The 51,340-nt window shown below is 40.3% G+C and overlaps 1 protein-coding gene and 1 long non-coding RNA gene across 4 annotated transcripts; both read right to left on the bottom strand.

The window, feature by feature from the left end:
* Nucleotides 1–2,984: 2,984 nt before the first annotated feature.
* On the bottom strand, nt 2,985–17,956 carry LOC120099315 (uncharacterized). Of its 2 annotated transcripts, XR_005498383.2 has the most exons (6): nt 17,581–17,956; nt 11,919–11,985; nt 11,346–11,380; nt 6,320–6,418; nt 3,778–3,865; nt 2,991–3,661 (listed from the first exon to the last, which is right to left on the bottom strand). It is a non-coding gene; the product is annotated as an uncharacterized LOC120099315 (long non-coding RNA). The 2 variants fall into 2 exon arrangements; XR_005498384.2 differs by lacking the exon at nt 6,320–6,418 and having other exon boundaries at nt 2,985–3,661.
* Nucleotides 17,957–23,197: 5,241 nt separating this feature from the next.
* LOC120099287 (cancer/testis antigen 55-like) lies at nt 23,198–47,099 on the bottom strand. 2 transcript variants are annotated; one of them, XM_039100409.2, is made up of 5 exons: nt 46,784–47,097; nt 45,572–45,756; nt 24,866–25,010; nt 24,104–24,216; nt 23,198–23,458 (listed from the first exon to the last, which is right to left on the bottom strand). In XM_039100409.2, the coding sequence occupies exons 1-5, from the start codon at nt 46,863–46,865 to the stop codon at nt 23,264–23,266; spliced, it is 720 nt and encodes a 239-aa protein (XP_038956337.1). In that variant the 5' UTR covers nt 46,866–47,097; the 3' UTR covers nt 23,198–23,263. The 2 variants fall into 2 exon arrangements, with proteins under 2 accessions (XP_038956337.1, XP_063136612.1); XM_063280542.1 differs by lacking the exon at nt 23,198–23,458 and adding an exon at nt 23,558–23,722 and having other exon boundaries at nt 46,784–47,099.
* Between the last annotated feature and the right edge of the window lie 4,241 nt (nt 47,100–51,340).

Below are 51,340 nucleotides of genomic sequence, written 5' to 3'. Positions count from 1 at the left end.
CTAATCCAGATCTAGGGATTCCTCTCGCCAAGACCCACTTCACTTCTGTCTTCTTTCACAAAGGACCAGGCCTCTGAAAGAGAACCACAAAGAAGAACAACAGAAGACACAAGAAGACAAGATGAAAGCCCTCACATGATGGTTGAACAAGGCGGGGAAAAAAATAGGAGGACAAGAATGCCAAAAGCAGGCAAGGGAGACAGAGACAAACCTGCTCCCGTTGTTAGGCCTCCTACAGAAATGTCAAGCTCTCAACCATCACATAAATGCTGAGGACCTGATGCAGACGCACACAAGCCCTGTGCTCATTGCTTTCATCCCTGTGAGTCCATATGTGCCCTGCTCAGTTGATTCAGTGGGCTGTGTTCTCTTCCTGTCCCCAATCGCCTTTGACTCTTATATTCTTGTTATCTTTCCTTTGCCACTTCCATGGGCTTCCCTGAGTTCTGAGAGGAGGAATCCTATGCAGATCTGTAAATAATTCTCTCTCCACATGTTTCACTGTTATCTCTGCATCCTCTCCCATTTGCTGCTATAAGAGGTCAGTCTGAGGATTCTGACTGTGCAGGACCTCAATCTACGTGTATAGCAAAATATCACCAAGATAATTTTATTTATTTATTTATTTATTGATTGATTGATTCATTGATTCATTTATTTATTTATTTATTTACTTACTGCCTGACTCTCTTGTTTTGTTCTACCCAAGGTCTCTCTGCTATCCAGTCTTCTATTCCTGGCAATCACGATAGTGTAGGGCATGAGCTCCCAATTGTAGAAGGGGTCTCAAGTTAAAGCAGTTGACCACTACCATAAATTCAATGGCAACCATTGCCTCCTTGCAGGCAGATTGTAGATTGAAGGTTTTGCTGCCAACTTGGTGTCTGAGTTTCTCTTTCAGTAGCCTGACGAGTACCTCCCTGAACCAAAGAGACTAGAACATAGAAGTGAAGGGTCTGTACAGACACCAGCTTGTCTTCCCTATGTTCATGACCTGTGTAGATGTTGTCCTCTGTAATGGGGTCACCACTGAGCATTTTTGGAAAGTGGTCCTCTGTCCTAGCATTAGCTTGGGCCATTTGAGGATCTCAAAAAGATCCCCTTGACCTAAATTTCAACTGAATGCAATCCTAGCCCATCACTGGAAGCCTTGCCTAAGTACAACAGATGGTCAGTTCAGGCTCCATATCCTCCCAGAGTACGGTCCCTGGTCCCTGTCATTGATTACCACAATATCCACTGTGCTAGGTTTCTACACTCCCCAACTTTCCCCCATTTCCACCTGACTCTCCTTGCACACTCTCCCTCTATGCCTTCCCTACAAGCCAATCCCTCATGCTCCTGTCCCCACCACCTCCCAGTACACCCAAAATCTATTCAATTTTCCCTTCCCAGGAAGATGCTCGCCTACACTGCTACTCTCCTCTTTATCTAAGATCTCTGGATCTGAAGACTATCATTTACTTAATAGTTAATATCCATTTATAGGGGAATATATACCATTTTGTCTTTGTTGGTCTGGGTTAACTCACTCAGGATGATTTTTTTCTAGTTGGATCCATTTACCTCCCAATTTCATGATGTCATATTTAAACAGCTAAATAATACTCCATTGTGTAAATGTACCCTATCTTCCTTATCCATTCTTTAGTTGGGGGACATCTAGGCTGTTTCCTGATTCTGTTATGTATAAAGCCACAATGAACATAGGTGAGCATGTTTTCTTGTGTTAGGATGAAGCATCCTTTGGGAGTATGCCAAACTGTGGCATAGCTGGGTCTTGAGGTAGGCAGATTCCCGATATTCTGAGGAAGCACCATATTGATTTTGATAGTGGCCATACAAAATTGCTGTCTCACCAGAAATGAATAATTGTTCCCACTGCGTCACATCCTTGCCAGCATGAGCTGTCAGTCACTTCTGTGTCTGATCTTAGCCATTCTGACTAATGTAAGATAGAAACTTAAAGTGGGGACAGCCAGGTTCCCCTAAGGAAGAACCTTAATACAATATCTAAGAGTTTTACAGTTTGCCTTTCTGGAGGGATTCTGTAGAGGAACCAATGGCCTTTTACCAGGGTAACTCTACTGTGAGGGAAGGAAAGACTTCTTGGGTCTACTGGATGCTGATTTTCAATTGAGAATGATTCCAGGGAGACGGCAAGAAATACTGTGGCCTCTAGTTAAAGTATGTGCTTAATGAAAGAAGTAATTAATGGAATTTCAATGTAATATGACTCATAGTATGTCCAGGGGTTTCCTGAACTCATCCCATGGTTACTTCCTCAGTATTGAAATGTATAATTGGGATAGATAAACACAGATTTTTCATACTTGGGTTTGAGAGAGTTAAACTTTAGTTCCTGAAGTGTCCATTTCCTCACAATATAGACATCCTCTACTGTCTTAGTGACTGTGCTACTGTTCTGAAGAGAAACCATGACCATGGCATCTGTAACAAAGAAAAGCATCCACTGGGCCTTGCAGAAGCTCGGTCAGGTTCATAATCATGATGTCAAGGACTATGGTGCCATGAAGGCACACATGACAACTTCAGTTATTGTTAAACACGATTTGGGTACATTTTATACATCATAGACTATTTCCCACATAGAATTGGCTTAGTAGTTTTCTAAGAACACAAAGGAGGGTATACTTGCAAAATGGGGTTCATGAAGACTTTCCTTCAAGAACAACTCGTCGTGTTGTGTTGTGTTGTGCACACAGCTGTAGAACTAGTTATTTGGAGGGCTGAAATGTGAAGCTCAGTTGAGGCCTGGAGGTCGATCTGATATGGGAAACACCATTTGACTCTGTCTCCAAAACAAGAAAAGACAGAAATCCACAAAACATAAAGAATGCTCAATTTAACATCCATAACAATATTTTGTATCTTTTAAGAATGGTAAAAATATTCTGAAGCCGAAACTGAAATTTAAATAATCTTTATTTGTGATATAATATTTACAACCATAGAGAAACAGTTCACATTACAATAAGCATTGCTACAGAGGAATGGCTGCAAGTCACATGACATTTTAGATTTCATTTGAACAGTTCAGTTCATTAATACAGATTTGTAAATGCTCTTGAGAATTTGCAATCTTTTTGCTGTTGCTTTTTCATAAAAACAAGGTAGCAAATGTGCTCAATTGTGAGATCCAGGCAATATCAATTTTGTCAAATTAAAAATTAAAAACCATGGGTACTTTGCAGGCTGAGGTTACGCCCAGAAATGGGAGACCAGCCTGGGTCACATGGCGAGCTCATGTCTCAAAAATAAAGCCAAGCAAAGCAAGGCAAATGCCAACATAACCTTCTATAATTGTTCTTTGTCTCTTTCATCATTGATTAGGGGTTTTCTGATGCTTAAATAAATGAACAAACAAACTAATGTTCAATCATACATGAGAATTCACACTGTTGGAGAGAGAAATGTCACTAATTAAAAACCCAGGAGTTAAAATCTTGATACAGCAAAAGAGCTGCTTGTCATAGGCCTGCTTAGATTTCATTTAAACTTAAATTTGATGTAAGGAACTGTTTTTAGAGAACATTAGAATTCTATTGCAGCAAACAAGTTGAAGTGTTTGTTCTTCAAGGACTCCTCAGAATAGTATGGATAGAAGAGACTTTCGAATGTTTGCAATCTCGAGCTGCTGCTGTCTCATAGGAGAAAAGAAACATGGTGAATTGTTACTGTTGTGCATATTTTACGAAATAAAACACTTTAATGTTTCTGCTCAATTATGTTGTTTTAGTTCAAAATATAACTTACAGTTTTATCATTTTTTCTTTTGATACTCAGCAATTTCCCTTTTCAATTCAAGGCATGAAGCACTTTTATCCTGCACGTTCTTCAAAATCTAAAACACGAAAGATTGGATCAGTTATAATTCCTCCTAGTTTCTAAATTGCAAAATTCATTTTCATAAGTGAGAATATATTAGTATTCAAATAATTCTCATTATGTATTCCAATTTTCAAAAACATTATAAATAATACAAGGATTAAAAATAATAAATTGAAATACAGCAGACACCTGTACAATGTGGTTAAAGGGACAAAATTAGCATATTTACCCAAAACAAAGGATCAATGAAATGTTGAAATCTAAATGGAACAAGAATGTGCAGAGTTTCCCATGATTTCTTGGTACTCTGGAAGGTCAGGATACAGATCTAGAGATAAGCCTGAGGAATCCAGTGAAACTCTGGCTCAAAGAAGAGCCAAATTAAATATGTGAATAAAAACTACCATACCCCATCAGCAAGATAACTTAAAAAATTTCTAGAAAGTTTTAATCATCTTGGCAGAATGGTTATGTAACATGAATTTAATAAAGGAAAAATAATCTGTACTGTAAGATCTGTTTAACTTACATAAATTAAAATTACATTGCTAAACTATATGTAGTGGTGCATAATTTAATTCATAGCACTTGGAAGGCCAAGGCACACGAATCTCTTGAGTTCAAGGATGGATTGTGAGCTCAAGGCCTTCTAAGTTTATACAGTGAGGCCTGTCTCAAAAAAATCTCACATTTTAGCAATTCCTGAGATTTTACATTTAAAAAACTCACACATATGCAGTATTTTTAAAAGGCAGGGTTATACTATAGTAGCTTATTTAAGGTTCTATAATACTAGCATTATATACCTGTACCACCCCATATGGTTAGAAGAAATAAATTTTAGACCATTAACATGCATTAATAAAAAACAGACCCACTTCCTACTATCCCAAATAGTACTACACTTAGTGCTGTGAAGAAACATCTTCTTTCTCATCATCATCACTATCATCATCACCATAAACGACAACATCACCATCACCACCATCATCATCACCATCAACAACATCATCATCATCACCACCATGATCATCACAAACAACATGATCATCATAACCATCATCATCATCAACAAGAACAACATCATCATCACCATCATCATCAACAACAACATTAACTCCATCAACATAATCAACAACAGCAAAATCATCATCACTATCATCATTATCAACATCAACAACATCATTATCACCACCATCACCATCAACAATAACATCATCACCATCAACACCATCATCATCAACAACAACAACATCATCATCAACAACAACAACAAAAACATCATCAACAACAAAAAACGTCATCATCACCATGACCACCAACATCAATAATATCATCACCATCATCATCATCACTCCCACTACCAACAACATCACCATCACCATCATCATCATCAACAACAACAACAATGACATCATCACCATCACCATCATCGAAGACATATGCTTCTTTCCTCTCCAGTACGGAAAATCACAAACAACAATGTTAATAAACTAAAATGTAGACAGAAATGCTTCTCTCTGTAATACAAAGCACACATTGGTAAATGACTTGGGTGTAGTTTGCATATCAATAAGAAATCAATAGATGAGTGGAGATAATGGGTACATGTAGTAAATGAAACTTTAAGAAAGACTCAGTCACAGGGAATCTCTAAAGTCTAAGGATACAAAATGAGAAATTACTGATGAATTTGCTGGAAACAGAGATGTTAGAGAAAGACAGCATGGCAGACATAGGAAGGTTGGACTGACAGCACGAGATCAGTTAACACGTGTTCACAGTTCAAAGATGATGATGGTTAACAGGAGAAAAATGGACTCAGGTTAAGAGCCTTAGTGAGATAAATTTAGTGCTATACTGAGCCACTGCATGAAGAAACAAATGTGCTGTAGATTGATTTGAGAACCTAAAAGACAAGGAAGAATTAAACATCACACCAATGTTCTTAATGGGAAATGGAACATTTCATAAGAATGTTTAGAAGAAAGGTTGACTGGTGTTTTATCAAACTCTGATACCAATTAAAATCCTGATCCCAGGGAACATTAGAGCAGCCTGACAAGGCCTCTGCCTGCAAACACTGACAAATAACTTTTGTTTTCAGAAAAGGTATTTTAAATTGAAAACCCTTTAAATTCCTTATTAAACTATTTAATATGTAGACCCACATTTATGCTTGACTCTCCCTCTAAAAACATCCTCAACTGTCCAGTCTTTCGTGGCTTGACTTAAGTGTTGATCAGCTATCAATAAGATGCAGGAAAAGTACATTTCTAGGTAATTTCCTAGTTTCCTACCTTGAATAATCATCGTAAAACAGAACCCTAAAGCTACATGCAATATTTTCCTCAAACAATTCAAACAGACAAGCAGTTAAGATTTTAGATTAATACAGTTTCACCAGCTTGCAAAAAACATTGCAGGCTTCTTTTCTGAGGTGTTATGCTCCCTCGTGGGTAAGTACCTGTGTGTACTGTATAACCATCTGCATGATTAGTGTCATTCTCTGGTTCTGTTTAATTTTCTGCTGTATTAGTACCATTTGTTGTTGTTTGAAGATACTCTGCAGATATAAAAGAAAGCTCAAGTAACAAGAGTTTGGTAAAGGATTTTAGCTGTTCTTTAAGGATTCATAAATTATATACAGGGAAACAGTAATTCTCTAAGCTAGGCTCGATCCTTAAAGAAAAATAATAATTCTATAGCAAAGTCAAAAGGAAGCATTTTAAAAGGAATACTTTTAACATTTTACTTTGACAGATATTTAAGTTTAAATAATTTAAAAATCGTTAATATGCAGTATAATGATCCACTAGTCACTAAATAGGAATTAGTAAACATTTAAGACAGAGTCAGCCTATGTTGCACATGCTGGCTGGAACTTGTCCCTATTCTTCCTCGGCCCCCCAAACATCAGACATTAACAGCATGCACATCCCAGTAAAAACAAGTGGAAAAGATCTATATTCAAGTAATAGCTTATTCTTTGATACCTCAATGTCTACATAAAATTGGTTTTTATACTCACTTGGACGTGGCTAAGTACCTTGGCTGGAAAACTGAAATCCAGCTAGTGTACCTAGGTAACATTTTCACCTGCTGATGGTCGTATTTCACTAAGTATACAGAAACAATACAAAGGAAACATAGAGTCTCTCCTTACCACCCTTTATCTGACTCTGCTCTCATTTCTCAGGGTCCAGCATACCTGCTCTTTACCAAGTTCTTGTCACATGCCCATCGATGTCCCAACAATTCAGCTTTTATATCCTCTACTCTCTATTTTTGATTTGACTCTCCAGCCAGGCTAGTTGACACCAGGCTGCCATAACAGCTTCTGGCACGGTGAGGCATGAGGATCACAGGGACAAGGCAATGCCTGAGGTATAGGTCAGCCTGGCAAAGTTAATGAACCCTGTCTCAAAAGCAAGAACTGTCTGAGGCTATAGCGTAGGGTTAAGAGATATTTCCTAGCTTGGATGAAACCCTGGGCTCTCATTTCGGGCCTCCAGAACAAAACGGGTGTGGTTCTGAGGGGTAAGAACAAAGTCAACAACTGAAGTATAGCTTGGTTTACTTCCACAGACCTATTATAACGTGAGCATCCTGATTCTACTGGAGTTTTTGTTATAAGAGATTATTTAGAAAGCTAAGTGTGATACCAACAACTAGGTTTTCTTGCTGTTTTTCAAATCTCTGCTTATCCAAATCCCATTGTTTAAACAGATCCATAAATTGCTGGTAATACATATTGTTAAGCTTTAGCCTGTAAAAAAGATAAGAATACATGCTTATATCTTATATCACTATGAAATATCAAAACAAAATTGAACTGCCATATTTATACTCTGAAAAAGAAGTTAGTCATAACACTTCAAATATTCTGATGGGACCCCAAGAAATAAAATTGGGATTTTTTTTCTATTTTTTTGGAGCTGGGGACCGAACCCTGGGCCTTGCGCTTGCTAGGCAAGTGCTCTACCACTGAGCTAAATCTGCAACCCCAAAATTGGGATTTTTAAAGGTATTATTATACTTTTTCCAAGGCTGAGGACCCAATCTTTCACTTTGTACTTGATAGGCAACCACTCTACTACTGAGCTAAATCTCAGATACATGCCCACACACACAGGCACACACACACACATACACACACAAACACATGCACACATGCAAACACACATACACACACATAAACCTACACACACACATACACACGCACACACACACACTCGCACACATATGGACACATGCACAAACGCACACACACACATACACTCAAACACACACACGCGTGCGCGCGCGCACACACACACACGCACGCACACAGGCCCCCCACGCACACACACGTGCACACACGTGCACACACACACGTACACACACACACATTTTTTTTATGAAAGTCAATTTCATTTCCACCAATTTTTTATTTTTTCTGCTGGGTCTAATAAGGAAGTAAGTTGTTTTTTCTGAGTCAGAATATTTCACTAAGCCCTCTGGCACAGCTAACTTTTAATACAAAGTCTAGTTGAGTTAGCTCAATTTTACAAATGACTTAAGATATGCAATTAACTCTCCTCTACATTGTCCATACAGTTAACTAAAAGACATTTAATAGTGTACATGGCACCTACCACTTCCTCAATTAATATATTTCCAGAGTAAACATGAATTACTTTAAAAATAATAAGGAAGAAAATATAATCTTCACTGACTTCCAAGAAACACATGTCAGTTCTATGACAGCCTGGATTTATAACACTACTTGCTTACAGAATCAAGGGAAACATTTTCACTGGAGATTCCAATACACAGGTAATAATATTTCCAAAGTCATTTGCACCAATATACACTGAGAAATGATATAAACATGGCCCTAAAATTACCACCAAATTTAAAATTGCTTTTGTTTGGTTTTCCAAACTTGTTTCATTTTATAGCTACTCTCCTTGGAAATCATTTGAGAGTACATTTGGACTCTTCTTCTTTTCTCAAGAAGAGAATTGTTCACATTCTCTGTATTGAAAATAAAGGGTAATATTAAAAGTATTCTATTATTCCTAAACTTTCAAGCATAGACCAATATGGTTTATTAAAAATATTGATGATACTCAAATACTAAATTGAGATATAGCATCAACATGCTACACAAAAAGTATCATATGTTTGATAGGTGGTGGTGGTGCACACCTTTATTTTATCCCAGCACTTGGAAAGCAGAAGTTAGTGGATCTCTGGGAGTTTCAGTCCATCCTAGTCTACAGAGTGAGTTCCAGCGCAGCCAGGGCTGAACAGAGAAACCCTGTCTTGAAAACCCAAACAACACACAAAGTTTCATATTTTAGAGTACTTAGAACTTTGCATTTGCAGACTACGGATGCCCAACCAGTGAGGTCAATGCAAATAAAATACACAAATCTCGGAAATCTGAAATATTTTTGACCTATGTATTTTGCAGAAGAAATATCCATCTTCATCTCAGATCTGATTTTCCTAGTTGAAGATATTTCTAAAATCGAGACATTATACTAAACAACCCAGGAAATAAAACAAGAGGGTTGAGGTTATACGTTAAGTTATTCCCAAACACTTTGCTAAAAGGGAAATACTGCTATTCAAAAAATATTGTCCAGGTGAAATGATATAGTACACTTCTGTACTGTGGTTGGCAGTCAAGCTTTAACTAGAGAAATGATCTTCAAAGACCAGTCTTAGAACTTGAGCTATAAAATACATGGAAATTCTTTTAAAAACAATCCCAGTCATCTTTAAATCTAACAGTAAGATAAGTGTATAAAGTAGGCTCAATCATCAAATATATATGTATATATATATATATATATATATATATATATATATATATATATATATATATGAAAATAGGGGCTTTGGTCTGGGAGATGCCTTAGTTGTTAAATTGCTTGTTGTGCAAAGCAGGAGAACCTGGGTTTGAATTTGTACCACACACATAAAAGCCAGGTGTGATGCTTCGTGTCCTGAAACACAGCACTTACGGGTAGAGATAGGCAGATCCCTGGGACTCTTGGCCATTCCGTCTCACTGAAATGATAGCTCAAGATACAGAAAAATACTGTCTCAAAAATAATAATTTGTAGGCTCTAGAGAGTTCGCTCAGTTTTTAAGAACATTGGCAGCTTGTGCAGGGAACCTGGGTTCAGTTTCCAGCAACCACATGGTGCCTCATAACCACAGCAAAAGGTGATATAATGCCATCTTCAGGCCTTTGAGGGTACCAGGTAAGCACATGTACCACATATACATGCAAACCATACATGCCACCCCCCACATACAACTGACAAATACATTCTAATTTCAAACTCTGACTGACATGTGCTCCAACATAATTGCCCATACATGTGCACACCTGCAAAACACACACACACACACACACACACACACACACACACACACACACACACACGAAAAAGTAGACCATGTAAGCAGCATGGATATAATTAAGAAAGAGTTGAAAGTAATTTCATTGAATTTTTCATAGGGAACATGGTATAATAGAGCAGTGCATGAAAATACAATATATTAAATAATTTTTATTAAACATGCATTCTACCATAAATAGGGACCATTCAGTAACTAGAACAAATCTGGACTATTAAATACAATTTTATACTTTCAGAATCCATAACCACAAATTCATGAAAGAGTGTAGAAAACAAATTCTTTGTCATCACAAATAGAAAAAAATGTCTCTGGGAAAAGTTCATGATATCAATAATTCCTACAAAAGAATTCCAAACTGGTTGTGGTGGCTCCTGCCTGTAATTCTAGCAACCAGGATGCTGACAGAGGAGATCTGTAGACTAGGCCTAGACTTGGCATCATAACAACTTCCAGAGCAGTTTGAACTCACAATTGACAGTAAGACCCCGCCTCAAAGCCAAGCAAGCAATATACAAAATAACAAAGACAAAACAAAAGAAACGATTAGAATGAGTTCACTCAATTGATAAACATAGTATTTAAACTTCTGTCCACAGAGATAAGAAGAGAAGGTCAGAGCTCAAGAAATAGAAGGTCATGGATGATCTAGAATTATAGATGGTTGTGAGTCACCATGGGAATGCTGGGAACCAAGCAGAAAAAGATTCCTCAAGAGCCTCACATAATAAATGTTGGGAATGAAAGCTGAGGCACAGAAAGGCACAGAGACACATCTGTGTACTATCCCTTAGTTTGTGAATAGAACGAAATGCAACACTGTCCCATTTGTTTTGTTTCTAAAGTTGTAGTTGTCTCCAGGGTCCAAAAACAATCTTTTCACTTTTATTTAAAGGATGGAAACGTTCACCTGTGAAAAATTGTTTTAGAATCACAAAATTTCTGTAAAATTCTGTCCTAAGAAGGGACTAATTGTAAGTTAACATAGAATAAAGATTGACATTACTTTTACAAAAATTGATATATGGTTTTAAACACGTTTCTAAAGATATAAATATCTCCAAAAATCATACCTCCAAATCTATGCAACATGCTGTGTATTTCATCCCTGTGAAGAAGGACAACAAAAAATTAAAGCTGGAAATACAGATAACCGGTAGTGCATTTGACCAGCACACACAGAACTTTAAAAAGAAAGTCCTTGTAATTGTTTATAATAAAGGTATAATGTTTAGTTTGCAATAAAGGTCACAGTTATATAAATCACATGTTGGACAAGCAAGGTGAACTTGTATTATTTACATTTAACAATTCACACATGTATACCCCACACTGCTTTCTTCATAAACTCAAATCTCACTGAGACCTTTTCTTCTGCCCAGCTGGTCCCCCTCTCATTTTTATGGTTCTCCCCTGTCCTTTGGGTGTGTACATGTGACGATCTCATGCAAGTGATCATATTGTCCCAGTCTCATTGTGTCTGTGATCCCAAGGTCTCAAGGAAAACACGCTGGGCTTGAACTGGATACATAGCTGAGGATGACTTTGAATTCCTGATCTTCCTGCATCTACCTCTCCAGTACAAGGATCAGACACTACATTTGATGTACTATATTGAACTCCCAAAAATTATAGGAAAATATTACCCCATATCTTCGTCTGCTTCTATAGGAGTTGACTTATTCTCATCCTTGTCACATGCTGCTCTCTTTTCTGTATTAACAAGGAGAAATGGAAACATAGTTGAAATTATGTTATATTAGTAATAGTTAATAAAATTCCTATAGATTTGCATTTCCCTGGAAGAATAGCCCAGGTCAGTTTCTAGAGCAGAATAATGAGAGGACACAGAGAGTGTGTCCAAATTAACAAAATCAGAAATGAAAAGGGAGACATAACTACAGAATCAGAGGAAATTCAAAAAATCATCAGATCCTACTGCAAAAGCCTATATTCAACAAAACTTGAAAATCTGCAGGAAATGAACAATTTCCTAGACAGATACCAGGTACCGAAGTTAAATGAGAAACAGATAAACCAGTTAAACAACCCCATAACTCCTAAGGAAATAGAATCAGTCATTAGAGGTCTCCCAACCAAAAAGAGCCCAGGTCCAGACGGGTTTAGTGCAGAATTCTATCAAACCTTCATAGAAGACCTCATACCAATATTATCCAAACTATTCCACAAAATTGAAACAGATGGATCACTACCGAATACCTTCTATGAAGCCACAATTACTCTTATACCTAAACCACACAAAGACACAACAAAGAAAGAGAACTTCAGACCAATTTCCCTTATGAATATCGACGCAAAAATACTCAATAAAATTCTGGCAGACCGAATCCAAGAGCACATTAAAACAATCATCCACCATGATCAAGTAGGCTTCATCCCAGGCATGCAGGGATGGTTTAATATACAGAAAACCATCAACGTGATCCATTATATAAACAAACTGAAAGAACAAAACCACTTGATCATTTCATTAGTTGCTGAGAAAGCACTTGACAAAATTCAACACCCCTTCATGATAAAAGTCCTGGAAAGAATAGGAATTCAAGGCCCATACCTAAACATAGTAAAAGCCATATACAGCAAACCAGTTGCTAACCTTAAACTAAATGGAGAGAAACTTGAAGCAATCCCACTAAAATCAGGGACTAGACAAGGCTGCCCACTCTCTCCCTACTTATTCAATATAGTTCTTGAAGTTCTAGCCAGAGCAATCAGACAAAAAAAAAGGAGATCAAGGGGATACAGATTGGAAAAGAAGAAGTCAAAATATCACTATTTGCAGATGATATGATAGTATATTCAAGTGATCCCAAAAGTTCCACCAGAGAACTACTAAAGCTGATAAACAACTTCAGCAAAGTGGCTGGTATAAAATTAACTCAAATAAATCAGTAGGCTTCCTCTACACAAAAGAGAAATAAGCTGAGAAAGAAATGAGGGAAACGACACCCTTCATAATAGTCCCAAATAATATAAAGTATCTTGGTGTGACTTTAATCAAGCAAGTAAAAGATCTGTACAATAAGAACTTCAAGCCTCTGAAGAAAGAAATTGAAAAAGACCTCAGAAGATGGAAAGGTCTCCCATGCTCATGGATTGGCAGGATTAATATAATAAAAATGGCCATTTTACCAAAAGCAATCTACAGATTCAATGCAATCCCCATCAAAATACCAATCCAATTCTTCAAAGAGGTAGACAGAACAATTTGCAAATTCATCTGGAATAACAAAAAACCTGGGATAGCTAAAACTATCCTCAACAATAAAAGGACTTCAAGGGGAATCACTATCGCTAAACTCAAGCAGTATTACAGAGCAATAGTGATAAAAAACTGCATGGTATTGGTACAGAGATAGACAGATAGATCAATGGAACAGAATTGAAGACCCAGAAATGAACCCACACACCTATGGGCACTTGATTTTTTACAAAGGAGCCAAAACCATCCAATGGAAAAAAGATAGCATTTTCAGCAAATGGTGCTGGTTCAACTGGAGGTCAACATGTAGAAGAATACAGATCGATCCATGCTTATCACCCTGTACAAAGCTTAAGTCCAAGTGGATCAAGGACCTCCACATCAAACCAGATACACTCAAACTAATAGAAGAAAAATTAAGGAAGCATCTCAAACACATGGGCATTGGAGAAAATTTCCTGAACAAAACACCAATGGCTTATGCTCTAAGACCAACAATCGACAAATGGGATCTCATAAAACTGCAAAGCTTCTGTAAGGAAAAGGACACTGATGTTAGGACAAAATGGCAACCAACAGATTGGGAAAAGATCTTTACCAATCCTACAACAGATAGAGGGATTATATCCAAAATATACAAAGAACTCAAGAAGTTGGACCACAGGGAGACAAATAACCCTATTAAAAATGGGGTTCAGAGCTAAACAAAGAATTCACAGCTGAGGAATGCCGAATGGCTGAGAAACACCTAAAGAAATTTTCAAAATCTTTAGTCATAAGTGAAATGCAAACCAAAACAACCCTGAGATTTCACCTCACACAAGTGAGAATGGCTAAGATAAAAAACTCAGGTGACAGCAAATGCTGGCGAGGATGTGGAAAAAGAGGAACACTCTTCCATTGTTGGTGGGAGTGCAAACTGGTACAACCATTCTGGAAATCAGTCTGGAGGTTCCCCAGAAAATTGGAAATTGAACTACCTGAGGACACAACTATACCTCTCTTGGGCATATACCCAAAAGATGCCCCAACATATAACAAAGACACCTGCTCCACTATGTTTATAGCAGCCTTATTTTTAATAGCCAGAAGCTGGAAAGGACCCAGATGCCCTTCAACAGAGGAATGGATACAGAAAATATGGTACATCTACACAATGGAATATTACTCAGCTATCAAAACAATGACTTTATGAAATTCCTAGGCAAATGGTTGGAACTGGAAAATATCGTCCTGAGTGAGGTAACGCAATCACAGAAAAGCACACATGGTATGCACTCATTGATAAGTGGCTATTAGCCCAAATGCTTGAATTACCCTAGATGCACAGAACACATGAAACTCAAGACAGATGATCAAACTGCGAATGCTTCACTCCTTCTTTAAAAGGGGAACAAGAATACTCTTGGCAGGGAATAGGGAGACAAAGATTGTAGTGAGCCATATTGGATTTGGGCCTGGCCGTTTTGTGACTATAGCTCAAAGTGGCCATGTGACTCTTGGCCACATATAGTCCTCTAAGAGCCTCTCCCATGAATTTATGGCAAAGGAAGATAACATTCACAGGATGCTTCAGCCTAAGCAAACATCAGTTATCTCCTCAGTCTACACCCGGTGTCTCCACTGCCTGACCTACCTCATCATCTACCGCCTGACCTCTTTGCCTCCAGCTATCACTGCCTATACCCTCATCTCCCCCTCCTTCATGTTTCACAAAGGTCACTCCCCCTACCTGAAAGACTTAAAAGCTGTAATGTTCATCCCAATAAACGAGACCTTGACAATAGAATCTTGTTTGGTCTCCTTCTTCTCTTCACCCTCATTTGGCCCACAGGTAGAAAGCCTGTTCGGGACTGAATAACTAGGTCTCCGCTGGCGGGGACAAAAGATTAAAACAGAGGCAGAAGGAACACCCATTCAGAGCCTGCCCCACATGTGGCCCACACATATACAGCCACCCCATTAGACAAGAGGGATGAAGCAAAGAAGTGAAGACCGACAGGAGCCGGATTTAGATCTCTCCTGAGAGACACAGCCAGAATACAGCAAATAGAGAGGCGAATGCCAGTAGCAAACCACTGAACTGAGAACGGGACCCCCGTTGAAGGAATCAGAGAAAGAACTGGAAGAGCTTGAAGGGGCTTGAGACCCCATATGAACAATAATGCCAACCAACCAGAGCTTCCAGGGACTATGCTACTACCCAAAGACTGTACATGGACTGACCCTGGGCTCCAACCTCATAGGTAGCAATGAATAGCCTAGTTAAGAGCACCAGTGGAAGGGAAGCCCTTGGTCCTGCCAAGACTGAACCCCCAGTGAATGTGATTGTTGAGGGGAGGGCAGTAATGGGGGGAGGATGGGGAGGGGGAACACCAATATAGAAGGGGAAGGGGAGGCTTTAGGGGGATGTTGGGCTGGAAACCGGGAAAGGGAATAACAATCAAAATGTAAATAAGAAATACTCAAGTTAATGAAGAAAAAAAAAGACCTATCACATTAGTCTTGAACAAGAGAAACAGAAGAACTGAAGAGAAGTCAGGGATACACCCATTCACACATTCAGGAATCCCATAAAAACACTAAACCGGAAGTCATAATATATACTAGTATTTGATTGCTAAAAAAATAAAATTGAAAAGAAATTTTAAAAAAGAATTATTTATTTTTAAAGGGATTGCTTGTCGCCTCCTCTGCCTCTTCAGTTATTTTCTTAAAAATAGATTTACTTCTTATATATATGTACACCGTAGCTGTCTTCAGACCCACCACAAGAGGCCATCAGATCCCATTACAAATGGATGTGATCCACCATATGTCTGCTGGAAATTGAACTCAGGACCTCTGGAAGAGCAGTCAGTGCTCTTAACCACTGAGCCACCTCTCCAGCCCCTTAAGATTTATTTTTTAAGAATTTCTCTTTACCACAGATTTTTTTACACACATTCAGTGATGGTGATGTATATATGCAATTCCCCTTACCATCTTCTCCATGTATCCCACTTAACATGGTCCCTCTCCCTCCCAACATTGATTTTAAACTTCTTTAATGTAAATCTTTAAAAAAAATACTTCTTTTGAACCAAAGTAAATAATCTGTCATTTCTCAATTTAAAACATGCAAAATCAGGCCAGCCTATACTATGTGAGTCCTCCCATACCGCACCTAAACTCCAACCCCCCCCCCAAAAAAAAAGATGAGCAAAAAAAAAAAATCAGCAATTCTGTAGGTCCGTATCTCAGAATTAACTGAAAATCACAGTGCTATCCAGAAAGATATCAAACACTGTAATTGGACATTCATGTCAAAAAGACCCAATGCTCTGTCTACAACAAACACCCACCACCACCCACACTGAACGGCCTCATATTTCAGAACCTTGGGGTATGGGAAATGAGGATTTCAAACGTCTTAAGATCATAAGTTCAAGGCCAGCCCAATCCAGGCCAGCCTGAGCAACAAAGGTAGATCCCATCCTACAAAACTAAAACTGACAGAAGAAGCAGTACGTGGTTCTGCAAATCATTAATCCCAATATGTGGGCAACTGAGACCAGAGGATCGGTGTTTGGAATCCATCCCAGATTATTTTTTAATCTCCTGCAATGTCTCCTCTTTATTTTTTTTTATTCACTCTTGCTTTGCCACTCCCCTGTCTCCAACGTCCATACAGTCCATACGAAAGGAATACACCAGAGAAGATAAGGAGAAGGGAGGAATCCCCAGGTTGTTTCTAACGGATTCTAACAGACACCACACAGGACAAGCACTAAGGACACAATGGCTCCTCACTCAGGGATCCCTGATCCCCCAACTCCAAGTCCAGCCGCCGGCTCTCTGATCCCCTCCCCATACCCCAAGATTGTGTTCTCCAAGGGTTCCCAAATCCTCTAAGGCCCTGGCCTGTTCAATCCTCTGCCACTGTATGGTCCTCCACCTCCATTTTACCCTCAGCGGCCATAGGAATGGCCAATTCTGAGAATTTTCCTCACATAGTGGCCGTCTACCCTTGAGATGCCCCCCCCTCCCACATCACGCCTAGATCAACTGTCCAACACCCCTGAACAGAGCTGGTCCTCACTTACCGGCCAACTGAGGGGTGAACACCGTCACAGCTGCACCCTCCCGCACTCAGCTCCTCAACTGAAAAAACAAACAAACAAAAAAAAAAAAAACAAAAAAACACTCCCAGGAAGCACAGGCCTGAGGTCTCTGAGGATCACTTGTGATTGGAGTAGGAGAAAAGCTGGTCTTACACAGCGACCGTGCTGATTGGCTGAATATATCCTGCGCATGCGTACATGAGCACCAGTCACCAGCTCACTGAAGGGTGTACATGGAATACCTGGCACCGGCTCATTGAAGGGCAAACCTGTTCAGAGTCTTGAGGGAATTTTCAGGCAGTGGGAGTGAGCTACCGACTTTAGGACTAATGTTTTCTATTTTCTCGGTTTATAATCCTTTACAGACGTGAAAAACTTGAATCAAATCTGTAACATATGAAACACTACGAACACCACTACTTTATTTCAACTGAAGAAACTCTTGAATGCATTTTCACTTTTATTTATGTATAAATTTAAAGGGGTGGACATCTTCTTCACGTACATGTACACAACACAGGAGTCTGTGCTGCCCTCTGCGATCAGAAGTGAGCATCCAGACCCCCTACAACCTATGGTACTGTCCTGTCTACACCTTCCTAGTACTGAGGATGATGACTATAGTATACTAGGTCCTGCACCCCCTCTGTCTCATTTTTGCCTCTCTGGGGTCTACAGAGGCTGGAAGAGAGCACTGATTCTCTGAAACTGTAGTAATGCACAAATTGTGAGCCATGATATAGGTGTTTTGAGCCGGGTCCTCTGCCACAGCGAAAGGTGCTTTAACTGATCAGCCACTGTCCCCATCAGCCTTTTCTGTACTTAAATGCACCCTATTAAACTCTCAGGACTCCAGACACAGATATTTTGTGCCTAAATACATGTGCAGGCCAATACACACACATAAATCAAACAGCTTCTTTACTGTTTCTAGTGATGTAAGATTTAGAAGGCATGGACCAAACAGTAAAGTCAGGAGATTAATACAGGTCCCACTAGGAAGACCAAGGCCTTCAGGAGGTTCAGGTCTCACCCAGGCAAGTCTTTCGGTTTTCTCTTTGGCCCTCGTTTATTCTAACAATTAACTAGCAATCTACATTTTCTAACAGTTATATAACCGTTTTATTTTTATCTCTGGTTTGATTTGCATAGAAACTACATTCTTGTCCAAAGAAGACACTTTTAAATCTGCAGTTACCTCTATTTCCCTATGATAGGAGCAGACAGTAGAAGATCTATATATTGCAGTATGGTCCAGTCCTTGGGCTGTGTGGTTCCTTGTTATTCTGGTTTCTCCTCAGGTTTCCATACACAAGGAAACTGCTCTATGATCTCTTAAAGAGGGAGCAAGTAGGGGCTGGGGATTTAGCTCAGTGGTAGAGCGCTTACCTAGGAAGCGCAAGGCCCTGGGTTCGGTCCCCAGCTCCGAAAAAAAAGAACCAAAAAAAAAAAAAAAAGAGGGAGCAAGTATATTGGTACTTCAAACCATGATTTCAAAGTGAACACACCATTCATCCACCAGACAGATCCACAGGTGCCATTGGGATTCAAGATGATCACAGGTTTTCCCAGATTTCACAATAAGTCTCTTCCAAGTAGGGGGCAGGGACTACTGACACATATAAAATTAGGTGCCTGACTCCGTAGCCATCTGTAAAGCAGGTACATGGCTTGCAAAATCAATATTTCTAAATGGTATTGATGGATACAACAAAGGCCATAGTGTCTTTAATGAACTTCCCTGTGGGATAAGTTACCATGGTTATGACAGCTTCTGTGTTCAAGATGAGGTCCACTGTGTGGGCCTCAACACCTATTTTGACCACAGGCTCCTGAGGGCTGATCTGAATTGAGCCTCTTACTGTTCAGTCTGAGTCTATCCCTCACGTGTTTCTCTCAGAGACCTGTTGGATCTTTTGTTTCACTGTGGCTACTACTGCAGGGACCTTTTTTCCTTTTGCGTGTTTATCTTTGGACCCTGGTACCCTTTTCTTGAGGTATTCATTCTACTAGTGTCCTTCTTCCATGAGTAAGAATATTGGTACCTCTGTTAAAACTTCTGGTGATCTTCCTTTCTTTTGGGTTGCAGGGTGTCTGAATTTTCTGCAGTCCTCATTGTGACCATCCTCATTGTTTGCTTTCTTCTCTAAGTAATTTTCCTTTTCTTCATTTAAAGCCCCTTCCCAGTGAGCAATGACTTTGATGCTGATGTTGCTGAGCTGTTCAGTAGTCACTTCTGTGAACCCCTTTAGCCTTTGGAGCTTTCGTTAAACATCTGTTATCAATTGTGGGGCAAAATCCGTGTTGACTATTGACTAATGCATATGGGTCTCTGGGTCATTAGGTGGAGGGGACAGCATACCATGAATGGGACTGCCCACAGCAGGCCGGAATGGAGACATCTCAGTATCCAGTGGTAAAAAAGAGGAAAAGAAAAAAAAAGGATTGCATCTGGGACCTTTAGAAGCAGGAGACACATCCCTCCAGGGGACCAGCCATTAGAACTAAGGGAATGCCTGCCATAGGCCAAGACGGAGACATCTCAGTAACTCATGGCAGCTCTTTGTAAGAAACAATTGTTCCAGTTTCTCCTAATCTTAGCCCTAGTCAATGGTTGTGTAGATTTCATTTGAGTGTGTCTGCTTTTCGGTTTTCCTTGGTGTATATAACTATTCTACTCTATCTGATTTTCCTACTTCTTCTCCTTCTGCTCTGGTGAATTCTGTGAAAATAGATGTTCCTTGATGTAATGATGAGGTGTGTGCTGTGGAGAGAATGTGAGGACAGTATGTAAGGGGGATGTGTGTGAGAAGAAGTACGCAAACAATGAGTGTCTGAGTGTGAGAAAGTGAACGAATGAGAGAGTACATCCTTTAGCCCTATGTGGGAGCAACAGTGCATGCAGATTTGAGCAGAGAGAGAGAGAGAGAGAGAGAGAGAGAGAGAGAGAGAGAGAGAGAGAGGCTTTAAACCTGAAAGATTGTCTGTTACTTTTGAACAAGAAAGGTTGTCTGTACGTGCTGACTATATGCCTTCCAGATATCCCTGCTTCCAGTTGAGAACTCTAATCCTGTGTTGAGGCTGAACCCCAACAAAAAGGGGTGTCCTGTCTTTAACTGTCACCAAGCTGACCATGGAGTTTGTTCAGGGATTCGTGGGTGACTTTTGATTTTTTACCAGATTTGTGACTCTACAATCCTCATCCTGAACTCCTCCAGGATGACTTTTCTTATTCTTATAAAGGCCTGGAGACCCTCTGGTGTGTTGCGGCTACATTTGAAGGTATCAGCAAATCACTCCAGATCATTTCATTAGTGTGTGTGTGTGTGTGTGTGTGTGTGTGTGTGTGTGTGTGTGTGTGTGACTTTAAAGACCAACCAAGGAGTTGCTGCCTGGAAGATCATACACTCTTTATGGACCTTAAAAATGAGGGGGCTTGGGGGCAGCCAGGAGTTGTTGACAGTTGTCCCAAATAGGCTTGTGTCTATGCATCATGGTGATCAGAAGGTTGATCAGAACTTTTGGCTGCTCTGAGTATGGTTGTGAATGATGTCACTAGTGAGGGTTATCTGTGGAGGGTCGCCCTCACATTCTCCATTGTATGAGGGCGCCGATATCCGGCAGGATGCACCTAGTAAAAGGGCAATACGCAAGCGCCTGGTAAATTCCTCACTCTGGGGGACACGTATGCTGTGGTACGTCATCTGGCATGTTTGGCAGCGACCAGCCAGAGAGTGACACGTCCTAGGCGAGGATAGTTTCCTATATAAGGGATGGTTTTTCCCTCACTCGAGGTCTCCGTATTGTAAGCTTATGCTCTCACTCTCAAGATGCATTAAAAGCTTTTTCTGCAGAAGGGTCCTTTGTGTCGCACGCGTGTTTTTGCTGGCGAGACGTAGCATGGGGCAGTTATCAGTAGTGGTGAATGACTGAGAATCTCATCCTTCTGGAGACTGCCTGGCCTTGAAGTTTGACACAAAGGACACAATAGCACTGGATTGGTAGGTACTGGAACCCAACAAAGTACCTGGACCTTAAGTCACTCGAGGTGACAGATCTCCTCCAATTGTGGTAAAATGAAAAATGTGGTTTCTTATACCCCACAACAGTGCCAGAACATTTGGCCACGTGGCCTGTATTGGATAATTTCATCTCAGATAAAGAGTGTCTCAATTGCTAAGCTCCATCCAATATCACACTGCCGTAGGCTACTCTCTGAATCTGGCAAAAATCTCTGTACCCACCATCTACATCCCAAGACAGGTTGCCACCATACCAGACATCCATACCTAATTCCGTGGAGGCCCAGTGTGTCCAACTACCACACATTCTCTTGAACTCAATTAAATCACCACATGTAAGAATGTACAACACCATAATCTCTGATCCAATTGATAAGATATAATTGCCCACCTAGATAGGACATAGTTTGCTCATCTAGTTACCCAAAATCATTTACACACCCATCCCTTAAAATTAGTCATAACAACCTGCAATATGTGCAGGGAAGAATCTTAACCTCTGCCTCCATGTTCTCTCGGCTATTCTCTCCTCCAGTCTCCTCCTCCTCTAAAGATTTTCTCCTGCCCATCCTTCCTTCTTGTCCAATGACATGCCTAGTTCTATCCTGTACCTGCCTTCACCTGAATAATGGCATCAACCTACAGTGGACAAAAGAGGCAATAGCATCTTTGACATGAGCAAACTCTTGTGTGGGAGGGCAGAACATAAAACAAACATTGGTGCTTGGGGCTCTGTGTTCGGTTGGGGTGGTCACACTCAGGAGAAAGGGTATATGGTGGACATTCCTAATCTTCATCGTCTGCCTGCAAGATAGGTGGCTTTCACATGGTTAAAACGATGAAAGTTTAGGATAACCATGTATTCCTCAAGTGTTTGGAATTGAACCCTGTCATTGGGGTTGAAGGACCACACCATAAAAGGAACTGACATAAACAACTGGTCACGAGGCCTCGGTCTCCAGTGCAGGAATCCATAACTTTTTGGATGGTGGCCAGGACCAGGATTCCTTCTGAAGGCCAGAAAATGTTGGAGACACAACCAACTTCAGGAAGTACAACAATCTGAAAGCAATTTTTGGACCACCACCTCTGGGTCTAATGAAAGTCTGCTCTATCTTTCTGTTTGAACTGGACTGTAGTATGATCTTTCATTTCTCTGAACTGACTGCATTGAAGACTATCATAGGATGGGGCTCTATAAATAAGGAGTATATTTACCAAATGGAGTTCTGATCGTAAATGAAAATTTTTATAGACAAATTAGCTTTGGAAAGGATCAAAGACATTCAAATGGAAGGCAAGCTACAATGTTAAATCCTACCTGGCCACACTCTTGGGATCTTGAGCACCATGCTTTGCCTCTTCATGAGGCTTAGAGGCCCACAAGGCCATGGGCAGCAGAAAATCTCCTCCACTTTATGGAGAATGATGCATGTACCTGAGGGCAGGGCTGTTTCTTTCCTAAAGCATGATTCAACACGGTATGTTTTTGAATTGACAAGCTACCTTCCTGAAGAGAGTCCCATTGCCAATAAAATTACCAGGGTTTTCAAAGAAAGAGTCATAGTTCAGAGATCTTTACTTAATTTTTTTTACTAAACCAGAACCTTAGGCATAAGCCAGAAAGCGAATTGTAGGTCTGGTTAAATCTCCACTTGTACTGGGGTCACTGATACTGCCCTCAGTGAACAGTGTTGCTGGATACTGTCAACAGCGACGACATCTACAATGTCGTATAATCCAGGTGTATACCCGGAAGGTATCTGGAGAGAGTCGAGGGTGAAAAAGACTCTGGCTTCCACCATGCCATTTCTTCCATCAATGCTAGAAATATAGACCTGCAATGTTGAGAAAGATGGCTATGAGTCTGGGGAAGCATATAATCCACCACAGATGGTCCTGCACACCCCCAGACACCCAGTTCCAATCAGCAGGCCCCTCACCCCATCATGACCTCATGCTCTACCTTCCTGACTTTTCAACTCATTCTCAGGCTGTCCTACAATGAATGATCTCACTGCCTTCATCAGCCGGCTGAACACCTCAAACCCAATGCACTCCACATTTCCCCACGATGTCTTCACAGCCAAGATGATCTCTAACTGTTGTCCACAGAACAGCATAACATCAAGGAAAGCACACACCTTATGGATTGAGCACTTAAGCACGCGTGCACACAAACACACAGGCACATAGACGCAAAGACACACAAGAAAAGAAACACATACACACTGACGAACACACATACACAAACACAGATACACACACTGAAGACACACACACAACTACACACACACACACAGACTCACACACACCTTCTACATTATCCTCTCCATATTTACTTTTCAATCAGTGGACAATAGTGTCCACTCTGCAGAAGATTTACTGCCAAACATACAAAACATAATCCGGGGCAAGGAAGGGATCAGTAAGAAGGAGAGGAAGCTGCCTACTCATGACAAGACAACATGGAGGACAATTACCTCATCTATATCCTGAGAGTTGAGGGGGCTCACAGAGTGGATATTGATGTTTGAAGTGCCTGCATTCATGGAATACTCAACCAGTACCAAGTCTCCTTTGAAAGGTTTGAATGCTAAATCAGCCAAGAAAGGGAGAATTGTTAAATAGTAATACAGTCATATCACATTTTCTAGGCTCTTCCTCACTGCCATGTGCTGACCCACATTACCTGAATTTAAAGAAATTCCTCAAATACTAAGATACTCTAAACATCTTCCTACAGGAAGGGAAGCAGAAAGCCCTTTAAACACTGGTTCATTTACAATGATGTATTATTCATCAGGCATTAAGAGAGACATGTATGATAAAAGTATTTTCAAGATAAATCACTTATACTTATATAATGCCATCATTTAATAGATTTTAAATGTAACCCAAGGCAGGGGAACAAAGATGAGAATCTCATAATGGATGGGTTTCCTACTCTCGTACACAATTCTCAATACATATGCGTTTCCCATACTTTTGAAACACTATGTGATAAACCAAAGTTAAAAAATGATGCAGCCAATGAAATCAACTGAGTCAGGAAATCCATGTGGACCTGTGATGACGGTTGTCACAGGGGACAGGATCTCTAGGTGGTATTTAAAATACTGTCCTTTCCCCCTGTATTATACATTACTTTCAACTTCAAGGATGCTTCCCACACTCTCAAGAGCTTTTAACCCAAGCCGATACTTGTATTTCTTGCTCTATGTTTCTAAAGCTATAAGTCCTACCGCCAGAAAAGAGGTATAATGGGAAAGACACATCCTCGCTGATATACACGTCTTCTTCAGTTACAGAGGTGACACATCTAATACAAAGCCTTCTGCCAAGTTTTGATGGCTCACTGCCTTCGGGAAGATCATTCATAACTTTCACCTATAAGAGGAGACAGTAAATGCAGGTGAACTAAAAATATCATGCCGGAGATTGTAGCCATACCAAGGATTCCCCATCAAAGCAACATTATCATAGTGAGTACCTAAGACATTTGTAGGGATACTTTGAGGACATAGTCCCCTGTCAGAGAAAATGGGTTTTATTATGCATGCCAGAAACAGTCCTCCTGCTGCAGAATTTGCTTACACAACTGTTCTCCAACCTAACGTTTCTTGTTGAAAATATATTATGGAATGAGATGCGGACAGAAGTCATGTCTGTGCTTGCTTCCTGGATTTCTAACTGTCTTTCAATAGGGTGTTCCATACCTATGTTTAATGCACCCACAAACTTAGCTTCTGACTTTAGAATACAGTGCTTTTACTACCCAAGGACTCAAAATTCAAAACTGCAAAATACATTGAAAAGTATACTTATACACAATTTGCAATCATGGCTGTAATATACTAGGGAAAAATTTTGCACATTTATAGAGAAGGAAACAGAGTGAGTCGCAGTGAGAGGGAAAACCTGGGGTAGCTTTACTGTGCATGTGAAGGAACAAAACTGTGTTGCCTGTGAGATGGAAGTGACCAGAATTAAATCAACAGAGACAAGAATGAGCAGCACAGTATTGGAGAAAAAAGGAAAACATGCTTTTCCCTATCAGGATCTGGGAGCAGGAATTTATCATGAAGTGGGAGAAGCAACCACCATCAGAAGATTTTCCAACGACAAGTCATGCAATGCAGGCCCCACGGTCTGAGGGAATACTATTCTTCTGAATTATCAGAGATAACGAACGTTAGAGGAAGTAGTATACCTTTGAATCTTTCTTCATCAAGCAGAAGAACATTCTTTACACGAAAGTAGTATATTCACTTGAGCACAAAGCAGAAAAGCATCTCCCACAAACCATCCTGGACAATTACATTATCCAGAAACAGTGACTGAGTCTCCATTTGAAAATGGAAACTGAACATTGTGCATGCTATTAAAATAGTGCATGAAGACTCACAAAAGGACAGCAGAGAGAGACATCTGGAATCAGAGTTGGTACACACATGTTAATTAGTGAGCTGCATTCCTCATTGTTCGATATTTAGTTTGGATGCACTCATCAAGTATAGAGGGGAAGAATGATGAGAGCTGATGTTCTATGATCATTGAGGAAGCTTAAGCTACTAATGTCAACGGCTGTTTTCAACATCTAAACAATTGCCGTTCCCACCTCTCACGCTATGTATGGCTACTTAAGAGTACTCATGGGATGGTGCTTTTCATAGGATCACTTGCACTGAGTGGTGAAGAGCTTAGAACCTATCTGACCACTCACTAATTCTGTCACTCTGCTGCCAGATGAGCATCACAGACTTTGACCATTCTTCATTCTGACCCTCCACTAATCCATAGACATACGGTACCCTAAGGAATTTCTCAGTTCCCGTGGCAGACTTAGATTCTCCCAGCTCTCATTGTTCAACACAGAGATACCACTAACAATCGTGGCAAACCACACAGACATATTCCAAGACTAAGAAAGGCCCTAAGATACTGTTAATGCCTGAAAACCAAATGAAGTAGAGTGGAGGATTCATTTCAGAGTATAGCACCACTCGCAGACATTTGGAAAGCAATGTGCATGCACACTTAGGTCAAATGTTCTTGTGCCAATATGTGTATAAAATCCTCAAATCATAGGAATGAAACTAGACACTGTCAATGTGGCCTGTAATTCCAGCAATTAGGAGCCAGGAACTAGGAAGACGGCTGCAGGTTGCAGGCTAGCCAGGCTTCCGTCTACTTGTGGACTTGTAATGTACAGAGTACTAACTCATTGCATAACATTGAAATATATGAAAAACAAAATTCATCAGGGGTTGTTTATTCAATCAAAGCCTTGAATTGTACACCTGGCTCACCATAACTTATCATGTAAACCAGTCTGGCCCTGAACTCACAAAGATTCCAAATGCCTCTACCTCCTAAAGACATGTACCACGATTCCAGTTTTGAATTGACTTTGATTTAACAATTCGGGTAACAATCAAAAGATAGAAAGAATATGCTTCTAGTATAGTAAGACTATATGTAAAATCAAGAAAAGTGGTATTCGTTAAAATAACTGATTATATGCACCTCTTCAATAATAAAGATATTTTCCCATAATACAGAATGATCTATGATGGGAAATCTGTACATGAATCCCATGTGTGATATATCTGGACTCTCAGAAGTCAGGATACTCCTGAGAGCTCAGGGGAGACCTATTGTTCTCACACTTATGACACAAGAAGAACCTGCCTAATGCCTTCTTTGCTCTCTGGGCACAGGAACCTAGGACCAGGCACGGGGAGGACCTTTCTGATTTCAGCCTGAGCCCAGAGCTGAAAGCCAGTTGCCAGGAGTACCTATGCATCTAAGAATAGTAGGTATAGAAGAGAACAAAGATTCCCATACGAAAGGGCCAGTAAATATGGTCAACAGAATTATACAAGAAAACTTCCCCAACCTAAAGAAAGAGATCCTCATAAACATACAACAAGGCTACAGAACTCTGGATAGATTGGACCATTAAAGTATTTCCTCCTGTCAGATACATAATAGTCAAAATAGTAAATTCAAAGAAACCTAAAGCAGTAAGTTTAAAATCAGTAAGGGCAAAATGTCAAGTAAAATATAAAGGCAGATCTATCAGATTTTCACCAGTCTTCTAACCAGAGACTGTGAAAGCCTGAAGATACTGGGCTGATGTCCTCTTTTGACGAATCCACCCATACAAAGCATAATAAATACAAAATCCCAACAAAAGGAGGGAGCTACGCCATAGAAAAAGGAAGGAGAGGGGCGGCACAGGTCTTCCTGGTTGCTGCCGCTGCAGAGAGCCCCTGGGCAGCACCCCACGAGCGAACCGGAGCCTCGGGACCACAGGTAAGACCAAATTTTCTGCTGCAAGAAAGCTGCCTGGTGAGCTTGGGACACGGAAGCAGAATTTCTCTAGGAGGCACGGTCTGTGTTTACCGGAAGTCCCACACCCGCGGATCCCGGCCCGCAGCAGCTCTCTGCTCCCAGACCCGGTGAGAGAGAGACCCAACCGCCTGGTCAGGTGGGCACTCCTGAGGCTGCAGAGCGGAAGAGACCACCAACACTGCTCACCCCTGCCCACATCCCTGGCCCAAGAGGAAACTGTATAAGGCCTCTGGGATCCCGTGGGGGAGGGCCCAGGAGCGGCAGGACTTCTGCGCCTGAGACACCGCCAGAACCTGAAAGAAACAGACCGGATAAACAGTTCTCTGCACCCAAATCCCGTGGGAGGGAGAGCTAAACCTTCAGAGAGGCAGACAAGCCTGGGAAACCAGAAGAGACTGCTCCCTGCACACACATCTCGGACGCCAGAGGAAAAAGCCAAAGACCATCTGGAACCCTGGTGCACTGAAGCTCCCGGAAGGGGCGGCACAGGTCTTCCTGGTTGCTGCCGCTGCAGAGAGCCCCTGGGCAGCACCCCACGAGCGAACCTGAGCCTCGGGACCACAGGTAAGACCAAATTTTCTGCTGCAAGAAAGCTGCCTGGTGAACTCAAGACACAGGCCCACAGGAACAGCTGAAGACCTGTAGAGAGGAAAAACTACACGCCCGAAAGCAGAACACACTGTCCCCATAACTGACTGAAAGAGAGGAAAACAGGTCTACAGCACTCCTGACACACAGGCTTATAGGTCAGTCTAGCCACTGTCAGAAATAGCAGAACAAAGTAACACTAGAGATAATCTGATGGCGAGAGGCAAGCGCAGGAACCCAAGCAACAGAAACCAAGACTGCATGCCATCATCGGAGCCCAATTCTCCCACCAAAACAAACATGGAATATCCAAACACACCAGAAAAGCAAGATCTAGTTTCAAAATCATATTTGATCATGATGCTGGAGGACTTCAAGAAAGACATGAACACACTTAGGGAAACACAGGAAATCATTAATAAACAAGTAGAAGCCTACAGAGAGGAATGGCAAAAATCCCTGAAAGAATTCCAGGAAAACACAATCAAACAGATGAAGGAATTAAAAATGGAAATAGAAGCAATCAAGAAAGAACACATGGAAACAACCCTGGATATAGAAAACCAAAAGAAGAGACAAGGAGCTATAGATACAAGCTTCACCAACAGAATACAAGAGATGGAAGAGAGAATCTCGGGAGCAGAAGATTCCATAGAAATCATTGACTCAACTGTCAAAGATAATGTAAAGCGGAAAAAGCTACTGGTCCAAAACATACAGGAAATCCAGGACTCAATGAGAAGATCAAACCTAAGGATAATAGGTATAGAAGAGAGTGAAGACTCCCAGCTCAAAGGACCAGTAAATATCTTCAACAAAATCATAGAAGAAAACTTCCCTAACCTAAAAAAAGAGATACCCATAGGCATACAAGAAGCCTACAGAACTCCAAATAGATTGGACCAGAAAAGAAACACCTCCCGTCACATAATTGTCAAAACACCAAACGCACAAAATAAAGAAAGAATATTAAAAGCAGTAAGGGAAAAAGGTCAAGTAACATATAAAGGGAGACCTATCAGAATCACACCAGACTTCTCGCCAGAAACTATGAAGGCCAGAAGATCCTGGACTGATGTCATACAGACCCTAAGAGAACACAAATGCCAGCCCAGGTTACTGTATCCAGCAAAACTCTCAATTAACATTGATGGAGAAACCAAGATATTCCATGACAAAACCAAATTTACACAATATCTTTCTACAAATCCAGCACTACAAAGGATAATAAATGGTAAAGCCCAACATAAGGAGGCAAGCTATACCCTAGAAGAAGCAAGAAACTAATCGTCTCGGCAACAAAACAAAGAGAATGAAAGCACACAAACATAACCTCACATCCAAATATGAATATAAAGGGAAACAATAATCACTATTCCTTAATATCTCTCAATATCAATGGCCTCAACTCCCCAATAAAAAGACATAGATTAACAAACTGGATACGCAACGAGGACCCTGCATTCTGCTGCCTACAGGAAACACACCTCAGAGACAAAGACAGACACTACCTCAGAGTGAAAGGCTGGAAAACAACTTTCCAAGCAAATGGTCAGAAGAAGCAAGCTGGAGTAGCCATTCTAATATCAAATAAAATCAATTTCCAACTAAAAGTCATCAAAAAAGATAAGGAAGGACACTTCATATTCATCAAAGGAAAAATCCACCAAGATGAACTCTCAATCCTAAATATCTATGCCCCAAATACAAGGGCACCTACATACGTAAAAGAAACCTTACTAAAGGTCAAAACACACATTGCACCTCACACAATAATAGTGGGAGATTTCAACACCCCACTCTCATCAATGGACAGATCATGGAAACAGAAATTAAACAGTGATGTCGACAGACTAAGAGAAGTCATGAGCCAAATGGACTTAACGGATATTTATAGAACATTCTATCCTAAAGCAAAAGGATATACCTTCTTCTCAGCTCCTCATGGTACTTTCTCCAAAATTGACCATATAATTGGTCAAAAAACGGGCCTCAACAGGTACAGAAAGATAGAAATAATCCCATGCGTGCTATCGGACCACCACGGCCTAAAACTGGTCTTCAATAACAATAAGGGAAGAATGCCCACATATACGTGGAAATTGAACAATGCTCTACTCAATGATAACCTGGTCAAGGAAGAAATAAAGAAAGAAATTAAAAACTTTTTAGAATTTAATGAAAATGAAGATACAACATACTCAAACTTATGGGACACAATGAAAGCTGTGCTAAGAGGAAAACTCATAGCGCTGAGTGCCTGCAGAAAGAAACAGGAAAGAGCATATGTCAGCAGCTTGACAGCACACCTAAAAGCTCTAGAACAAAAAGAAGCAAATACACCCAGGAGGAGTAGAAGGCAGGAAATAATCAAACTCAGAGCTGAAATCAACCAAGTAGAAACAAAAAGGACCATAGAAAGAATCAACAGGACCAAAAGTTGGTTCTTTGAGAAAATCAACAAGATAGATAAACCCTTAGCCAGACTAACGAGAGGACACAGAGAGTGCGTCCAAATTAACAAAATCAGAAATGAAAAGGGAGACATAACTACAGATTCAGAGGAAATTCAAAAAATCATCAGATCTTACTATGAAAACCTATATTCAACAAAATTTGAAAATCTTCAGGAAATGGACAATTTCCTAGACAGATACCAGGTATCAAAGTTAAATCAGGAACAGATAAACCAGGTAAACAACCCCATAACTCCTAAGGAAATAGAAGCAGTCATTAAAGGTCTCCCAACCAAAAAGAGCCCAGGTCCAGATGGGTTTAGTGCAGAATTCTATCAAACCTTCATAGAAGACCTCATACCAATATTATCCAAACTATTCCACAAAATTGAAACAGATGGAGCCCTACCGAATTCCTTCTACGAATCTACAATTACTCTTATACCTAAACCACACAAAGACACAACAAAGAAAGAGAACTTCAGACCAATTTCCCTTATGAATATCGACGCAAAAATACTCAATAAAATTCTGGCAAACCGAATTCAAGAGCACATCAAAACAATCATCCACCATGATCAAGTAGGCTTCATCCCAGGCATGCAGGGATGGTTTAATATACGGAAAACCATCAACGTGATCCATTATATAAACAAACTGAAAGAACAAAACCACATGATCATTTCATTAGATGCTGAGAAAGCATTTGACAAAATTCAACACCCCTTCATGATAAAAGTCCTGGAAAGAATAGGAATTCAAGGCCCATACCTAAACATAGTAAAAGCCATATACAGCAAACCAGTTGCTAACATTAAACTAAATGGAGAGAAACTTGAAGCAATCCCACTAAAATCAGGGACTAGACAAGGCTGCCCACTCTCTCCCTACTTATTCAATATAGTTCTTGAAGTTCTAGCCAGAGCAATCAGACAACAAAAGGAGATCAAAGGGATACAGATCAGAAAAGAAGAGGTCAAAATATCACTATTTGCAGATGATATGATAGTATATTTAAGTGATCCCAAAAGTTCCACCAGAGAACTACTAAAGCTGATAAACAACTTCAGCAAAGTGGCTGGGTATAAAATTAACTCAAATAAATCAGTTGCCTTCCTCTATACAAAAGAGAAACAAGCCGAGAAAGAAATTAGGGAAACGACACCCTTCATAATAGACCCAAATAATATAAAGTACCTCGGTGTGACTTTAACCAAGCAAGTAAAAGATCTGTACAATAAGAACTTCAAGACACTGAAGAAAGAAATTGAAGAAGACCTCAGAAGATGGAAAGATCTCCCATGCTCATGGATTGGCAGGATTAATATAGTAAAAATGGCCATTTTACCAAAAGCAATCTACAGATTCAATGCAATCCCCATCAAAATACCAATCCAATTCTTCAAAGAGTTAGACAGAACAATTTGCAAATTCATCTGGAATAACAAAAAACCCAGGATAGCTAAAGCTATCCTCAACAATAAAAGGACTTCAGGGGGAATCACTATCCATGAACTCAAGCAGTATTACAGAGCAATAGTGATAAAAACTGCATGGTATTGGTACAGAGACAGACAGATAGACCAATGGAATAGAATTGAAGACCCAGAAATGAACCCACACACCTATGGTCACTTGATTTTTGACAAAGGAGCCAAAACCATCCAATGGAAAAAAGATAGCATTTTCAGCAAATGGTGCTGGTTCAACTGGAGGGCAACATGTAGAAGAATGCAGATCGATCCATGCTTATCACCCTGTACAAAGCTTAAGTCGAAGTGGATCAAGGACCTCCACATCAAACCAGACACACTCAAACTAATAGAAGAAAAACTAGGGAAGCATCTGGAACACATGGGCACTGGAAAAAATTTCCTGAAAAAACACCAATGGCTTATGCTCTAAGATCAAGAATTGACAAATGGGATCTCATAAAACTGCAAAGCTTCTGTAAGGCAAAGGACACTGTGGTTAGGACAAAACGGCAACCAACAGATTGGGAAAAGATCTTTACCAACCCTACAACAGATAGAGGCCTTATATCCAAAATATACAAAGAACTAAAGAAGTTAGACCGCAGGGAAACAAATAACCCTATTAAAAAATGGGGTTCAGAGCTAAACAAAGAATTCACAGCTGAGGAATGCCGAATGGCTGAGAAACACCTAAAGAAATGTTCAACATCTTTAGTCATAAGGGAAATGCAAATCAAAACAACCCTGAGATTTCACCTCACACCAGTGCGATTGGCTAAGATCAAAAACTCAGGTGACAGCAGATGCTGGCGAGGTTGTGGAGAAAGAGGAACTCTCCTCCATTGTTGGTGGGATTGCAGACTGGTAAAACCATTCTGGAAATCAGTCTGGAGGTTCCTCAGAAAATTGGACATTGAACTGCCTGAGGATCCAGCTATACCTCTCTTGGGCATATACCCAAAAGATGCCTCAACATATAAAAGAGACACGTGCTCCACTATGTTCATCGCAGCCTTATTTATAATAGCCAGAAAATGGAAAGAACCCAGATGCCCTTCAACAGAGGAATGGATACAGAAAATGTGGTACATCTACACAATGGAATACTACTCAGCTATCAAAAACAACGAGTTTATGAAATTCGTAGGCAAATGGTTGGTACTGGAAAATATCATCCTGAGTGAACTAACCCAATCACAGAAAGACATACATGGTATGCACTCATTGATAAGTGGCTATTAGCCCAAATGCTTGAATTACCCTAGATCCCTAGAACAAACGAAACTCAAGACGGATGATCAAAATGTGAATGCTTCACTCCTTCTTTAAATGAGGAAAAAGAATACCCTTGGCAGGGAAGGGAGAGGCAAAGATTAAAACAGAGACTGAAGGAACACCCATTCAGAGCCTGTCCCACATTTGGCCCATACATATACAGCCACCCAACTGGACTAGATGGATGAAGCAAAGAAGTGTAGACCGACAGGAGCCGGATGTAGATCGCTCCTGAGAGACACAGCCAGAATACAGCAAATACAGAGGCGAATGCCAGCAGCAAACCACTGAACTGAGAATAGGTCCCCTATTGAAGGAATCAGAGAAAGAACTGGAAGAGCTTGAAGGGGCTCGAGACCCCAAAAATACAACAATGCCAAGCAACCAGAGCTTCCAGGGACTAAGCCACTACCTAAAGACTATACATGGACTGACCCTGGACTCTGACCCCATAGGTAGCAATGAATATCCTAGTAAGAGCACCAGTGGAAGGGGAAGCCCTGGGTCCTGCTAAGACTGAACCCCCAGTGAACTAGTCTATGGGGGGAGGGCGGCAATGGTGGGAGGGTTGGGAGGGGAACACCCATAAGGAAGGGGAGGGGGGAGGGGGATGTTTGCCCGGAAACCGGGAAAGGGAATAACACTCGAAATGTATTTAAGAAATACTCAAGTTAATAAAAAAAAAAAAGAAAAAAAAAAAAGAAAAAACCCAGGATAGATAAAACTATCTTCAACAATAAAAGGACTTCTGGAGGAATCACTATTGCTGAACTCAAGCAATATTACAGAGCGATAGTAATAAAACTTACATAGTATTGGTACAGAGACAGATAGATAGACAAGTGGAATAGAATTGAAGAATCAGAAATGAACCGACAAACCTACGGTCACTTGATTTTTGACAAAGGAGCCAAAACCATCCAATGGAAAAAAGCATTTTCAGCAAATGGTTCAACTGGAGGTAGCATGTAGAAGAGTGCAGATCGATCCATGCTTATCACCCTGTACAAAGCTTAAGTCCAAGTGGATCAAGGACCTCCACATCAAACCAGATACACTCAAACTAATAGAAGAAAAAGTGGGGAAGCATCTTGAACACGTGGGCACTGGAGAAAATTTCCTGAACAAAACACCAATGGCTTATGCTTTTAGATCAAGAATCGACAAATGGGATCTCATAAAATTGCAAAGCTTCTGTAGGGCAAAGGACACTGTGGTTAGGACAAAACAGCAACCAACAGATTGGGAAAAGATCTTTACCAATCCTACAACAGATAGAGGGCTTATATCCAAAATATACAAAGAATTCAAGAAGTTAGACCACAGGGAGACAAATAACCCTGTTAAAAATGGGGTTCAGAGCTAAACAAAAAATTCACAAGTGAGAATGCCGAATGGCTGAGAAAGATCTAAAGAAATGTTCAACATCTTTAGTCATAAGGGAAATGCAAATCAAAACAAACATGAGATTTCACCTCACACCACTGAGAATGGCTAAGATCAAAATTCAGGTTACAGCAAATGCTGGCGAGGATTTGGAGAAAAAGGAACACTCCTCCATTGTTGGTGGGATTGCAGACTGGTACAACCATTATGGAAATCAGTCTGGAGATTCCTCAGAAAATTGGACATTGAACTACCTGAGGACCCAGCCATACCTCTCTTGAGCATATACCCAAAAGATGCCCCAACATATAACAAAGACACATGCTCCACTATGTTCATAGCAGCCTTATTTATTACAGCCAGAAGCTGGAAAGAGCCCAGATGCCCTTCAACAGAGGAATGGATACAGAAAATGTGGTACATCTACACAATGGAATATTACTCAGCTATCAAAAACAATGACTTTATGAAATTCATAGGCAAATGGATGGAACTGGAAAATATCATCCGGAGTGAGGTAACCCAATCACAGAAAAACACACATGGTATGCACTCATTGATAAGTGGCTATTAGCCCAATTCTTGAATTACCCTAGATGCACAGAACACATGAAACTCAAGAAGGATGACCAAAATGCAAATGCTTCACTCCTTCTTTAAAAGGGGAACAAGAATACCATTGGCAGGGAATAGGGAGGCAAAGTTTAGAACAGAGGCAGAAGGAACACCCATTCAGAGCCTGCCCCACATGTGGCCCATACATATACAGCCACCAAACTAGATAAGATCATGAAGCAAAGAAGTGCAGGACGACAGGAACTGGATGTAGATCTCTCCTGAGAGACACAGCCAGAATACAGCAAATACATAGCCAGATGCCAACATTAAATCACTGAACTGACAATGGGACCACGTTGAAGGCATCAGAGAAAGGACTGAAAGAGCTTGAAAGGGCTCGAGACCCCATATGAACAACAATGCCAAGCAACCAGAGCTTCCAGGGACTAAGCCACTGCCCAAAGTCTATACGTGGACTGACCCTGGGCTCCAACCTCATAGATAGCAATGAATAGACTATTAAGATCACCAATGAAAGGGGAAGCCCTTTGTCCTACCAATTCTGAGCCCCCAGTGAACGTGATTGTTTGGGGTAGGGTGGTAATGGGGGGAGGATGGGGATGGGAAGCCCATATAGAAGGTGAGGGGGAGGGGTTGGGGGGGATGTTGGCCTGGAAACCGGGAAGGGGAATAACAACCAAAATGTAAATAAGAAATATGCAAGTTAATATAGATTAAAAAAATCACTATCCCTGAACTCAAGCAATATTACAGAGCAATAGTGATAAAAACTGCATGGTATTGGTACAGAGACAGACAGATAGACCAATGGAATAGAATTGAAGACCCAGAAATGAACCCACACACCTATGGGCACTTGATTTTTGACTAAGGAGCCAAAACCATCCAATGGAAAAAAGATAGCATTTTCAGCAAATGGTGCTGGTTCAACTGGAGGTCAGCATGTAGAAGAATGCAGATCGATCCATGCTTATCACACTGTACAAAGCTTAAATCCAAGTGGATCAAGGACCTCCACATCAAACCAGACACACTCAACCTAATAGAAGAAAAACTAGGGAAGCATCTGGAACACATGGTCATTGGAAAAAATTTCCTAAACAAAACACCAATGGCTTATGCTCTAAGATCAAGAATCGACAAATGGGATCTCATAAAACTGCAAAGCTTCTGTAAGGCAAAGGACACTGTGGTTAGGACAAAATGGTAACCAACAGATTGGGAAAAGATCTTTACCAACCCTACAACAGATAGAGGCCTTATATCCAAAATGTACAAAGAACTCAAGAAGTTAGTCGGCAGGGAGACAAATAACCCTATTAAAAAATGGGGTTCAGAGCTAAACAAAGAATTCACAGCTGAGGAATGCCCAATGGCTGAGAAACACCTAAAGAAATGTTCAACATCTTTAGTCATAAGGGAAATGCAAATCAAAACAACCCTGAGATTTCACTTCACACCAGTGAGAATGGCTAAGATCAAAAACTCAGGTGACAGCAGATGCTGGCGAGGATGTGGAGAAAGAGGAACACTCCTCCATTGTTGGTGGGGTTGCAGACTGATACAACCATTCTGGAAATCAGTCTGGAGGTTCCTCAGAAAATTGGACATTGAACTGCCTGAGGATCCAGCTATACCTCTCTTGGGCATATACCCAAAAGATGCCCCAACATATAAAAAAGACATGTGCTCCATTATGTTCATCGCAGCATTATTTATAATAGCCAGAAGCTGGAAAGAACCCAGATGCCCTTCAACGGAGGAATGGATACAGAAAATGTGGTACATCTACACAATGGAATATTACTCAGCTATCAAAAACAATGCCTTTATGAAATTCATAGGCAAATGAATGGAACTGGAAAATATCATCCTGAGTGAGGTAACCCAATCACAGAAAGACACACATGGTATGCACTCATTGATAAGTGGCTATTAGCCCAAATGCTTCAACTACCCTAAATGCCTAGAACAAATGAAACTCAAGACAGATGATCAAAATGTGAATGCTTCACTCCTTCTTTAAAAGGGGAACAAGAATACCCTTGGCAGCGAGTAGAGAGGCAAAGATTAAAACAGAGACTGAAGGAACACCTTCAGAGCCTGCCCCACATGTTCCCATACATATACAGCCACCCAATTAGACAAGATGGATGAAGCAAAGAAGTGCAGGCCGACAGGAGCCGGATGTAGATCGCTCCTGAGAGACACAGCCAGAATACAGCAAATACAGAGGCGAATGCCAGCAGCAAACCACTGAACTGAGAATAGGACCCCCGTTGAAGGAATCAGAGAAAGAACTAGAAGAGCTTGAAGGGGCTCGAGACCCCATATGTACAACAATACCAAGCAACCAGAGCTTCCAGGGACTAAGCCACTACCTAAAGACTATACATGGACTGACCTTGGACTCTGACCTCATAGGTAGCAATGAATATCCTAGTAAGAGCACCAGTGGAAGGGGAAGCCATGGGTCCCGCTAAGACTGAACCCCCAGTGAACTAGACTGTTGGGGGGAAGGTGGCAATGGGGGGGAAACACCCACAAGGAAGGGGAGGGGGGAGGGTGATGTTTGCCCAGAAACCGGGAAAGGGAATAACACTCGAAATGTATATAAGAAATACTCAAGTTAATAAATAAAAAATAAATAAATAAATAAAAAAAAACAAAAACAAAAAAAAAAAACAAAAAAAAAAGAAAAAGGAAGGAAATAATCTCCTTGAAACAAATCCCAAAGGAGAGAGGCATACAAACTTAATTCCACCTCTAACAATAAAACCAACAGATAACAACAATCACTATTCCTTAATATCTCTTAACATTAATGGACTCAATTACCGAATGAAAAGACATATACTAACAGACGAGATACTGAAACAGGACCCAGAATTTTGTTACATACAGTAAACAGGCCTCAGTGACAAAGACGGCCACTACATCGGATTAAAAGGATGAAAAAACAATTTCACAAACAAATGGTCCAAAGAAATAACCTGGAGTAGCCATTCCAATATCAAATAAAATTGATTTACAACCAAAAGTTATCAAAAAAGTTAAGGAAGAAAACTTCCCATTCAACAAAGGTAAAATCAACCAAGAGCGACCCTAAATCCTAAATATTCATGCTGCAAATGCAAGGACACCTACATTCATAAACGAAACTTTACTAAATCTGAAAGCACACATTGCCCCTCATACAATAAGAGTAGGAGATTTCAACACCCCACTCTCAACAATGGACAGGTTATAGACACAGAAATTAAACAGAGACTTAGAGAAACTAACAGAAGTTCTGAACTGAATGGATTTAATAGATACTTATAGAACATTTCATCCCAAACCAAAAGAATATACCTTCTTAGCACCTCATGAAGCCTTCTCCGAAAGTAACCATATAATAGGTCACAAAAAAAGCATTAACACATACAAGAAGATGAAAATATTCCCATGCATTATATCAGATCACCAAGGACTAAGGCTGGTTTTCAATAACAACAATAACCACAGACAGCCCACATACACATGGAAATTGAACAACGCACTACCCAATGTTATGGAAGAAATAAACAAGGAAATTAAAAACTTTTTAGAATTTAATGAGAATGAAGGCACAACACACCCAAACTTATGGGACACAATAAAAGCAACGCTAAGAGGAAAAGACATATCTCTGAGTGTCTTGAAAAGAAACGTGAGAGAGCATACATAAGCAGTTTAACAGCACAGCTAAAAGCTCTAGAACCAAAAGAAGCAAGTGCACCCAAGAGGAGTAAAGGTCAGGAAAAAATCAAAATCTGGGCTGAAATCAACAAAGTAGAAACAAAACGCACTACACAAAGAATTAACAAAACCAGGAACTGGTTCTTTGGGGAAATCAAGCATACAGATAAACACTTAGTTAGACTAACCAGAGGGCACAGAGAGTGTATCCAAATTAACACAGTCAGAAATGAAAACAACAGAAACTGAGGAAATTCAACAAATCTTCAGATCCTACTACAAAAGTCTTTATACAACTAAACTGGAACATCTGGATAGAACAGACAATTTTCTAGACAGATACCAGGTATCTGTTAAATCACGCCCAGCTAAACCATCTAAAAATCCCATAACCCCTAAAGAAATAGAAGCAGTTATTAAAAATCTCCCACCCAGGGGTTGGGGATTTGGCTCAGTGGTAGAGTGCTTGCCTAGCATGCGCAAGGCCCTGGGTTCGGTCCCCAGCTCCGAAAAAAAAAAAAGAAAAAAAAATCTCCCACCCAAAAAATAGCCAGGATCAGTTGGGATTACTGCAGAATTCTATCAGACCTTCATAGAAGATCTAATACCAATACTCTCAAAACAAAATAGAAACAGAAGGAGCACTATCCAATTCCTTCTATGAAGCCACAATTATAATTATATGTAAACCACACAAAGATCCAACAAAGAAAATGAACTTCTGACCAATTTCCTTTACGAATACTGACGCAAAGATACTCAATACAATTCTTGCAAACCGAATCGAAGAACACATCAGAGCAATCATCAAACATGATCAAAAAGGCTTCATTCCAGGGATGCAGGGATGGTTCAATATATGGAAATCCATCAATGTAGTCCACTATGTAACAAACTCAAAGAAAAACCACATCGCCATTTCATTAGAAGCTGAGAAATCATTTGACAAACTATTCCACCCGCTTCATGATAAAAGCCTACGAAAGATCAGGAATTCAAGGCCATACCTAAACACAGTAAAAGACATATACAGCAATCCAGTGGCCAACATCAATCTAAATGGAGAGAAAATTGAAGCAATCCCACTAAAATCAGGGACTAGACAAAGCTGCACACTCTCTCCCTAGTTATTCGATATAGTACTCCAAGTCCTTACTAGAACAATCAGAAATCAAAAGGAGGTCAAATGGATACAAATGTGAACAAAGGAGTCAAAATATCACTATTTGCATGTGATATGAATGTATACGTAAATGACCCTAATAGTTCCACCAGAGAACTACCAAGCCTGATAAACAACTTCATCAAAGTGACTGGATATAAAATTACCTTAAACAAATCAGTAGCCTTTCTCTCCTCAGAGGATAGACAGGCTAAGTAAGAAGTTTTGGAAATGACACCCTTCACCATACTTCCAAATAACATAAAATACCTCGGTATGATTCTAAACAAGCATGTGAAAAACCTGTAAGACCAGAAATTCAAGTCTCTGAGGAATATCTTAGAAGATGGGAAGCCTTCCTATGCTCATGGATTGGCAGGATTGATATAGTAAAAATGGCCATTTTGCCAAAAGCAATCTGCAGATTCAATGCAATCCCCATCAAAATACCAACTCAGTACTTCATAGAGTTAGACAGAACAATTTGCAAATTCCTTTGGGATAACAAAAAACCCAGGATAGCAAAAACTATACTCAACAATAAAAGAACTTCTGGAAGAATCACCATCACTGACCTCAAGTAGTATTACACAGCAATAGTGATAAAAATCGTATGGTATTGGTACAGAGACAGGCATACAGATCAGTGCAATAGAATTGAAGACCAGAAATGAATACACTAAACTATGGTTAATTGATCTTTGATAAAGATGCTTAAACCATTGAATGGAAAAAAGATAGCATTTTCAACAAATGGTTCTGGTTAAAATGGAGGTCAGCAGGTAGAAGAATGCAAATTGATCCACTCTTATCGCCCTGTACAAAGCACAAGTCAAAGTGGACCAAGGACTTCCATAAAACCAGATACACTCAAAATAATAGAAAAAAGTGGAGAAGAGTCTGGAACACTTGGAAACCGGGGACATTTTCCTGAATAAAACACCAATGACTTATGCTTTAAGATCAAGTATCAATGAAAGGGAATATTATAAACCTGCTAAGCTTCTGTAAGACAAAGGATACTCTCATTAGGACAAAATAGCAACCAATATATTGGGAAATGTTCTTCACTGATCCTATATCCAATAGAGGAGTAATATCAAAATGTACAAAGAACTCAAGAAGTTAGACTCCAGAGAACCAAATAACCCTATTAAAATGGGGTTCAGAGTTAAACAAAGAATTCACAGCTGAGGAGTACTAAATGGCTGCTAAGTACCTAAAGAAATGTTCAACATCCTTAGTCATCAGGGAAATGCAAATCAAAACCATCCTGAGATTACACCTCACATCAGTCAGAATAGGTAAGTTCAAAAACTCAGGTGACAGCAGATGCTGGCCAGGATGGGAAGAAAGAGGAATACTCCTCCACTGGTGGTTGGGTTGCAAACTGGTACAACCACTCTGGAAATGAGTCCGGAGGTTCCTCAGAAAATTGGACATGGCACTACCTGAGGAAGAGCTATACCTCTCCTAGGCATATACCCAAATTATGCTCCAACATACAACAAAGTCACATGTTCCAATATGTTCATAGCAGCCATATTCATAAAATCCAGAGACTGGAAAGAACCCAGAAGTCCTTCAATAGAGTAAAGGATATGGAAAAATGGTATGTCTACACAGTGGAATACTACTCAGCAATCAAACAATGATTCCCTGAAATTCATAGGCAAATTGATTGAACTAGAAAATATAATCCTGAGTGAGGTAACCCAATCACAAAAGAAGACACATTGTATGCACTCACTGATAAGTGGATATTAGCCGAAAAGTTTGAATTTACCAAGATACAAACCCCAGACCACATGAAGCTCAAGAAGAAGTACAACCAATGTGTGACTGCTTCAGCTCTTCTTAAATGGAGGAACAGAAATATTCATAGGAGGGGATGTGGAGACAAAGTTTGGAGCAGAGACTGAAGGAATGGACATTCAGGGCCTGTCCCACCTGGGGATCCAGCCCACTTATACCCCAAATATAGACAATGTTGATGAAGCCAAGAAGTGCATGCTGATATTAGCCTGATATAGCTATGTCCTGAGAGGCTCAGCCAGAGCATGTCAAAAACAGAGGCAAATATTAACAACAATCCATGGAACTTAGAACTGCTGGAGGAATTAAAGAAAGGATTTAGGGGCCTGAAGATTTTTCTAATCCCATAAGAACAACACCAAAGCAACCAAGCAGAGTTCCCAGGGTCTAAACCAATCCCCAAAGATTACACATGGACAGACCCAGGTCTCTAGCTGCATATGTATTAGAAGGTGGCCTTATATATATGCATGCTAGATAAGATTGAAGAAGTTAAGAAAGTGCATGTTGACAGGAGTGGGATATAGATGTCTCCTGAGAGACGCAGTCAGAGCATGTCAAATACTGATGCGAATGCTAGCAGCAAACCATTGAACTGAGAATAGGATCCTCATTGGAGGAATAAGAGAAAGGATTGAAAGAGCTGAAGGGACTTATAAGCCAATAAGTATAACAATACCAACCAACCAGAGCTCTTAAGGACTAAACAACTACCCAAAGGCTATACATGGACTGACCCATGGCTCTAGCTGCAGATGTAGCAGAGCATGACCTTGTTGGGCACCAATCAAAGGCGAAGCCCTTGGTCCTGCCGAGGATGGACCTCCCTTTGTAGGGGAAAGGGGGGGAGGGTGCGGCAAGGGGGATTAATGGGGAGGGGAACTCCCTTATAGAAGAAGGGGACAGGGATGAGATAGGAGGCTTATGTCCAGGAAACCGGGAAAGGGCATAACATTTGAAATGTAAATAAAAAATTTCCAATATAAAAAAATTCTGTCGGTCCCCAGCTCTGAAAAAAAAAAAAAAAAAGAACCAAAAAAAAAAAAATTCTGGAAAAAATTTCCTTTGGATAACTAGGATAAAGAGAGGGCCTTAGGGAATTTCTCTAATTCTGTTTATTTTAGCCCAATTTCTAAAACCACATGAGAAGCAGATAATAGTAAGAATATCTTGAACATTTTAATATTTATATGCAGGTAAGAAACTGATCATTCTTTGTGTTTAATTCTTAAACCTTCCTACAAATGAAATACTTTATAACCCTCATTCTACACTATATGTTGAATAATTTATTAAAGTTCATAGAGTTGTTCAATACATATTCCAAATCAGAATCTGGTGCCTCACATTTCTGAAGCTCCAATAATTCAGGTGTCCATGTCTTTCGATGTAAGATATACAAAACAAAAGCAAAGCAAAACAAAACTGCAATAGAATGTAGGAGATATATGATATAGAAGAACCTATAAGTTTTAACTGTAACCTTGCTGATGTAACCTCTACCCCTAAAAAAGTATAAAAACTGCTTGTTATAGCCATTTGGGGTCGCCTTCTAGTTACTCGCCTTAAGGGGCTGATTGAGGGTTGACCCTAACATGCTGGAAAATAAACCTCTTGCATTTGCATGGAACTCTTTTCTTGTTTCTCAGTTGGAGGAGGGGGGTGCCTTCTCCCAGTGGTTCAGACTCACTTTGAGTCTTACAAAACAAAGGAGAGGATTATAACATATGAAAAAACAGACAGCCTAAAGTATGTGAAGCAATTATTCCAGTTAACAGTGTTGGAAATATGTTTGCAATTTTGTTATTCAGGCTAGTATGTTGAGGTTTAATGAAAAATTCATGAAGACTGGTCATTTTTTGAGATAAATTGACTGATCACCTAATGTGTAGTAGGATGAAATTGTATCCAGTGATATGTATAAGGAAGGGTTGTTGTTAAGTTTGGTACTATACAAATTACATTGTGAAGTTATTCCTTCCTATCTATCATCTCCAAAACCTAGTTTTGTTCCGTCTTTTTCTGTATTTGTAGATAATCAACAACAATAGAAAATATATGAGTTTGCTGCAGGAACCATTCCTCCTTATCATTGCTTATAATGTGACAGTTGATAATATATTCAAAATACATAGTTAATTAAATAACTGTGGTACTCTTGATACTGCTTCAAGCATGTTTACATTGGGCAAAGACAAAGAAGTAGGCTTAGGCAAGAATTTGACATTGGGTTAGGACAAGACTCAAGATGAATACAACTGAGGAATGTGCTCTTTGTATCCTGATCATCTTTGTAATGTCCGGAATACAGTAATTCAGAGACCTTTGTTTATGCTTTCTTTGTCCCTTAACTACTTTGTCTATGCCTTGGAACTGACCCTATTCTTTGCATGTACCTAGAATGATAAAAAAGCAGACTTGGAGAAATTAAATGTACACCAGTATTTGCTGACATACAAAAAAAAGTCTAAGATTGGTTGAATAATTGAAAAGTGCAAAATTCCTTTTTTATACTTCAGGTTTTTAGCAAACTTGGAAAAACAAAATACATAAATGTCAGTTTCAGTTCTCAAATTGCCAATATCTTCTCTATAATTATAATAACGACAATGACAAAAAGATCAAAAACTACTACTTCTAATGTGTTGGTGTTTATCAACATGGATAAAAGGCTTTTCTGTAGCCTATGGCTGAGCCTATTAATTAGAAAAGTATAGCCAAAAATTATCAGAGAATAGATATTGATATACAAATATCTGAGCTGATTATGTTTATAGAGCTAAGTCTTCCAAAAATCTAGACCAGAAATTTGCTGTACATTAAATACATCTTGAATATTGTATAACATATTGATATTAAAGTTTATCACAATAATTATATCTGTTTGAATTCATAGAAGAGAAAGAGCTTCTTAATCAGAAGGGAAGAGGATTATATGAAATCCAATAATTATCATTGTGTAACACATTTAAATATGAAAGAGAACTGAAATCAATCTTTAGGAACAGAAATAAAAAGATACTGCAACCCCATAGAAGTTAATCTCACCCCATATTTACATTCGTGTTTCTTTTAATCCAAGAGAGATAACAAAATCCCCTTAGGTTAAGGTACTCTGGATAAATTCGGCCATACCTTGATTGCTTTCAGGGTATGAGTTACTTCATCTTGTTCCACAAGCGCAAGGACATTGGTCCCGATCTTCAGAGGCACATTGTCACTGATTACCTCCACGTTGAAGAGGATGGAGTCATTGATCCAGCCATAGTAATTGCACAGAGAGGTGACCACTCCCTGAATAGACTTCAACTTGGTGTTATCTACGACACAGGTAAACAAAGGTGACACTGGTTCATGTCAAATGCAAGCACCCACTACATGCATCAGCTCCGGCCTCCAGGTTCCTGCTCTGTTTGAGTTCCAGCTCTGACTTCCTTCAGTGAGAAACTGTGATGTGGTACCACAAGCCAAATAAACCCTTTCCTTCCCGGGATGCTCTGGCCATAGTGTAGCATCACAGCATTAGTAACACCAGTACTCCACCCGTGTACACATGAGCACAAAGCATCACTTCACTGACCGTAACACAGCAGCCATCTCTGCATCCCAAGGTTGTGAGTACTCAATCGCACCTCCATGGCATCTATTTGAGCTGTGGGTGACCTGTCTCACTAAGTGTTCAAGTCCTGGGTTCATCTACTGCTCAGGGAGGCCCTTTAAACTCCCACTCTTACTAGCATTCGCCTCACTCGACAGCAGCAGCAAATCTATAGCCAGAGCCCTAGATTCTTCAACATCGCTTCTGAGAAAGGTTTAAAGATGCGCGGATCTAAGGACACAGTGTCAAATTTCCTTTTGTTCTTCATAAGCATAATGGGTAATGGGTAAGTAATGTTTGAGAGTCTGGCTCGAGTACTCTGCAGGGACAACTGGCCACCGTCCTTTATGGAGTCCCCCTTAGAAACTTGCCTCCTGGCTTTAGAACCATGTGTGCATGAAAACCAAGCCTAATTCACTCTCAATGTGCGATGCGCCCCTTCTCTGGGGGATAGACAAAGGCATCTTTCAAGGGCCAGAAGGGAAGTCAGAGACAGTACAACCCACAAAGCCTTGTGTCAAGTGTTCTGTGAGTTTGCCAAACACCTTCCCGCTTTGCCATCCAAAGGAGCTTGGGACACAGTTCAGTACTGGCCTTACTCATGGAAACTCAGGGACATCCTCATGCTCAAAGGCCACCCAGGATGTCGGCCTGTCCGTCTACACTATTTGTGTCCCAACCTCACCTTAAGGTGGAGGAAAGCCTTTCTGAGGAGTCTCCTCGAGTGGGGGTGTGGGTTACCAGATTACCTTGAGGCTGTTCCTCTGATATTTCTTCAGACGTGTTGCTCCCGTGAAAGAATGTGGATATCCACCGTAGAAGGCTCAACATGGTGATATCACCTCCAGCCCAGCCAGTGTCCGAGGCTTACAGATGATTCAGCAGACTTCCTTTGTCTCACTTAGTTTACACCCCCGTTCCCCAGCCTCTGTGTGATGGTAGTGAATCGCTAAGATGAAGCTCTTAGGAGAGCCAGTGTCTGGGTACCTCCTCACCTACCGCCAGCTTCCCATAAAGCTCCCTCTGCTTCAAAGGCAACCTTTTCCCACTGGTCAGCCAATGAGAGACAATGGTGTTTGTACGTCACTTCTTATTAGGTATAGCCCTGACGGTCACTAGGCGAAGACATTTGGTCCCGCCCACCCATTATGATGGCAACAACAGGAAGGTCTCTGGAAAAGCCGCTTGAGGTTGTAACCTTGCGCACTCTGTTCATAAGGGCGCTGGCTTTTTCAACATTTTCCTGACAGGGGCGTGAGGTTGTCTTAGCAGAAACCTTCGTACCTGTTCAGCCTATTAAAAATCACACCTGCTGATGGAAATAAGCACTAACCAGGAGTCTGGCTAGTTAAGCCACTAGTTGCCTTTAGTGAGGGCGGTGTTCGGTTCCACCACCCACAAGGCAGCTCACAACTGTCTACAATACCAGTTATATTTTTCCAACAGCTATCCCAGTCCCGGAATTCAAGTGGTGCATACATATCCAAACAAACCCACCTATGCAAGCTGGAAACGGTGGCCCATGCCGTCAATGCACTTAATGACATATCTCTGGAGATGGGCAAGAGGCATCTATGCATTTGGGGCTCGCCTTATACACACAGCAAGTTCCAAGTCAGTCAAAACTTCACAGGGAGACCCTGAGTCAACAAAACAAAACAAAAGGAAACGAAACAAAACAACAGGAAAAAAGAGAGACTGATTGATAACATATAAAATATTTTTAAAATGCACTAACCATTGTTACCTTTAGAATCCTATATAGTGTGTGTGTGTGGTGTGTGTGTGTACGAGTGTGTGTGTTTGTATGCAAGAGAGAGAGAGACAAATAGAGAGAGAGACAGTGAGAGACACGTAGAAGACAAAGAGAGACAGAGAGAGACAGAGACAAAGACACAGAGAGAGAAAGACAGAGAGTGAGAGACACGTAGAAGACAAAGAGAGACTGTGAGAGACACATAGAAGAAACAGAGAGACAGAGACAAAAACAGAGGGAGAGATAGATAGATAGATAGATAGATAGAGAGAGAGAGCAAGAGAGAGAGAGAGCGAGAGAGAGAGAGAGAGAGAGAATGTTAGGAATACCATTCTTATTTTATGTTGTCTTTTTTTTTCCTTGGTGGGGGGAACCAAACCCAAGGCATTCTGCTTGCTAGGCAAATGCTCCACCATTGAGCTAAATCCACAGCCCTCCATTTCTATTTTACATAAAGATACGTTTTACAATTTGCAGCAAACATTTTTTCTAGTGCTTGAGTACAGATGTCAGAACTCATGTTCAATGGGTACAACATGTAAATTGGGCTTTATTTCCTAGTTGAAGTAAAGATCTTTTGGGATATATACTTAGATTAATGATTGTATGGCTTAAGGAGAGAAGCAGACCACCAGAGGTGGACTGAGGACAAAATATTAAGTCTATACCTGGCCTGGCAGAAGTGAAGATATTCTGAAAGGATACTTGTGTCTCTCAGTCTGACTATCAGGCTGTTGAAACAATGGACTCCCCCAAAATGGGAATTTTCCCAGGAATCCCATGCCGAGAGAAGAAAATGGTCCCATCCAAAGTGAGATGTCATCTTTAAGCAAGGCATTTCAAAATTCCATCGATTTGGCAGCCCACCTCACAGGATAAGACTGAAGCCCAGACAGTGAAGGTCAGAATATGCAGGGTCAAATCTTGACTGGGACTTCTTAGATTCATTTACCTTGAGACTTGTATCTAAACTTAGATCTCTCTTCCAGGCCCTGAAAATGGACCTGGGGGGATACCTTTAGATATCTTTGTCCCACTTCCCAATGTGGCTCCACTAAATAAATCATTTTGTTCTACTTTTAAGTTGGTTCTTTGAATCGGCTTATTTCAAGATGGTTAGCTGGACCTGACTTGAACCACAGCTTGTAACTCCCAAATTAGATATCAGTCCCTAACAAATCCTCTTTAAAGCACAGGATACAAAAAACTTTCACCCCTGGAGATTCCAGATATCTGCTCTTGCGTAGGAAAGGCATCCTGCTTTATTTTGATTTGTTCTCCAGGTCCATAGCACAGGTCAGAGACCAGAGAAAGGGTTACTCTGCTGGAGAAGCCCATATGGTCAACATTTGCTGCCTGGCACAGGCCTGTCTATGAGAGTTAGAGGCAACCCTTCATACTTGACCAGTTAGAAACAATTTGTAGCCAATTGAAATGATTTTTTCTGTTCATACTAAGCTATTTGTGGACTCAAGTGTAGTCCTGAGCAGTTTGATCAATGAACTTTTAAAGGCAAGCAGGAGACTTCCTTTAGCCTACATTGCAAATAGATTTTTGGGTAACACAATTAGCATGAGAACAGAAGCCACTATACTCCCCCCATGAAGACAAAACTTTATTATTTTGCAGGAATCCCCACCTTTCACTTTCTGTTGAAACAAAAGCTTCACTTCTCCCCCAATGCATCACAGTTCCTGACTTCCATTCTGAAGTTAGCACAGCCTTAAAAGAATTGGGATGGCAGTCCTTTCTAAAATCCAGTGTTTCTCAGCAGCTCCGCTGCCTGTCTCGTCGACAATTTAAAAAGTTAAAGTCAATAAAGCAAGCATTATTTAATCTGTCTCTGGGAGACCCTATATCCCCCTTCTGTTTAGTAAGCATTTCCTTTCCAATCCTGTTACATCTCTACACAATTGCTTGTCCTGTAGGATTGTAAGATATCCAGGGAATATCTTTTGTCTTATCACATTCAACAATTGTTGTATTTAACTGGATACCTGATGCTGGCGTAGTATCAGTTTTAATCGGTAAAGGTATTCCTAAAATTCCCATCACTTGTAATAAATATATTATTACAAATCCAGCCTTTTCAGAGCTTAAGGCAGAACTCACTGGAATCTTGAATACAGCACAATTGTATGATACACATACTTTAGTTTTCCAAATCTGCAAAATATAGCACAGCTCTTTGTCAAATCTCATTTCTCTGGTTACCTTAAGGGTTACTTCTGGCAGGTAATAGAACTAGATTATATACAGTACAAGTAGAACAATGTTTTTGTAATTTCTTTGGCATTTTGCCAAGTAATATGAGTTTTTTCCCTAAAGTTTTACTATTCACATGATGTCTTTTATAAAATTTGAAGCCTCTAATATACTTCCTATTAATAACTGATCTAGTTCATTTCCTAGTGCTGATGGTCCTCACACACCTGTTTGAGGTTGTATGTATATGTATTATTGGATAATGTATGTTTCAAATTTCATGTTGTGTAATAGCAAAGAATCATCTGGAATAGGTTCAGCAGATTGTGTGTGCAAATCAACTCCCTCCATATTGAGAGTCAGTAAGTATATTAAGAGATGCTGGAAAGTCTAATGAACCACGAGAATATCACATAGTTCTGATTTGTGAACTGAAGCATGTGCACTTTGTACTATTTTGCTTATATTTCTCATTTTTTCTCCATCTTTATTAACTTCAGTATTTCTTATTTACATTTCAAGTTTTTTGCTTCCAAATCTGTTGAGAGCGATGCCCTTGAAGCCCTCCATTGTTGATGTTATTACTATGGTTAGAATTAGGTATGACTGGGTTCATCCCCAGCCAGCTGTAGAAGACTAACACAAATCTGGTGGTCAAAATGAATAATAATAAGATAAAGACATCCTGTTGGCTAATAGACATGACAAACCTGTGACCTTTCTGACAACTTGTCAACATCAGCCTACTCCCTGACCACACGGATATTGTGTCCTTGGCCTGCGTAAATGTTTCTTACTTGCCCCTCCCTCTGTTACCCATGTTATGGTATAAATTCAGCCTTGGGGAAAAATAAAGTTGTCCCCTTGATCAGACTCTTGTCTTGGCGTCCTTCTTCGAGTCCCTTGTCCCCCATTCTATTCCAGGTACCCTCAGAACCTGTCACTTACATAAATGGATTTAGTGGTATTTATTTATTTATATTGCATATATATATATATATATATATATATTGCATTTCCAATGCTATCACCGTTCCTGATCTGGAAATCCACTATCCCATCATCCCTTCCCCTGCTTCTATGAAGGTCCCTCCCACTCCCTCTCTACGTCCTTGCCCTGGCATTTCTTTTTTTTTTTTTTTTTGGTTCTTTTTTTCGGAGCTGGGGTCCAAACCCAGGGCCTTGCGCTTCCTAGGTAAGCACTCTACCACTGAGCTAAATCCCCAGCCCATGCCCTGGCATTTCTTAACACTGGGGCATCGAATCTTTTCAGGACATAGGGCTTTTCCTCCCATTGATGTCAGACAATGCCATCCTCTGCTACATATGTGGCTGGAGCCATGGA

This window comes from Rattus norvegicus, chromosome X (genome assembly GCF_036323735.1).
Source record: "Rattus norvegicus strain BN/NHsdMcwi chromosome X, GRCr8, whole genome shotgun sequence".
Lineage (NCBI taxonomy): Eukaryota > Metazoa > Chordata > Mammalia > Rodentia > Muridae > Rattus > Rattus norvegicus.
The sequence above is the reverse complement of the archived record's forward strand: the minus strand, read 5'-3'. Positions and strand labels throughout refer to the sequence as shown.

Bases quoted from the DNA above. Each gene is read 5' to 3' on its own strand.
- LOC120099287 (XM_039100409.2), bottom strand. From the start codon at position 46,865: ATGTTGAGCCTTCTACGGTGGATATCCACATTCTTTCACGGGAGCAAC. The intron at 45,757-46,783 runs GTAATCTGGTAA...CCTGTGTCGTAG, and splicing joins ATCAGAGGAACAGCCTCAAG to ATAACACCAAGTTGAAGTCT. The intron at 24,217-24,865 runs GTAGGACTTATA...TGGCTGATTTAG, and splicing joins ATTATACCTCTTTTCTGGCG to CATTCAAACCTTTCAAAGGA.